Source organism: Vicia villosa, linkage group LG7, assembly GCF_029867415.1.
Source record: "Vicia villosa cultivar HV-30 ecotype Madison, WI linkage group LG7, Vvil1.0, whole genome shotgun sequence".
NCBI classification, from domain to species: domain Eukaryota; kingdom Viridiplantae; phylum Streptophyta; class Magnoliopsida; order Fabales; family Fabaceae; genus Vicia; species Vicia villosa.
The window spans coordinates 106271658-106340449 of record NC_081186.1 but is presented as its reverse complement, the minus strand read 5'-3'; the positions used below and the strand labels follow the sequence as shown (position 1 = coordinate 106340449).

Sequence of the window (68792 nt, the reverse complement as noted above, 5' to 3'; positions counted from 1 at the left end):
GCATGCAAGACTATGGGCTTTTGCTGCCCTGAAATCTCCATCCACACTTTGGGCCCTCTTTGAGCCAAAGAATTGGGCCTTTGCACTAGGCCTAGTACATCTGTTCGCATCCCCCAAGGTTACTTCAGAGCTCGCTTTCTTGCCACACACACCTTTTTTGATGCTGCATCCATCCAACCACTCTCCTATCTTGACATCCCTTAAGTTGTTTGGCTTTTTGATAAAGTTGTCTTCGTAACTAGCGTCCAAATGTCTCTTTTCTGCCAACAATTTCTCCTTTTCCAATGCCATCTGAAACATCCTTTCATCCCTCTGACCATCCCTCCCTTTTGTACTAGCCTCCAACATATTTTCTCTCAGCACACGTCTCTTTGCCGCCAATCCAGTGGATTCTTCCACTGACTCTTGGACATACGAAAGCAAACAGCCGTCCGAAGAATCATCACACCAGTCCACATCATCCTCATCGGAGTTTGCCCCGGTGGCAATATTATCATCTGTCCGCCCCCCGTCCTTATTCATAGCAATACGCAAGGGACCATGGTAGTCTTCAACAATCTTGATCCTGAAAGTGTTCTCATTAATGGAAATATTGAAAGCTTCATTAAAAACCAAACAATACTTGGTCCTAACTAATATTTTAGCCACATCCAGGAACTTATGATTTCTGGTGTCTTCATCGGTGCGAATAAAAGATCCCACATTCCTTGCTAAGAATTTGAACATCTTATCCGACCACGCATGACATGGAAGACCGTAGATTCTCAACCAGATGACTCTTTCATTATCAACATCATTCGCACTCCAGGGTTTGATTTCCGCAAACCATTGTTGTATCCACTCCTGGGCCTCCCCTACAATGTCCTTTAGCATTCCAGCCTCATTCTCCTCTAACAAACATAAATTTGCCCCCATTGGGGTGACTTTTATCCCAAAGTAGCCTTCCTTTATGAATCTTTCCTGCATATTATAAGTCTCCCCAGGAACCTCGACAATACCAACGAAGGCTTTTCGGAATCTACTTAAATCTTCTTCCTCTAAATTATATTCACGATGGGCAAAAGGGATCTTCTTGGTGTGAGTTTGTCCATCGATCACTGTTTTATTGTTCTGGGCACCTCTCACCGTTTGTGCGTAAGACATCTTTTGCCTACCACCCTGATCCCTATTGTTGTGTTGAACGCCCATGCTGCTCCATGCATACTGATTATGCTTTATAGTGTTTACTCTGTGCTCCCCCTTTAACCCACCAAGCTGTTGACCTCTCTCCAAAACGACGCCACCCCTGTGCACCCTGTTGAACCTCGGGAGATTGGCATGGATCTTTCTTGACTCGATGAATATGTTATCAAGTTTTATCGCAAGCAACCTCTCATCAGATACATTGAAGAATCTTACAAAGCCAAAGCGCTTTCCTCTTCTGTCTCTTCTGGGTGGGAAGATAACCTCATCAATATCTCCATACTCCTTGAAGATGTTATACATCTCCTTCGCACCGTAATGATCTGGAATTTCTGTGAAGAAAAAGGATGTCGTTACACTTGCACCCTTCTCATCTCTGAATCCACTTCTAGACGTGTCCCACCGCTTCTCGTTGGTTCCCTTGTGCTTCCTCCTCCTTGACACCTCAGTCCAATCATTTACACCGTTTCTATTCATCTTACAAGCTACCACGTTCAATGTTGCACGAGCTGTATTAGGGTTTTGTGTTTAAGTCGAAAGTGTTTTTGGAAAAAGTTTAGAGAGAAGTCGGACCCTCTCTCTCTACATTTTTGTATTTGTTACTTAATTTACACTTCACAAAGATGTTTCATTAGACCCTCACAATCTGATAAAGTCCAAACGCTCATTCAAAGAGATCAAGTAAATAATTCAGTCATTGTTTTGCTTGCCTCGTGATTTCCTGGTGGACTCGTTGTCCACTTGCTCTTACGCTAATCTCATCACGATTTGATACGTAATTATTTATATTATTTATTGAAAAAATAAAATTCACTCATTTAAAGTTATGTTCACCAGTGTTTTGTCTTCCGGTGTTCTTTTCATACACCGTCTATTCTCTTTTATAAACAAATTTGACATTTTACATTCATTTAATAAATAATGTGTTTAGATTTTATATATATATATATATATATATATATATATATATATATATATATATACTAAATACATTATTTATTCAATGAATTTAAAATGTTGTAATTTGCTTATAATAAATAATGGAGGAAATACTTCATAGAATTATAGGTGTGATAGCTATGAAATACAAAATACTGAACATTCAAATAAGTGAATGAATAAAGTAAAAACACTGCTACGAAAAAAATGGTTTTATCTCAGTTGAAAAAAGAGTTTTACCTCTTTTCGATGGGTGTTTAGAGTAGTGTTGAGTGTGTGTTGGAGGAGAGAGATGTTGAGAAAACTCAACACAATGTACACTGACGCAGGGGCGCATGTGGCAGCGGCTGATTGACTGGCCAGATTTTTATCCATTTAATACTTTAAACTCAATTATTTCGTTGCAAATTTATTTTTTTATATTTTTTTTTACCAAAATTCATGATTTTTTTTCTCTATAAATAGAGACTTGGTTCATTTGATTTGAACACAGAAAAAAAAAACAAGTTTTTCACTATCTTAATCTTATTATTATCTTTCTATTACTGTTTATTTTGAAGTTAAGTGTCTTTTTTTAGTGAAATGGATCCCAATAATCATTTTAACACTCAAAATTCTGCTAATTTTTCATTTAACCAAAATCCCAACAATTTTCAAAATCCCAACTATTAAGTATTTATTATTTTAATTTAATTTTAATCGATAATTGTAATTTTATGTAATCATAAAAATAAAAATAAAATTTAAATAAGAATATGAAAATAAAAAGTGGTGGGGTAGGGTGTTGAGTGAAAAACCATTGGAGAGGGTAAAAGTTGAATGGGTGTTGAGTTATTAGATGGAAGAAAGAGAAAATTATGTGGGTGTTGAGTGTTGAAACCATTGTACATGGTCTAAGTTGAATTGAATTGAATATTGTTGGTTTGATTTTCAACAACAATATTTTTGTATTTTAATACACACCACTTTTCTTTTTGGTTACTTTTAGGCTATGTTTGGATATCATGAAATGAACAGAGTCAAGTGGGATGGAGCTCCGAATGAAGATATTATTCCATTATTAGAAAATTTTAGGACGAAACAATGTAAACCCACCCAACCTCCCCCTCCATCCATTCACTACGCCAAATTTGGCTTTTAGCAGCACCCCTACGAAAGCGCTTTTAGGAAAAGCGCTGGCATAGGCTTCGCTAAAGACAAAATTAAAAAACACGCTAAAAAAGCGCTCTAATAGTGGGGGGGTATGAAAGCGCTTTTAAGAAGCGCTCTGGTAGGGGGGGTTATGAGAGCGCTTTTCAAAAGCGCTCTGGTAGGGGGGGGTACGAAAGCGCTTTACGAAAGCGCTCTGGTAGGTGGGGGGAACGTGGGGGGAACGAAAGCGCTTTTCAAAAGCGCTCTGGTAGGGGTGTTTAATGAGAGCGCTTTTTGTCAAAAGCGCTGGTATAGCCCAGGCTATGAGAGCGCTTTCCAGAAGCGCTTTAGTAGCCTTATTACTAAAATTTGATATTACGCGTTCAGAATCCCTAATTCATCTTTTTTCTCCCATTGACGCTAACTTGCCCAGAAAACCCAGAAAACCCATTTTGTCTCCCCCATCTTTTTTCTTCCACTTCGTCTCCCCCACTTTGTCTCCCACAACTCAAAGTTCTTCACCGCCGCCGCCGCCGTGTAGCATCTTGCCTCCACCGCCGCCGTCATCTTCATCTTCATGTATGTCACCTTGTTTTCTTTTGCTTTATTTTTAATTGTTTTTGTTCGACTGGCTATGTTTCTTAATAGGTTATAATCCATGAACACAATTTCTTGTTGCTTTGTTGTTGGGTACTGAATGTGTTGTGCTGAAGAACACAATTTTTCAAGAATAGAACACATTAGTGCCATTATTTTAGCTAAAAACAGAACTTTGATATTTTTATATCTAAATTGCAAACACATTTGTCAAGAATAGAACACATTAGTGCCATTTTCGTTTTTAATTATAATGGGTTGTTTGAAATGAAAGCATGAAATGAAAGCTATAGTATTTGATATGAAATGAAAGCTATAGTATATTATGAAAGCATGAACTACTTGCTGCATAATTTCTTCTTTGTCATATCATTGAGTTATTTGAATTGTAATGGGTAGTTCAATTGAGGGTTAATAACTTGTCTACACCAAATGATTATTAAGAGAAACTACGTTCACTTTAATGTTTTATGGTTTTACTTGATTCTAAAATATGAGTGAGGATTCTTTCATTTCTTAAAAGGAGTAGAGTTTTGAAAAATGGAGACCTTTGTTACTAAAGTTTGTTTAATTGTATAAATGCATATATATTTGAAAGTGATAATATGTATTTTGTCTAATTTGATTTCTTATAATCTCAAAGCATTACTAATTCGATATTTATTTCATTTCATATTAAAAGTAATGTATGAAAATAAATTAAGATTCTATTTTAAAAAGACCGTTAGTTATCACTTAATCCTACTGGTGGTTATGTTGTAAGTTAGTTATAAAGTTAGACTGTTAGTTGAGGTTAATTGTTAGGACTAATGAACTAGCCTCTCATTTACGAACCAATGTATGTTGAACAAGCCGTGGTACACATGTATGCATCTGTTCTTTCTCTTGTTTGTAGTTACTAGCTAATTGATAATTGATTTCATATCATTTTAAATAATTGAGTTCTAGATTGGGTTTATTTTGATATTTGTTAGTAGTGGTGTATTTAACCGCATGGTGTGTGTGTTTAATTTTACAGTTACTTTGAAGTCTCTGGTTTCTACTTGTACAACGCCGATTCAAACCTACCCATCTCCCACATCAAGTCTAACTCAGGTTACTATCCCTTTCTTCTTGCTTATAGTTTGTTATTTTCTGCTTATAGTTTATTGTTTATGGTTCTATTTAATATCAATTTAGTGTCTCTCAACCAATTTTTTGGTTTGTGGACTTATATTACCTTGAAATAAGGTAATGTCTTCTTTAAGAATTCGGGTATTCTGATTAGGTATTCTGATTAGGTATTCTATTATGATGATAGCTATTTATTATCTTGACAGAATTCCTTAGTACCTGATAGAGAAACCAAGAAGCATTTGTTTAGCTTAATTAAGACATGGATAAGACATGGATGAATTCAAACCGATTGTCGAAAGAGTACGAGAAAGGGGTATGGGAATTTGTTGAGTTTGCGGTTGCGAACTCCAAAGACCCGCTTCGAATGCCGTGTCCTTGCTTGGGTTGCTGTTATGCCGGGGGTAAGGTTGACGGGAATCAGTTGGGATCTCATTTACTACGGTTTGGAATTGATAGAAGTTATACATGTTGGACAATGCATGGTGAGAAAAGTACCGGGAATGCTGGGTCGAGGTGTAATAGGAAGTATGCTTCAAACGACGATTGCACAGACACATACGATTGTGATCGAGTCGAAGAGATTGCAGAAGCGCTGGAAGAAGATCTAGCGGATTGTCCCAAAATGTTTGAGAGGTTGGTAAGCGATGCAGAGAAACCGTTGTATGATGGTTGTTCAAAATTCACAAGATTGTCTGCGGTGTTAAAGTTGTACAACTTAAAGGCGGACAATGGATGGTCGGATAAAAGTTTCACAGAGTTATTAGCCCTTATGAAAGATATGCTACCAGAGGATAATGTTCTTCCCAATCGAACGTATGAAGCCAAAAAAATGTTGTCTTCTATTGGAATGAGCTATGATAAGATACACGCATGTCCAAACGATTGCGTTTTGTTTCGAAACGAGTATGCAGCGTTGAATGAGTGTCCTAAATGTGGTGCCCCTCGATATAAGAAAAAGTTGTCTCCTGCTAAAGTCTTATGGTATTTTCCTATAATTCCGAGATTTAGACGCATGTATCGTAGTGAGACCGATTCAAGACACTTGACTTGGCATGCAGATGAAAGAATTATTGATGGAAAGTTGCGACATCCGGCAGACTCACCACAATGGAGTAAAGTTGATACTGAATATCCTGAATTTGGAAAAGAAGCAAGAAACCTTCGGTTGTCATTGTCTACTGATGGAATGAACCCGCATGGTATTCAAAGTATCTCGCATAGCACATGGCCTGTGATTCTTATGATTTATAACTTACCTCCGTGGCTATGTATGAAGCGTAAGTACATGATGTTATCTATGCTAATTTCTGGGCCTAAACAACCAGGGAATGACATAGACGTATACTTGGCACCCTTAATCGAAGATTTAAAGTTTTTGTGGGAGAGAGGTGTGGAGGTTTACGATGGGTATAGGAAAGAAAGTTTCAACTTGAGGGCGATGTTGTTTGGAACAATTAATGATTTTCCAGCATACGGAAATCTATCCGGGTACAGCAACAAGGGTCAAAAGGCGTGTCCTGTTTGTGAAGATGAAACCGATACGACACGATTGGCGCTTTGTCAGAAGAATGTCTTTCTCGGCCATCGTAGATTCTTAAATTCTAATCATCACTACCGTGGGTGGAGAAAAGCATTCAATGGAGAGGCCGAACATCGTACAGCCCCGCCTTTTTTGTCAGGTGATCAAATTTTTGAAAAGGTGAAAGATGTGAGCACTCAGTTTGGCAAGCCTTTTGCACATTCAATTGTCAAGGGTGGGTGGAAGAAGAAGTCAATTTTCTTTGAACTTCCATATTGGAAGTCGTTGTACGTAAGACATTTCCTGGATGTTATGCATATTGAAAAAAATGTATTTGACAGCGTTATAGGTACGCTACTCAATATACAAGGAAAGTCTAAGGATGGCGTTAACATAAGGAATGACATGGTAAACATGGGGATGAGAACTGAATTGGGGCCCGTGACGAAAGGAAGACGAACATATCTGCCACCTGCTGTTTACACTCTATCTAGAAAGGAGAAGAAAACATTGTGTAAGTTCCTCAGTGAAGTAAAAGTTCCAGAAGGCTACTCTTCAGATATTAGAAGACTTGTGTCCATGAAAGACCTCAAGTTAAAGAGTTTGAAGACGCATGATTGCCATGTTATAATGGAACATTTTTTACCAATAGGTATACGTTCTATTCTGCCAGAAAAAGTAAGAAGCGCAATAACTAAGCTGTGTTTCTTCTTCAGGTCTATTTGCAGTAAGGTGGTCGATCCCGCGATCTTACCAACATTGCAAAATGAGATAGTTGTTACTTTATGTGATCTTGAAATGTATTTTCCTCCCTCGTTTTTTGACATAATGGTTCATCTAGTCGTTCATCTTGTGAAAGAGACACAACTGTGCGGACCAGCTTATATGAGATGGATGTACCCTGCTGAACGTTATATGAAAATATTAAAAGGGTACGTGAAAAACAGAAGTCGACCGGAGGCTTGTATTGCCGAGCGATACGTTGCTGAAGAAGCGGTTGAGTTTTGTACTGAATATCTGTCAAATGTTCAATCAATTGGACTCCCCAAATCTCATATTGTCGAAAAAAAAGAAGGAAAAAGGCTAATTGGAAATAAAGTTGTGACAGTATCAATGGTCGAACGGGATCAAGTGCACTTGTATGTTCTGCACAATGAGATTGAGGTTGAGCCGTTTGTTGAAATGCACAAAGTTGTTCTCCGAGATTTAAATCCAAATAGAAATGAGAACTGGATAGTACGAGAGCACAATCGAAGTTTCATACCGTGGTTTAGAGATCATATTTATTCAAAGTATCGTTCAGATCCTGCTTCAGTAACAGAAAGGTTGAGATGTTTAGCCTATGGTCCATCTGTAATTGTACTTTCTTATAGCGCATACGCAATTAATGGATACACATTTTATACCAAAGAACAGGATGATAAAAGTACTATGCAAAATAGTGGTGTTACCTTGGTAGCTGAAGCTATGCACATATCAAGTGCGAATGACTTAAATCCGAAATTTGCAAATTTGTCATATTTTGGGGTTATCGAGCGCATTTTGGTGTTTGATTACGCGAAGTTTCAGATTCCTGTATTTGGTTGCAAGTGGGTTGAAAATAATAGTGGCGTACGAATGGATAAGTCAGGATTTTTGCAAGTGGATCTCAATAGGGTAGGGTACAAAGATGAGCCTTTCATTCTAGCCTCTCAAGCTAAACAAGTGTTCTATGTCAATGATCCGACAAGTACGAAATGGTCTATAGTGCTTTTATCTAACAAAATAGTTGATGAAAAAATTGAAGATCAAGGTGATATTGGTGTTGGCATTGAATCTTGTACAAGAAACGATCAAAATGAGAATGAATCTTGTATTAGAAATGATCATAATGAGGGTATTTGGATCAATCCAACCGTCCGCATTGTTAAGAGACGCGTAGTACACAAACCTACCAAGAAAAGAAAGAGACGTTAGTGATAAAGGTAATAGTATACATAGTCCGACTAATTTGTTTTATTCAATTTGGTGCATATTCTCGTTTTGTACATAACTTTTGAACCATGTATCCGCTTGTTGACTTCTTTACATGTAACTATACTATTTTGACGATTCCGGAGCTGCTCATGCACTTATCTTTACATTTCGGGACTATTTTTTTATCGGTTTTGCTTCTGCCCGTAATCAAAAGTCGGGCTTAGGGTCTGAATTTCGGAAAACCGACTTTGTTTTTGAGTCCGTGGCGACGTTTTACCATAGCCATGTAAATTTCGTTCAATTCCGATAACTTTCTTTTTTACGCTTATTTTGATTTGTACCGATTTCGTTTCCGATTTACTTGTACATGCATGGTTTGACTTCCATTTGACTTGTATAGATTGTTAGCTTATTAATAGTGTACTAATGTGCTTTAGTTTGTTTGATACAGGTTCAATGGCTTCAGATAGAGATGCTCCACCTGAAAACCCACCTGAAAACTTACAAGAAAACTCACAAGAAAGAGTTGCTTCGGATACAAATGCTCCACCTGATACTGAAGCAAAAGAGGTTGCACGAGGCATCACTATTATGAGGAGTATCATACGACATAGAGACCAAGGATTAGTATACCGATTGGAATGGAATTCTGATAAACAACCAATTGGTCCTAATTCTGCAAAGTTGACAAGTTATATTGGTACACTTGTCCGTATGCATATTCCGGTCTCCATAGCTACCTGGAAATCGAAAACGAAAAATTTAGAATTGGAGGAGAAAAAACAAGCGATTTGGGAAGAGCTTCAGGTATATATCATATATGGTTAATTGTTGTTATTATCTTGACGATAAATTGTTTAAATTATTTATACTAACACACTATGCGTACGTTTTTTTGCAGAGGACTTTTGAGATACCAGATGAACGTAAAAGCTACATACTTAGTTTGGCCGGCAAGAGATATAGAGGGTGGAAAAGTTTTTTGACAAACACCTATCTTAAGGATAAAGATGGAAAATTTCTTGAAGATGCACCGGGACGGCCAACAAAGTATGCGACCTTCATTGATGAAGCAGATTGGGCTGAGTTTGTAAAGCAAAGAGATGAAGCTTTTCAGAAAAAGAGTGCCACGAATAGGGAGAGAGCATCCAAACCCGCGTATCCATACAAAAAAGGGCGTTTGGGATATGCACGCTTAGAGGATAAAATTGTAAGTAAATAGAAATTCGATTTAATTAATTGTCTACATGTGCATGTTTTAATTGACGATTTTATCGTTTGTGTCAATGCATAGTTGGAGGAGAGTAAAAGTGAGGAAGCTTCACTTCCTGTACATGTGTTGTGGAAGGAAGCTCGTGTGGGCAAGAATCACGCTGTCGATCCCGATTTCATCAATCCAAATAAAATTTTAGTAATATCGGTGAAATGTAAGCTTTTACCTTGATTGAGAGTCACAACTAATGAAAAAATAATTTTTTTGTTCAATACCACCTTAGGAAAAAGTTGTAATGATCATGGGGTGTGAAAATTTTTACTAACTAAAATAGAAATTTTTTAATTTTACTAACTAAAATATTTTTAATTTGACTAACTAAAATATTTTTAAACGAGATATTTAGATTATAAAAGAAAATTTTTAAAGTTTCAATGAGTGAGTCATTTTATATGGGTCTACTCTAGACCTTGTTTTCTAAAATAAATTTTAATAAAATAAAATAATAAGTTTCTATTTTTGGATATTTTTTCTAGGTCAATATTTAACAATACATTAATGAAACAAATATCTAGACGAAAATAATAAAGAAATCATTTTTGTAAGGAATGGAGCTATCATATCTATACTAATCTTTTTGAAATGACGTTTTATTAATTATTATTTATTATAATTATTTTTTCTGCAATAGAGATTGGTCAAGGTTAATATATATGAATATAGATTAGCATCATAGTCATATAGTCATTTACTCACATATAAGACAATAATTTTTAATATATCTTTATGTCTTAACAATCGATCATTGAAGTTTTTTATAGTAATGTTTGTAATTATTTTTATCATCATCACCATCATCATCATTTGTTTTTATATATTCATATATTTTTTACCTGAACAAGCATTCTAGTATTTTTAAAATACCATCATGTGTTTTTTTATGATTCTACACGTCATTATTTTGTTTCTTCAGCGGGGTAATGTCGCTGTTTTAGCTAATAATCAAACTCTCAGAACCTCTCAGTTGAACTTCTGAGATTATTTTTTCTCATTCATAAGTAGTCCCCACCTAATGCAACACTTAGCTTTAGAGTGTGTTTGGATGAGGTAATTATAAATTTTAAGGGAATTTAAGATTCAAAGCAATTCAAATGATTCAATTGAAATCCATTCATTTTAAATTATTTTGTTTGGATGAAGTATTAAGGTAATTCATTGTTAGATTTTTTAGGTATTTTTTTATAAAATATAAATTTTTTGGACCAAATTTAAAAATTGAAAAGTAGGGACCAAATTGCAATTTTTAAAAATTTGAAGGACCAAATTGTAAATTTTAAAAATTATTAAGGACCAATTTGCAATTTTTAAAAATTTTTTGGGGTCAATTTTATAATTTTGGAAAATATGAGGACCAATTTGTAAAATTTGAAGAAATAATAATAACAAATACATTCTATGGAACATGAGAGGAATTTCAAATTCTTTGGTTTTTGGTGTCATTTCAAAATGATTAAATTTAACTTAGATGAAATACTCCATAAATTTCCATCATTTTAACAATTCTTCATTTTTGTATCCAAACAATGGATTTTGGTCAAATCATTTTAAATTCCCTCAAAAAATTACTTTCCCTCATTAAAATGCTCCATCCAAACACACTCTTAGTCTTACATTTGATGATTTGATCGATAAAGAAGTTGCAAAATTATATTATTTTCTTCCATAAGTTAGCCAATTCGGATCAATTCACTATATTAGTGTAGAGAAATAACAACATGGCTTTAACAATGTCTGAATTCCAAGATAGAAATTTCGAAATATGTTACCACTCATGGATATTCGAAGTCACCTTTTTTTTTTTAAAAAAATTGTCTTCGGATATGCATATTCGAAGTCACATATGTTTAGAAAAATGTATCTTCGAATATGCATATCTGAAAGTATGTCTGGGACAGAATTCATACAACAAAGCATATATTTATCATACATAATCGAAATTACATAGATAGTTCAACAGAAATTTAAAGTTACATAGTGTTATAAACGGGTAGTTGAGGATGGTACAACATTTTAATAACATTTTTTCTTAATATTTGAAGTTTCGCATCCAACTCGATCGGACCCTTCGAAGAATATTGTTGAAAAGTTGTCCACACAACCTTTAAATCGTTGTCGTTCTTGAGCTCAAATGGGGTGAAGTTGACGTTTCCTTTGGCGTCAAGTGAAGCTGAACGGTATTGAAGCTTGACCACCTTTTGATTTTTTGGATATTACAAGAGAGAGTTCAGTGTCGGAATCGGCTACGCGAATGGTGTGTCGCGCGAGAACCTAAATTGAAGCGGCATCGGATAACCACTACTGAAGTAGACAAAAGCAAGGTGAAGGTAGGTTTGAGTCATTTTTTATTGTGGCTTGAGATGTTGATGAAAATCTATAGAAACATTATTTATATACTTTTTGGAGTTATATGGACCCAAGAAATCTTATCTTGCTATGAGTGGAAGTTTCGGCTATGCATATCAGAAATAAGCCCTGATATGCATATCCAAATTTTGTAGAAATAGAATAAATTTTAATTTGTTATGTGCAATTTCAACATCAATCCAATTAAATCGATAAGAATAAACGTTGACTACTACATTAAATATATATTGAATCGTATTGGTTTTACATTCGTCACAGCAATACATACAAAAAATTATCCGATAAATTTTAAAATACACCGAACAAATTTTCACCGCTTAATTCTAAAATTGGTAAATTCTTCGACTTCTCGTTATTTTCTTCCTTCTCTTGCTTCATCATTTCTTCGAACTCCACCATTCTTTCAAAAAAATGATTCGGCCAAGTGTCCTCCGCTTTTGTATGATGCACCGTCCACTCACATGACGTAGCCAAAATAGGACACTACGGTTTCAAAAAAATTTATACAAAGTGGCGCGATCTTAGATACCCGATACACATGATGCGGCTGGACGCGTCTATAGGTGGGCCACTATGAAGTGGAAAAAATGCCTCTGAAAATCCAAATCTCGTCAAATCAACACACACCCAGTCACACGCACTTGCTATAAGATGACTCATCTCAGGGAATGACATCAACTTTGAAACTGGTGCGATGTCAACTCTGAAATAAGTGCTCGACAAATAAGAGTGTGATTCTCTTCTCCTTTACAGAGTAAACTGGCAATGCCCCCCCCACCGATACCCACAATTACCATCGGTCCCCACATTAACTATATTTTCAATGTGTTTGTGCATAAATAGAGGCATATCCTCTATGTAGATCATTGGTGGTTTTTTAATCGGAGGTGTGCGAGGCGGTTAGAAAATCCACGTTCCCTTGTTAGCACTACACTTGAATTTTGGTGTAGGTGAATTCGGGATCAAAGAATCAACATATTCATGATAAGAAGGAGCCCGCTTAGTTGATGTGTCATCTTGGGTACTTTTCGCCTTTTTAGGCACACCTTTGGTTTTAACCGGTTGAGAAGGAGGTTTAAAATCGGTTGTTTCCAAAAAAGTGACATTTCTCAATTGTTCTTTTATGTACAATTTCATGGTGTCATCCTCTTTAGAAAATATATCCATGATCTCTTCCAACTTGGTTATGATGGTTATATTGGAGTTTTCTCTTCACCCTCTTTCGTCGGTTCGTAATCATCAAATCGGAGTTTTCTCTAATGATCAATTACTTCATCCATGCGTATCAGGGAATTCAACTTCATCTTTTTAGAAATTAGACAAGCACAAGGAAGCCCATAATTTTTCCTAATTGTAAACCCATATTTTGAACTATCCGGACCAGTCGTATTCGTCCGCTTCGCTTCATGAAAAATAAAATTCAATCTCGCCCGGGATATGTTGAAAATCAACTGCGAGTAGAGAGTTTTTCCCTTAAACTGGTGTTCTGAAACGGTCTTGCTCCGACCAAAGGATGTTTGAAGTTCATTATGTTGATTTTGGAGCATTTGGTTCACTGTGTCCCATCCCCTACAAAATCCTACTTGCTATCACCCAACCATTTCTTCAACTTCGCATGTGCGGGTTCAACTCGGTTGGATGTTGTGCAACCCAAATGACCAACTTAGTATGTCCAAGCGCATACAACTTTCTCTTTCACCTTTTCAAGGATAGTAAATTCTACGTATTTAAAAAAATCGGGATATCCGACACATAATGTACGGAATTGTACCACAATCTCTGTATACAACTATTTGGTACATGAATTCAAAATAACCGTCCATGCACCCATTATCTTCTCGACCACAACACCTGGTTTGACGATGTTTCCGTTGTTATCCTTTTTTCTTTCGTACCAACCGCGAGTTTGAACTTTAATCTCACATTTTTTGTTATATGATACCGACAAAGTAATGCGGTTGATGTCAAAAAGACGGTATCAACCGCATTCATAAGAGCATTATCTAGGTCGGTAACGATGACACTAGGCATATTATTTGGATCAACCAACAAAGTCTTGCATATTCCCAATGCCCATGTAACATTATCTTCTTTCTCACATTCCAAAAAAGTGAATCCAACCGAAAATGTCTTGTCCATAGAGGTCACACCAACAATTTTTAAAAGCAGAAGCCTATACTTGTTGGTCATGTATGTCAAAACAATTATAAGGACGGTTGGAAATGTGTTGAACAAGTTGATACTATCGGGATGAGTCCAAAATATGTCACGAACGATAACCTTATCCTCACAAGCACTGAACCTTGAAACGTATTAGTTATCACCCAAAAGTTTCAAAAGTTGTGGTATTTGCGACCTCAGACCTATTTTCGCAATGTTCAGTCTATAATGTTTATTGTATACCTGTTTGATATTTGAAACACTTTCTGGTCTTTTTCGCTTCAAATCGGCAAGTATGTTTCTCGCTGCAACTTTGATTATCGATAATTCTGAAAAAGAATCCTTCTCTTCGCGATTTAGTTGACACCCAATTGGATGTCCGTGTAGCTTGGTTTCCAATGCGTGATTATGAAGTCCGTAAACGGCGCTAAAACACCACAAACCATCAACCCTACAAAATACGTGCAACTTAATCGGATATGTACACCTTCTCGATCTTGTTTCATCATGTTTTAACTTTCGATTTGAACTTATTTCCCACCGCTCTCGCACTTCATCGATCACAACAAATGCTTGCCTTCTACTAGTGCCATTATCAGACCTTGCTATCACAACGCCAAATCCAAGTTTACTAGCTTCAATCCAGACCCACTCTAGCAAATGTTGAAGGGAAGTGAAAGGCAATTCATTTGTAAATTATGGTCGAACATATGCTGCAACGACAAGCGTTTTAACATCGTCATTCACCTCTTTTGGCTTAGCATCTTTGTTGACCTCCTCCGGAACTTCTACCGCATCTTTGACAATGTTGTCGGGGTGCACCATACCTAACACGTGAATAAAATATACATGATGGTAAAACTGTTTTATTAATTCTATAACAGATATGTTTTTGGATATGAACTTTTGAAATAAGTTTGGTGGATTTCGGAAATGCATATCCGAAGTAATGCAGTTTCTTCTTCCACAAATCAGCCCCAATGCAAGGAAATGAGAGATGAAATAAGGAAACTTTGCCTCAAATTATAGCATTTTATGCTCTCTTTTCTATGATGAACCACTTGAAACTTGGTTTGGAGACGAATTTGATTGAAAATGAAGGTGAGTTTGGAGAGGGTTTATGTTATATGTGGAAGAAAATGAATAAAATAGTGAAGGTGGGAAAATGTATATGAAAGGTTTTCTCATAAATGCATATCCAAAAAACACCTGACATTTTAAATCCAACATTTAAATAAAAAACATTCAAAGAAGGGTTAGTTCGGATATGCATATCTGAAACATCTTAAAAAATAAAAAAGGTGCCTTCGGATATGCATATCCCAAGGGTGTTTTGGGGTTTTCAGGGGCGTTTTCTATCCTATATGGGTGCAATGAGAAATTCCCTAATATTTATGATTTGAATGACAATAAGACGATTATGTCATGCGAAATATAACTTTCAATATCAATTGTTGAGGATAAGATTTTAGGACATGGGAAACATAATAAATTATATACTAACATTTGTCAGCTCTGATGACTATGACTAGAGAAATGGGATGAGGGCCTTCAAAAACCCTAATAAGCATCCCCTATACAAAGTACCTCATATGTTAAAGTACACCAAAAAATTTCCAGAATATTATACCTCTCATATATAACAATCACTGACTTTAGCGTCAATGTATTTATAGGTACCACCTTACCAAATCAATCGAGCAACCAAGACAGGATGAATCCTTAGATCTAGAACGACCAGAACTTGACATTATTTGAGAATAAGCTTACTTACCAGAAGGAACATCGGTGTCATTTCTAAAATAAAATAATGTTCCAACCACTTTCTCAAAATTTAGAAAATGATAACTCGTGGAATATGACTATTATGTCCATGAATCAGAATTGATGCAGTTGATGAACTAATGATCTTAAATCGGTGGTTCTGATCCCCGACTCGGTGGTACAGGTGGACCTGTATGGTTAACACTCCAATGTCTAAGACATTCAAAATTTAAGATGAATGCAGTGAGAAGTGGACATTAGAGAGTGTACTTTATTTTGTGTATGAAATGACTTTTATACCTTGGGCCAAGTGGAGTGGATATGAGATGGATCGTGCCTTAGCTAACTGGGCATTTGGCTAGTCCAAAACAGTTACCCCCAAGGATTTGTTGTGCGCTAAGAGAGTCGGGGAAGCCTTTAGATATTTTGGCCGACCTCCAAGGATTTGTCTGACGCTAAATGGAGGCGAAACCCTTGAGGTCAATTGAAAAAGTAGTGGGGAACAAGCATATTAAACGCATTTCTATAATTGAAACATTTTATCGCCTTCTTTTGATATGTGTGCTAATGCGACAAGTTAGGGCATGACACGACTTATAGTGTACTCGAGTTCACTTGAGTTTGCATGTATTCCGAAAGGGAAATTCATTTGTTGACCTCATTTTCACTGATTTTGATCGTTCACATGCTTTCATCTATAAAGAGGAGGAATTATCCATTGAGAAAACTTTTCTAATCCATGGCCTTCAGGTTCGTTCATAGTCACTTTATTAGTAAAATCCATCGTCCTTCATCATTAAGAACATTTGATCAAAATCTTTACCTTTCTCCGTTACCATGCTCCCTCAACCTCACATTCACCAAGTACCTTTTCAACTTCATCTTTTACATTAAGCATTTCTTGTTTCCAACCCCGATAAGTGATAGTACTGTTCCTTTAGTGAGTGATTCTGAGAGAGATATTTCATCTTCTTCATTCAATTTTTTTGAAGCCTTTCTATCAAATGATGATTTAATGGAGGATAGGTCCCCATGCCCCCTCCCATTTTGACTAAGGCGGAAATACAAACTATTCAGCAGGCGGGGGAACGCGCTGAAGATTTTAGTCAACTTTTCTAGAGACTAACAAACGCGAAGCTAGTGATGCTGAGGTGAAGGTTTGGCTAGAGTTTCGGAGAAGGCCTGACATAGTGTCTTGGATGGGTTGATCCAAGGTGGTGTGTATTCCATTTGTTCTGAATAATGAGGCAGCAAGTATCGATCCCAACTAAATACTCATTCCCCATCCTAAACTCAAACATGGATAAATAATTGAACTCAAAACTCATTTCAAACGGGTTAAAGTATCCACGCCCATCCTCATCCCTGCATCATAAATATTTTTTTAAAGTTGAAATAGTTCATTTCTTCAAATTTATAATATGTTCGAACCTTTTACAATCATTAATATACAAAAAAAAATTAATAAATTAAAATAAATCTTGAAAATTTCAAATATACATTTAAAATAGGACAAACTAAAATATCAATATATTAATCAAATAATTTATATTTTAAATTATAAAAATATTTCAATTTATTAACGGGATAAATTTGGAGAAGATACTGATATTAATCAAAGTGGTTTTCAATTTTAAATTGCGGACCGCATCACGTGATGCGGTTGTAATATTGCGGATGCGGTAGTGTCCGCGTTCGCATCAGACCGCAATTGCGGTGTGATTGCAAATCATAATAAAAATTGTATCATAACGCCACAACAGTCGCATCATAACACTACAACAGCCGCAATAGCCCGCATCAGGCTGTAAGAGATTATATGTAATGCTCACAAAAATTATTTGGTCTACCTTTCTTTTTAAAAGGATTAGAGATATTCAAAATGATGGAGAATCGTTAATGAGATAGAAGACATGTGAAATTTAAAATAAATGATAAAATAATATAATATTTTATGAAAGAGAGGAAATAGAATACATGTGAAATTTAAAATAAGCGATAAAATAATATAATATTTTATGTTCATAAATATAAATTCACGCTGCAATAACCGCAATCTGCATTACAACAACTGCAATAACCACAATCGCAATGGCCGCAACCACAATAGTTACAACTACACTGACCGCAACCTCAACCGCCTCCGCAATTTAAAATTATGGTTTTCACCGTGAAATGCAGGGTGAGTTTGAGCTGATAATTGGAATGAGTTTGAGCTCATTATTGGAAATACAAGTTTTATTGTGATGTCAATACATGAGTGATGAGTCATATGTTGATGATAAACACTGTCTCATAAGAGATTTGTTCTTTTCATTTTTCAAGAGTGTTTTCTCATGTATTTTATTTTCTCTTTAACTTTAGTTAGTTATTTTGTATCTTGTTAACTATTTCGTCTCCTCCCATCTAATTGAAATATTATTTAACGTTTAAAAATAATTAAGCAACATCAAAGTTTTAAGCCACATTATTTATTCATTCATAATTACTTAAAATCAATATAGAGAGATTTGATAACAAACTCACTTTTGACAAGAAAGGAATAACATAATATAATCCTTTGTTAATATGTTAAACCATATTCAAATTGCACTGCAAACTTGCCATTTGTAACAAAAACATAGAAATGAAAGGAAAAAAACTCAGGAAAAAAACACGTGATATCAAATGGTTTCAACATCCTTTCGATCGCAGATGCGGAAGGTCAAACCATGGTCCTCGCTACTAAGTTCAGCGTCAATTACCACTTAACCAACTAACTATTGGCTATTATTAAATTTAAATGACTAAACAATCACCAAACCTTAACAAACAACATTGGTTTGGATAATAAAACAACAAAACTCAATAAAACTAAACCTAGCCACTCCCACCAAAAATAGCTTTAAGCTTTCTAACTTGAGCATGATCAAGCAAAGTAGTTTTCTCCACAAAAGCAGAACTCAATTTATTCCCAAACAAAGCAAGATCAACAACTTGTGAACCAGGGTTTGAGCTACTAAATGTAAGAAAAGCCGAAGCTTTACTCTTTCCAGCATTGAACTGAAAATGCAACAAACCTTGTGGAAAAACCAAAACTTCACCTTTAGAAAGTGTTGCAACAAAAACTTTATTATCAGAAGAAATAAAGCCAGCAGTTATACGACCTTGAACCACAATCATTAACTCGGTAGCGCCCCGATGCGAATGCATTGGGAGAACGCCACCGATGTCTAGGTCTAACCTTGCCGCGGATATACCAAGACCATTAACTGCTGGAAATTGGTTAACAAATGCTGGTGTTACTGAAAATTTGAAAAAGTTTGTGGAATTTCCTTCATTGAAATTTGAGAAAACGAAGTCTTTGATGGTTACTGATGATTTGCATGGGTAGCCTGAAGGGGTTTGTGGAGAAGATAAATCTGCTACACAGAAGTCTTGTACTGAAGCATTTGATGTGGAATGTGAGAGAAGAGTTAAGAGGAAAAGAATGAAAATCATTTTGGTTTTGGATTAATTGATAGGTTGGTAATTGGATTTGAGAGTGAGTGAAAATGTGAAGTAGTGAAGGAATTATATATAGTAAAACTTACATAATTAAGAATTATTATTGCAAAGTTTGAGCCTAAAGATATGGTAATTAATTTAATTATAACTATAATACATGGAGTGACACTAGACCCTAGATGTAAATATGCATGTAAAGTTCCTTCAACGCAACGTTAACTTAGTCAACTATTGATTTTGACAAGTCAAACTTGATCTTATGACAAAACATAACAATGTTAGCATTGGTGTTATAGCATACTAAATATGTATTGGAGTTTAATGTTCTCAAATTTGATATAAGAATTTAATCTCTTGAATTAAAGGAAGTCATTTAGTTCAATATTCTTTTGAATTTTACACTAGATAGTTTATATTTGTCTTAGTTGCGAGACTAAACTAACTGATATTGATTAATTTAAGAGACTACATGAAACTCTATTCATTTTTTTTTATTAGTAAATAATGCAATGAGACTGCATGTTACCGTCTGAAATTATTGATGGGTTTTGCATGCAGAAATTTTAATTCAATCACGGTTCAACTCTTATAAAAAAAATATAGGGGTGTTATTTAATCACGCTTATTTTTCATATGTTAAAGAATTGATAGAAAACATTAAAAACTCACACGTGAAACTTAGACATGGTACAATCTAATAATAATCGATTTAATTCCAACATTGTTAATTTGTAATTTCTTGTGTCGAAGCAGGTTGATGCTCGAACACAAGGTGTGTCGAAGTGTGTAACAGTTTGTTACATATAGATTTGTTTTAGATCTAGATAGATTTTATTTAGATTTTAAATAGATTAGATTTTGATTTAGTTCCAAAATAGGTATTTTGGGCTTTTATAGTTTTGGGTTTTGGCTTAGGGAGAAAGCTAACCTAAATCTACAAATAGGGAGTAACCATCATTATTTTGTAATCAAGTCATTAACCTGTATTCACAGAAGTTGCAGTTGCAAGTGAATAACAGAATTTCCACAGATTGTGGACAGAGAGAAACTCTGTAGAAAATACTTTCTTCTTCTCTTTTAATTTTCGCAAACCCTAATCCTACTTTTGCTCTTATTTTTCTTCATTGTCATCTTTAACGATAAGGAATTACTCAAAGGTTTGAGAGTATAATTCTAACATCTGGTATCTAGAGCTCCGGTTAATCGATTCAAGGCAAGAAGAATGGCAATGGCAATGAATCATTCGAATGGGCATTTTCCAGCAACTCTACCAATTCTGAAAGGAGATAACTATGAGAATTGGTGCAAGCAGATGAAAGTTGTATCTTGTTGTCAAGATCTTCGGGATCTTGTAAAAGAAGGGATATAACCGCTTGCAGAAGGTGCGAAGGAGGAACAAAAGGCTGCACATAAAGAATTGAAGAAGAAAGATCATTAAGCTCTCTTTATAATCTATCAATGTCTGAGTCCAGATAATTTTGAAAAGGTTAGTGATATAGAATCTTCAAAAGAAGCTTGGGAGATTCTTAAAAAATCTTTTGGAGGTGCAGAAAAGGTGAAAGAGGCGAGGTTACAAAATCACAAGAGAACGTATGAATTGCTTCAAATGGAAGATAGCGAAAGCATAACTGATTTTTTCACTAGGGTTACGAAACTAGTGAATCAAATCACGATATATGGAGAAGTGTTTACAACAAAAGCTGTTGTTTCGAAGATATTGAGATCTTTGGCTCCTAAGTTCGACCACATCGTGGTATCCATAGAAGAGTCGAAGGACTTGTCGAAGTTGACAAAAGAAGAGCTTCAATGGACGCTTGAATATCATGAAAAAAGAATGGCTGAAAGAGATGTAGGCAAGTCGAAGAGCGATGTGGCTTTGCAGGCTCAGTCAGCAAACGAAAAGAAAGGCAAAGGAAGCTGGACTGGAAATAAAGGTAGAGGTGGCTACAACAATTCGACTGGTCGAAATCAGCAAGAAGAAAATTGGTCGAATCATAGAAAACCCTCATATCAAGGCAACCAAATAGGTGGTGCTGCAGGTAGAGGAAGAGGTGGTGGTCGAAAGCCTGACAAGAGTCACATTCAATGTTTCAACTGTCAGAAGTATGGTCACTATTCGACAGCTTGTCCAGAAAAGAATAAAAGTCAAGAAAATGATACAAAGCTTGCAAAACAAGAAAAAGAAGAGATGTTGCTGATGGTTACAACAAAAGATAAAGATAAATTCAAGGACCAATGGTACTTAGATTCAGGATGCTCATCACACATGTCTGGAAGGAAAGATTGGTTTGTCAACATAAAACCCTCAATGAAAAACATGGTGAAATTTGCCAATGACAATACTCTAGTAGCTGAAGGTATTGGTGATGTAATGATTACGAGAAAAGATGGAAGGAGGTCCATAATTTCTAACGTGTTGTACATACCAGGCATGAAGAGTGGCTTACTCATCATTGGGCAGTTGGTCGAAAAGATCTACAAGGTTTCGATCGAAGACAAGATGATGAGAGTTGTTGACGCAAGTGGGAGGTTAATCTTGAAGGCTCCTATGTCACATAATAGAACCTTCAAGATCAAACTCAATGTGATGGAGCACGAGTGCCTTGCAACTGCAGCTAGCAGAGTTGAATGGATATGGCACTATTGAATAGGACATCTCAACTTCAAAGACATCAGAGACTTAAAAAGAAAGAATATGGTTTCAGAACTGCCAGAAATTGACATTCCAAACGAGGTATGTGAGGAATGTGTACAGGTGAAGCAGCACAATAATAGCTTCAACAAGGATGCAGGAAACAAGTCGAAGGCAATCCTTGATGTCATATACTCTGGTGTATGTGGAATAATCCAAGAGGATTCGAATGGAGGTAACAAATATTTTGTTATATTCATAGATGATTTCAGTTGAAAACTATGGACTTACCTGATCAAGAAGAAAAGTGAAGTGATCGAGGTATTTGTCAAGTTCAAATCTATGGTCGAAAGACAAAGTGGTCGAAAGCTCAAGATTTTGAGAACTGATGGTCGTGGAGAATATGTGTCGAAAGACTTCGACATGTTATATGAGAAAGAATGGATTGTGCATGAGGTGGTGCCACCCTACACTCCACAGCAGAATGGAACTGCATAAAGGAAGAATAGAACCATCATGAATATGGTGAGAAGTATGTTGAAAGACAAGCATTTACCTAAAGAATTTTGGGGAGAAGCAGTGTCGACTGCAACATACATTCTAAACAGATGTCCAACGAAAAGCTAGAAGGAATTACTCTAGAAGAATGTTGATCTGGTGTGAAGCCTAACTTGAGTCATATGAAGGTATTTGGATCTATAGCACATAGACATGTGCCAGATCAGTTAAGAAGAAAACTTGATGACAAGTCGAGTCAAATGATTCTTATAGGATATCATTCGACTGGAGGATACAAGTTGTTCGACCCGGTGAATAAGAAAGTAGTGATCAGCAGGGACGTGATCATAGATGAGCTTAAAGAATGGGATTGGACTGAAAATTCAAGAAGGATTCAGTGAGAATTATTTATGACGAACCAGCTACTGAAGTCGAAAGAGAAGAAGTTCGACAAGAAGAAGTCAGAGGTGATGCAAGCCCAAGCAGACCTCAGAGAAAAAGACACGTGCCTGCAAGATTGCAAGAATGTGTGATTACATCAGATGATGTAGTCAATGATGAAGGTGAGCTGGTACATTACGCTTTCTACGCAGATGTCGAACCTGTCAATGCAACTGAGACATTGAAGGATTCGAAGTGGGTGAAAGCTATGAATGAAGAATTGATGTCCATCGAAGATTACAATACTTGGTCACTTGTCGAATTGCCCCAAGGCAAGAAGGAAATTAATGTGAAATGGGTATACAAGGTGAAGTGCAATCCCAAAGGTGAAGTGACTCGACACAAGGCAAGGCTTGTGGTGAAAGGATTTATTCAGAAGGAAGGAATTGACTTCGATGAGGTCTTTGCACCTGTTGTCAGGATCGAAACGATCAGGTTGGTTGTTGGTCTAGCGAACATGAACAATTGGCACATGTGTCAGATGGACGTTAAATGTGCATTCCTGAATGGACCCTTGGACGAAGAAGTCTATGTTGCACAACTAGTTGGGTTTGTGAAACATGGCGAAAAGAGAAAAGTGTACAGGCTGCATAAAGCCATGTATGGACTGAAGCAAGCTCCAAGAGCTTGGAATAAGAATATCGATAGTTTCCTAAGGGAGAAATAATTTGTGAAGTGCATAATTGAACATGGGGTATATGTAAGAAGAAGAAAGAGTGAATTGCTTATACTATGTCTCTATGTCGATGGCTTGTTGATAACAGGTAGTTGCAAGAAAGAGATCGAAGGTTTTAAAGGTGATCTCAGCAAGGAATTCGAAATGTCAGATTTGGGCGAAATTTCATACTTCCTTGGCATCGAATTCTACAAGAGTAGTAGAGGATTGATGATGCATCAAAGAAGATATGCAAGTGAAATTCTCAAGAGATTTGAGATGGAAGAATGCAATTCGACTTCGACACCTACTGAAACAAGATTGCAACTGTCGAAGAACCCAGATGAAGAGGGACCCAACCCAATATAGAAGACTTATTGGGTCATTGAGATACCTTTGTCACACAAGACCTGACTTAGCATACAGTGTAGGTATGATAAGTAGATTCATGCAGAAGCCAAAGGTATCACACCTAGCAGCGGCGAAGAGGATATTGAGGTACCTGAAAGGAACTCTCGACTATGGCATTTTGTTTCCTGTAGCTGATAAGGGAAAAGAATGCAAATTAGTGGGTTACACCAACTCGAGTTGGTGTAGCGATGCTGAGGATCGAAAATCCACAGCAGGATATGTGTTTATGCTATGTGGTGCAACAATTGCTTGGAGTTTGAGAAAGGAACCAGTAGTGGCACTATCATCGTGCGAAGCAGGGTACATAGCTGCTTCTCTTTGTGCATGTCAAGCAACATGGATGGTGAACTTGGTAGAAGAGATAACAGGGAAAGATCATGGAGCAATTACCATGAAGATCGACAGCATGTCAGCTATCAATTTGGCGAAAAACCCGATATCACATGGTCGAAGCAAACACATCGAAATGAGGTTCCACTATCTTTGAGAGTAGGTAGCTAAAGGGAATTAGATTGCAGATATCATGACGAAGGGAGTGTTGGTCAAAATATTCAGAAGACTAAGAGCTGTGATGAATGTAGATAGCTTAGACACAATGAATTAGGTGGTGTGTTAATTCGTAATTCCTTGTGTCGAAGCAGGTTGTTGCTCGAACACAAGGTGTGTCGAAGTGTGTAACAGTTTGTTACACATAGATTTGTTTTAGATCTAGATAGATTTGATTTAGATTTAAAATATATCAGATTTTGATTTAGTTCCAAAATAGGTATTTTGGGCTTTTATAGTTTTGGGCTTTGGTTTAGGGAGAAAGCTAACCTAAATCTACAAATAGGGAGTAACCGTCATTATTTTGTAATCAAGGCATTAACCTGTATTTACAGAAGTTGCAGTTGCAAGTGAATAACAGAATTTCCACAGATTGTGGGCAAAGAGAAACTCTGCAGAAAATACTTTCTTCTTCTCTTTTAATTTTCGCAAACCCTAATCCTACTTTTGTTCTTATTTTTCTTCATTGTCATCTTTAACGATAAAGAATTACTCAAAGATTTGAGAGTATAATTCTAACAAACATGTATAGGAAATAATTAAACTATGAATTTGAATTTGATTTAACTTATTATATAAAATTTATCCAATCAATATGCGATTTAAAATCTCTCCAATACACTGCATCACACCCATCATTTATTAGACTTAATACGTGGATATAAATGTTAAATGATTAATGGTTCCATTAGTAGACTATAATTATATTAAAATTTAATCTAACTTATTTTTACCTAATCAATTTAGAGTGTCACTTTATATACCATCTTTCAAGATTATATCTAACTAATATGTACAAGTAATGTGAAATTTGAAATATCCAATGAGCATGTACTATCATTCTTCTAGTTTAATTATAACATTATTTTGGAAGCAAATATATATTAAATACTTCTTTTTTGGTTTGTATGTGTCATGCTTATGTAGGGTGATGCTATTCTTTTATGTATAGTTTCAATTTCAACATATTTTTCTCGAAGGAACTAGTTTAATAGCAAGATAATAAGGTCTCAGTAAAAAAGATAATATAAAATGCGAAAGTGGCCTAATTTGCGATAGAACTACAATTTGCATGTCACGCCTTCCTAAGTGGAATACCGATCTAAAATAGTGGTCCAAATGTCAATTCTCAAAAGGTATATTCTTGGCCATCCCTTGTAAAATTACGGTAATTTACCCCTAAATAATGTGTATTAATAAAATCTTGTCACATAAAATAAAATTTTAAAATTGCATATTGATTTAAAATATTAAAGAGTCAAAATTAAATCAAATAAAAAATAACTAGACAGGCGATGGTGGGACGGATCAAGATCTGATACTATGCTTATAGAGACTCTGAATGATCGTGCTCCCGCAAGTTAGAGTCAGATTATACCTTGCAGGCGTTCTCGTTTCATGAAGTGTTAAGTTGGCAATTTTTACATGAGTGTCTAGAGTGGGACTCATGTGCGGTCATGATATCCTGGTCAGCATGGTGAGTGGCTATCATGTACCATTGGCTACCAGTGATGGAATATGCGAATTGTATCTTGGACTAGTTTGATGTGTGACATATCCGGTAGAGTGTCTGTAGATACTCTGAGTGAGGAAATGTCAATCTTGGTAAAGCATAGACATTTTGGTTTGAGAACTGCTGAGGAGCCTATAAGAGAGATGCTCGAAATACATAGTGCAACTTCTTGCATTGTGGCTACACTCCGACCGTTGGAAGCACTGCAATGAAGGATGCAGCCGCTCAGGAAGTCAGTTGAGTGTCTGATTCAGAGGTGGAACAGACATTAGATGACTGTGTGAATGGAGTGTGGCTATGGGAGGATTGTTATATCAGTAAGTCGTACGAGTTATCAGAGGTGATACTACGCTAAGAGAATGAAGGTGTATGGTTGGGTAAAAGATGTGTAGAACTGATAGAGTTATCATGAGCTGCAGTACATTTTGAAGGGTTTATTATACCGGCTAAGCAACCAGACTTGTTGGAAGGGGAAAAACATAGCAGATGTACGTTGTGGAAATCAGTGACAAGGACGAACCTCTAAGTCAGTGAATTTTTGGGTTTCAATATCTTGAGATCGAAACGTGTACCTAAGTTGTGGTAGATGAACTATATGGAATGGCAGAGTAAGTAGAAGCTTGATTCTGGAGAGTATACAACTTTGAAGAGTAGTAGTCGATGATGGATGTATATGGAGTCCTGGCACGTGTTGTAATTGGACAATTGTGGATAAGGAATTATTGTGTATTAATGGAAACTAAGTGAATTATGGATATAACGTGACTCAGAGGATTTCAAGGTGTGTGACTTGTTGGAATCAGAGTAGCGCAACGGATCAAGGAAGAATCAGATAAGTCTGAGGTAGGAATGAACGGCCTATTCGCAGGATCTTATGTTGGGATGAAAATATTTTCCTGAGGGAAATTGTCAAAGCAGCGTTTCGTTCATTCCAGTCTCTCGAGGATCCACCATAAACTCATGAGGTGTTGTCAATGGGACAACTTGGGAATACATTTTGTGGACGGCATGCGGTCCAATGTTGTAAGTCATCAGTTTAGCTTGTAAGTCGCAAGGGTTGGACATAATATCGTGACTGCCAAAATGCTGAAGGCTAGAGAGGACATTCAGTTGGCGCAAGTTCCTTGTGGTTATGTCTTGTGTACTACGATTGTGCAGGAAGACTTGGACAATGGTTACAGGTCAGCTGTTGAATTTCACCTCTCATCAGTAGAATCTTGTGTGAAGTTGTCGAATGTTAAGGCTATAGGTGCAAGATGTTACAACTTCGTGGTTTACGGTGACAGTTATTATGTCTAAACTGAAGTAAGGGAATTCAGTTATATAGGTAAAGGTAAACTTGGGACAACCATCCTAAGACTTTGGGAACCATAAGTTAAGACCAAGGAAGTTGGCTAACACCTAATGACATTGTATGGACTCGAGTGGAGAATAATTTGAAGTGTTATCGCAGAAGTGACGTTGTGGCGGTAATTCTCAAATGGGAAGTAATTCAAGGAGCTGAGTGAATCAGTAATGTTTGTTGAACGAGGGTGAACACACTAGAGAATGAAACGAAGGATATCCGACATAAGTGGATTACTAAGGTTTTTGAAGTTATGAAATCTAATATGGAGCAGTGGAGGTATAGGACCTTGGAAGAATCTTTTCCGGGGTATGTTAAGACGAAGTATCTACAGAGATGGTTTGCGTGAGGATTAGAGTTTCTGATCATGTATAGTGGGATGCAAGTATTTTGGCAGATTATGTTTCTTCGTATGGAATGACCCTCAGACAGAGTTGTCAGATTATCTAAAGAGAAATGTAAGGAACATTTCACCCCTTGGTTGGTATAGATTTGGACATGTTGTTTCCGTGGTGACCGGAAAGAATTTGAGGACGAATTCAATTTAAGGGGGGGAGAATGTAATACCCCGACTCCCCGACACCGGTTAATTATCATTTAATTGGTTAAAAGGTAATTAGAGGACACATTAGTATTATTCTAAGTAAGAAAGTAGCATGTGTATCTATGGAATAAGTTGGGATAGAGAGTTTAGTAGAGAAATGCAAAGGAGCTAGTTGAAGTTAAACTAAATGGCATTGTTGTAAATAAGGTTAAGTTGGAGGGCATAATGGACTTATCTAATGCTTGCATGTGGACATAAAGGACAGTAGATTTAATTGCATGAACTTAGGGGGTTGTTTGGCTTGCAAATCAGAATTTGAAAACAAGAAAGGAAGAAGAACTCATGAAGCAAGTTCCATTTTCGCAACTATTGGTACAACTCCACTAAATCAGGTATAACTCTCTGCTCGTAACTCCGATCGTAACGATTCTGGTCTCGTTGGAAAGCTAACAAAATTCTCTTCGATTTGCATATAAGGTTCGTGTTCATAGCTTCTGTTTTGAAGGAGAAAACTGAGCTTGAAGTTGTGTCAGTCATGCTGAAAGTGTGAAGAGAGTAGTTGCGGGTTTGATCATGTTAGAGGTGAAGTTTTGGCATCAATGGAAGTCCAATGCCAGAAAGAGCATCCTCTCAACCTCTATTAATCCAAGGTGAGTCCTTAGTTAGATACCTTGGGGAATTTTTATGCAAGGGTTTATGTTGGGAATTGGGGTTTGAGTGATAATCCATAATTGCATGTGATCAACTTGCTTAATTGATGAGTATATGTCGCATGTTGATGATTATGAATATATGTATGATATAAAATTCGTTGGAATTATATATATGATGCAAGAGATCAATTATGGGCAATTGGGACTGATTTAGAACCCTTAAAATGCAGAAAATTGATTCTACTTCAGGGTAATTGGTTACTGGCATTTGGGTAACCGGTTACTGTGTAGAAAATTGCGTTACTGGGCATTTTGCATATCAGTAACCAGCAACTGGCTTCTGGGTAACCGGTTACCCTGGGCAAAAGTGCAAAAAATCAGCAACTTTAGAAATTCGTAACTTTTGCGTCGTAAGTCCGTTTCGCGCAAACTTTATATCGTTGGAAAGCTAGCGACGTGTACTTTCTAATAAAATTGATCCCCAAACCAGAATGTTTGATTTAACAATAGTGGAACCCCACTTAGTGAATCAATGAATTAGTATGAGAACTTATGTCTCTACCAATTGATTAATAATTCTTATGTTATGCATGAAATAGTTTGTTTATTGCTTATTATGAATGTGATACCCATATTTGAAAATGTTATGTCATTATGTTTTATACATGAAAATCTATGGACACCATCGTTTTGGTTAAACGATCGGTATTGATTGTATTATATGTGATTTTGACATTATGTCATATTTCCGTATGCTTGAATCGAAGTGGCCGGAGGGCTAGATTGGGATGTTACTCCGACTATGTGGTCAATGAGTCTTCCCGGACCGTGCGGTCCAATGGAATAGCCCGTTCATGTGTATTGTTCGATAAGGTGTGCATCTGAGTTACCGTTGCAGTGTGCTCGTGAGTGCCGTACGGGGTTTTTACTCACTTGGCGTTAACACACTTGCGTGCTCGGTATGGTGGGGTTATGTGGCCATGTAGGCTGATACATAATGATGTAACTCACCTCTAGTGAAGTCACGTAGACTAATACTAGGCTTTCGCCCGATGGGCTCATGCGTCAAGGTGGCGGTTTGTACTCGGCGTAACTCACTTGCGTGAAGAAGGTTAATGGGACAATGACGCCAATTAGGCTAAGGTCATCTCGCGGCCATTTAGGCTTGTGCGAACCCGTTTAACCGTCTTGCAGTGTGCTTGTACAAGTCCCTTGACAATAGGCAGGAGGTTACTCATCGAGGATGCATTTATTCCATAATCTAGCCGAGGTTTTATTGCACTTCTGGATTCCCCATATATGTATGCGGGTTTGCATACTTGTTTGTTATACAATGTGTATTTGTTTAAGGCAAGTCCAATGGTGGGCGAGTCACTGTGTTTGCTCCGTACTTGTACCGGATGTGAGGATAAACCCCGGATCAATGGTGGATTCGGTTTTGTTGATGCATGAACCCTGTAGAACCGAGTGGACCCATAGGATAGGAGTACTCACTGAGATTTAGTAATCTCACCCCAATCAACTTATATTTTTCAGGTGCAGTTTAGTAGCGTTTGGTCAGTAGCAGGTTTGGACTGAAGACTTGAAAGTGGTGATGGCTCGGAGCCCTCGTCAGATCTCATTTTTCGCTGTGCAGATCCATTGAAGACACATGTTTTGTAATTCTTATTAGGATTTCATGTTATATTTTATATGGATCTTTCTATAACTATAGCTTTTGTATGTACTCAATATCAATTTTAACGTTTCATGCATAATATACTAGTCAATTATGTATGGGGTGTTACAGATAGAGTCATACTTAAAAATGTTTGATGATTTTGAGTTACTTCTACGTAAAGTGTTGTATTTTTTCGAACTCAGACAAAATTTGTTGTCCATAAATATGTTTGATGAGTTAGGATATTGAACTAGAATTAAACATGGGGTGTTGAAAATTTCGTGTATGGGATGATCATGGCTAAACGATCTAAATATGGGCATATATATTTTTTATGGTTATACTGTTATTAGTAATGAACCATTAGCTAGAGAAGACTTTCATGAGTTGAACAAGCTATGTGCTTTGAGATCAAGAGATGTTATTGAAATAAGAACTAACAAATGCATGAAGATTGTTTCAAGAGTAGTTTAATGAATTTTGCCAAAATAATAAAGGCATTAAATGGTTGTTGACATGTTACTAGGAGTTGGGCTAGCCAAATTCTTTATGCATTCCTTCTTATCTTCTATTTGCTCACATGAATTTCTAACATTCTTTTGTATGTACATTAATTTGACTTGAAATTTTTTATTTTAATTATTATTGTTTTTTTTACATTCTTAAAAATTGTATGATTGATATGTTATCGTATTTCAAAACAACTGCCTAAGTCTAACTTATTTGACAGCCTTTTTAAATATTTGTAAGGATATGTCAATTTTACTTTTCGTCTCTTTCAAAAATTTCGTTAAAGAATCTTTCTTCTAAAATAATGAGTTTTAATTTATGGTCCCTATTGTTAAAATTGTAGTTAATCGTCGTTAATTCAGTCGTTAAGTAGTAAACCGTAACTAAAAACCGTCATTAAGTTGAAGGAGGGACAAAAAATTAAAATTCCTAAATTTAAAGGGACGTTTCTTTAACAAATTTTTTTAAAAAGACAAAAAGTAAAAATACACAATTTTAGAGTCACCTTAAACATATTTAACTCATATTTATATAACAACACAAATAAATTTACACTGTCATCTAATCTATATTCTCCAAAATGCACCCATTTGAGGGTGGGACCAAATTAAACCAACATTCATCTTTTGAAAAGAAAAAGCAGAAAATAAAACCTTATCTCAACATGCAGAGTATACATATCAACATGGGAAATTGAATCAAATTCTCCAACATCATTAACAATCCCAATACTCACGACAGAATCTTAGAAAATAGGTCTTACAATAAAATACATAGAAAAACATGATAATATGATATTTAAAGACAGAACACTAGAAAAACAAAATGATATACTCACGAATTTATTACTCCACATTGATACAAGGAAACCAATTACATCCATTGAACTAATGAATTGAAAGAAGAAGAAAAAATACAAGAAAATAAGTTGAATGAAATAACAACTACTATAAGCATAAGCATTACATAGAAAAATTAAAGTACATACATATAAATAAGGCTTAACCGCTTCCACCAAGAACACTCTTGAGTTTCTTGATAAGAACAGGATCAAGGAAAGTGGTCTTTGCAATCAAAGGAGTAGAGAAATTGCTAGCGAAAAGTGCGAAATCGAGAATCTGAAGACCAGGATTAGCACTACTAAAAACAGGAAAAGCAACAGCTTTTCTCTTACCAGCAGTAGCTTGGAAATGCAACAAACCTTGTGGAAAAACCATGAGTTCACCTCTCTTCAATGTTTTGATATAAACAGTGTTAGCCGAAGAAACAAATCCAGCAGTGATGTGACCTTGTGTCACAATGAGAAGCTCACTTGCACCAGGGTGACTGTGTAGAGGGATAACACCTGCAGGGCCAAGGTCTAACCTAGCTGCTGAGAGACCTAGGCCATTAAGGCCGGGAAATTGACCGACGAATGCAGGCGTAACGGCGGCGTTGATTATGTTTGTTACGTTTGCTTCCTCAATTAAGCCTGAGTATGCAAAGTCTTCTGCGGTTACTGTTGTGGCTGGCTTGCAAGGGAAGCCTGATGGGGTGTCTGAGCCTTTGAGATCTGCTACACAGAAGTCTTGGACTGAAGCATTGGAAATGGAGAGGAAAAGTGAGAGGAGGAAAATGATTTGGAACATGATTGGTTGTTGGTTGAGGAATTGTTGGTTTGAGTGTGAATGTTGCAAGCTGCATAGTAGTGTTATATATAGAAGTTTTTGTTGCAAGTTGGAGGGTGGTTATGTTCCTATGCAGCAAGAAATGACAAATACTAAATGAGAGGATATTTTTGTTGAAAAGGAAAAAAAAAAGAAAAGTTATTTTCATAGTTTAATCATTTGGTCAGTAAAAGGAGACTCTTGTTTGTTACTGGTGTTTTGGGACTTGAAATTGAAAAGGCCAATAGGGTAGGAAATCTACTTTAGTTGCTAATTAATAATCAAAGTTAATTAGCTTGATTAAATTTTAAGTTGGAATCATAATTTGTTTTGGAGTCTGGAGGAGGAACAACCAACTAAGATTGAAACATCAAGAGTATGATTTGATTTATGTATTGACAATGTCTAATATAAGCATTTTGAGATATTGTTTGAGAAAAATTATAAAAATATATACCGAATGTCATGGGTTCAACTATCGCTATCGACCGAGGTGAAGGTTTCCTTATTAAATAATTAGTAAGTATTTTTATAAGCATTTGTATCTAACTTTAACCCTTATTCATGGTTTTAAATTGTGGTTGTGGTTGCGGATGCGGTTGCGGCGACTGTGGTTGTGGTTGTGGTTGTTGCAATGTGGATTGTAGTCGTTGGGGCGTGAATTTATATTTATGAATATAAAATATTATATTTTATCATTTATTTTAGATTTCACATCTTCCATTTCTTCTCTTAATTTTCATAAATATTCCATTAACAATTCGTCATCATTTTAAATATACTCAATCCTTTTAAAACATCCCTTAAACCTATGATATCAATAGAAAAGAAGATAAGCCAAATAATTTTTCGAGCATTGTATAATCTTTTGCAGTCTAATGTAGTCTGCTGTTGCGGTGTTATGATGCGACCGTTGCTTTGTAATGATACGGGTTTTAGTGTGATTTGTAGTCACACCGCAATTGCAGACTTATGCGAATATAGGTACTACCGCAACCGCAATATTGCGGCGATGCATGAAGCAGTACGCAATTTAAAACCATGCCCTTACCTAAACTTTACTTTTACTAAAAAGAGAGAAATGTCAATAACCTTGATTCCGCAATTCTCAAAATTTTACTAAAAAGAAAGAAATGTCAATAATCTTGATTCTGCAATTCTCAAAAATCCTAGTCCTCATAGTGAAAAGGCAAGCCTAGTAATCATAATATATCAATAATCTATCTACATCATTTTGAATATAACAACCTAAAAAAATGTCATGTCAAGTTAGTAATTAAGAAAAACAGTTCACAGACAAAGCAACTATTTTCCTTAATTTCAGAAACTATAAAGCAAAACAATAACAGAATGAAAACAAAAAAGGAAAGTAAATAGGTGTGGTCCAACATCATGTGGGAAGAAGAAGAATTCTCATGAACAGACATTTTAATGACAGCTAGAAGATTTATTGCTGTGTCAACAGGAACCATGTAAAATATGTGGATAAGAGGAAGCTTCTTCATGCTAAGATTTCTTATCAACATCATTTGGTATAGAGCTCATCAATGCATAAAGAGCACAAAAGTATATAGCTAGCAATTGTAACAATTTTGTTGTCTATAGTGTTTGTTTTTTGGCATGTTCTTAGCAAGTAGAAGAGGCTTAACTTACACTATACAAATAAGTTTTTTGTTTAAAGAAGAAATGCAGAATATTGAAGATAATTAGGGATCTTTTACATGTGTGGCTGAAACTTTAGTTTAAAATTAAGATTTCTTTCCAATATTTTTGTACCTGGGGTGATTCTGTAAAATACAAGTTTTGGATGAACTGTGTAACTCGTAGCCGACATAAGATATGTGGAGTGGAGACCTAAAGCCAACTCCTAACACATATGTTTGACTTCCTCTCTATATGCTTACATACTTACTATAACAATCAAGCCTTACCAATTAATTAAAGTCCAGTGCATGAATGAAATTATGTTCTATCAAAGAATATGTTATTATTCGATATATTTTTTTAATATTTTTTTATAATTTTCTTTTTTTTAAAGTATTTTGCTGCTTCTAGTTGACTCCTCATCTATTTTCTTTTAGATTTTTTTTTACCTACCTCCCTATGGGGGTCACCCCCAACGAAAACCCCATTTTACCCCGCTTCGGAAATGCATTTCCGAAATATTTTTTTTCCTAAATTTTTCCAGACTTCGGAAGTGCATTTCCGAAAAAATCCCAAAAATTGAGATTTTGACTAATTCGGAGATGCATCTCCGAAACAACAAAAAAAAATCTAAAAAAATCCCAAAAATTAATTTTAGGATATTAATTAATTCAATTATCATAAATTTGATATAATTTATGAGTAATGAATAATAATAATTATACATTTTGATATAATTTATGAGTTATGAATAATAATTATTATATATTTCTATGTTGATTCATATTTTAAAATTTAAAATAATTTTAATTAAAATAATTAAAATAATTTCACTTACAAAATGAGTTATAATTTTTTATTTATATATTTATATATTTATAATAATTATTATATATTTATATATTTACAAAAATAATTTAAAAAATGAGTGTTTTAATTTATATATTTATATATTTATATAATAATTATAATAATTATTATATATTTATAAAAATTATTATATATTTATATAATAATTATTATATATTAATTATAAATATATTTATACATTTATATAATAATTATAAAAATTAAAACAATGAGTGTTTTAATTTATAATATATATATTATATTTATATTTATATATTATATTTTATTTTAAATAATTCAAAATTTACTTATGAAATTAAGATGTTTTTGATTTATATAAGTTAGTAAAATAATTTTTAACTTTAAAATTGTTTAGGAAATTTTATACCTATTAATTGTATTGATTCACCTTGATTTTATACCTATTAATTGTATTGATTCACCTTGATTTTAATTTTTTAATAATTATTGAATTCTTTCGGAAGTGTATATCCGAAACATTCTAAGACCAATTTGGTCTTGGAATATTTCGGAAGTGTATATCCGAAGACACCCCCTTCCCAAAAAAAATTCGGAAGTGTATATCCGAAGACACCCCCTCCCAAAAAAAAGGTGTTTTCGGAAATGCATTTCCGAAAAACCCAAAAAAGGGGTGTTTTCGGAAATGCATCTCCGAAAACACCTTTTTTTCGTATTTTCGGAAGTGCATTTCCGAAATAAGACAAATTTTGAAAAAAAAATAAGCGTTTCGGAAATGCATTTCCGAAGTGAGGGTATTTTGGGTTTTTCACCAGAGGTGACCAAGAAAAGAGGGAGGTGGGTAAAGAAATTTCCTTCTTTTAAAGAATCTATAGATTTTCTCTTTACGTACTAAAGTATATTTTCTACAATCTTTTCAGTTATACGTACTAAAATATATTTTTTACAATCTTTTCAGTTATAAGTGTCGTCCCTCTAATATTGTCATATTTCAGTTTATTTTGTATGGTCCCAAACGCAACATCCACTACACTTACTTTCTTATGCGTTGGACCTTTTGTAATGGGCTGGTCTTATTGGGTTGTCCGGAAGACGCAAAACAATAGTCCCCTAAGTCCTTGCTATCTTATAAGAAACTAGGATTGTAAAACGAAATATTGACACGGGCCTTTAGGTACTCTTCTCTGTTTCCTCAAGGCTTTCTAACAGACCTCCACATCGAGGAAGAGTCTAGAGGTGTGTTGAGTGAGAAGGTAATCTTGGGAACACGTGTATTTAATGTTGGCCTTGTAATAAAAATGTTTCACATTATAAAGGCCCCTAGGCTACTAGGATATCGGTGCTATCCTCAGATTACTTGAATGTCGTTATAGAATCGATGTTAGATATGAGCCATAACCATTCTTTTGGTGCCTCTACGATTTTTGTTGAAAATCATAGGGTCACCATATATATATATATATATATATATATATATATATATATATATATATATATATATATATATATTCTTGTAGAACAATATTGATAACTACCCTTATGCGGGTCAGGAGTGGTGTTAACTGCAAATTCGACGCTCATTAAAAGGGGAAGCTTTTGAAGAAGCAAATGATTATTTTTGTGACAAATATTAACTTCAACAAAACGTAAAGATGTTTTCGACACAATACTTTGGCGAAGAGCTAGTCACACTGATAGGCCCATGTTCTAATTGGGACTTAGAATTATTTTAAGCCAATCGAACTTGGAGTTCAATGAAGAGGATTCCAAAATAAGCCAATAATGGATTTCTAGCCTTATCCATTCCTTGAGAGGGACACATGGAGGTTTGCAAGAGACGAAGCGCATGCAGACGGAAACGTGTCATCTTCAGAGTAGAAGAATGTTGCAATTGAATTAGTATACATACATATATATATACATATATATATATATATATATATATATATATATATATATATATATATATATATATATATATATATATATATATATATATATATATATATATGAGTCATAGTAAATAGATTTTCCGTGTGTTCAACATTGTACTATACTTACAATACTCAAAGTATCTAAGCGTATTGAGAAACGAGTCTCTTTGAGAAATGTACGTTTGAAACACCATTTTTTCAGTTATAAAGTAGTTTTATTTACATTTAAAGCCATTTATATTTCCTTTATATTTCAAGTCAAAACCTTTACTGTTTTCTTCCCAATTTATCTTTCTTTTCCCTTTAAAAACAAGCTTTTACATTTGCTTGTATTGTCTTTAAGAGTACCATTAAGTCGAGTATCTAGAAAATTCAGAATAACACATTACCATTACATATATATGTCCTAGGATCAATCTAGTCAATCCTGCAAGCAACGAAAAATATTCATTTTTGAATACTAACGGTTGTTTAACAAAATTCAGGGTAAGCTAATTGGCACGCCTAGTGGAACCCTTGTGTTAAATTTCTATTCTAATTTTGTTAAGTTCTACAAATAAATTTCTCTCAAACTTCGTTGTGTGAGATTGAGATGTGGTAGGGTAGCCAGAAATCACGAACCAAGACCAAAAACGAAGTGCGTTGGAAGGATGGTTGATCCATCAAATAATAATGTAGAACAACCTCCCCATTCGACAGGGGAAAATACGGCCTCAACGACTGCATCCGAAGCAATACCTTTCACAGCGAGTACGACAACGATACTGTCAAATACTCAAAGTGGACCAATTTTATCCCCCCCCCCCCTTCGAACACATAGTCAACCAGTGACCCCAAGACCGGTGGGAACTAGTGTCTCTAGGGCTTAGCTGCCTGGATTTACAATGCCAATGAATGATTAAAAACAACCATATGGTATGCCAACTTCCATGATGGCAAGTTTGCATAATAATGTATCAACACTTGCTGAACCAGTGGAGACTATTTTTTCGCCATTACAAGGGTTGGGATCAGCCATTAATAATATTGGTCGAAACACCCAACCCCTAGGGGTAGGTTTTTCTGCGCAATTACGTATTTTTACAAATACCTCTTCGGTAGTATTGAGACAGCAAATGGATGAAAGTAACCATGAAATGGTTAACATGCTCACCCAACACATGGGTGCCATATTTAACCCTTTGATCCAGAATACTACCCAAACAAATTATCCATCGGCAACGCAGATGACGCAAATTGCAGATTTCTTTGACGCCTCACAAACGCCAATTCGACAGCCTTGTCAAGAATGGATTGTAGAGAACCAAGGGGTCATTTTAGAAGAAGATCCAACTATTAATCTAGCCCAACATTTCACACCCATCATGGGCAAAGTCAATCAGGGCCAACAGGGCGAATCCCCTAGGGTCGAACAACAAATACCCAGGGAAAGGAAATCGCCAAGGGTAGTTATTGTTAATCGAAATCAAGATGTTGACGAAATCATTCATCATGTTAGACATGATGGTGTCATAGGAGAAAATAACTTAGAATCCATGGTCGAAAGGGTTATGGCACGAAATGGAGTAAATGCAGGCCTTCACAGGCCAAACTATACATTCCCTTTGTTTGAATATGTATTACAGATTGAACTTCCCAAGGGATGGAAAGTCCTAAAGTTCACAAAATTCTCTGGTGATACCAGTAAATCCACTGTCGGACATAGAGCCAGTGATATTGTTCATAATTCCATCAAGGATGGAAGGCTAAACTTCGGTGAGAAGGAAAAATTACATATGAGCATCGATTCTTACCCTTTGCATGTAGCAGATGCTCACTACACTAAGCCTACTGAAGTCAACATGGTTAAGGATGGCTACAGGGCAGGTCGAGGACAATTATTATTTCCCCCAAACCCAAACTCGAATCCCCAAACAGTCCATGTTCCCCGCCCCAAATCCAAACAGGGATGGAGAATTAAAACTCAAACCTGATCCAAATGGGCTCAGGTATCCCCGTCCCACCACTATCCATTTAGTGAAATTAATTTTTTTTTAATAAAAATACTTATTTTTTTCAAAAATCAAATTACATTGTAAATAATAAAATAAAATAATTTCAAAAAATTTCATACGTACATTTAAAATATTTTAAATAATAATAAAAATCAAAATATCTAAACATTGATCATATATAGAATATTCTAAATTATCAAAAATAAATAAAAATATACATAATGAAATAAACGGGGGAATTTGGGGTAGGTATTACTGCCCCCATTACCCAAACCATCCCCATATTTTGTAATCGGGGAAAACCCAAACCCAAACAAAGAGGGTTTTCCCCGCTAACTTAGGGGCGGGTTCAGATGGATACCCGTGGGTACGATTTTTATTTCCATGCCTAAACATGGTTGAGGCCACTGAGGGTCCTAGGCTTCGACTACATAAAATCAGGATCACTTATGGTCCCAACCTGGAAGTTAACATGGTTTCGTTGAATGAGGAAGGTGAAGATGACATTCAGCAAAAAGAATACCAGTTGAAATTTGCTTATAGCAAGGAGGATGATAATTTGGTGGAGTTCTTGAATCGTTGTCAGAAGAAAAAATCAGAGGTGATGTTGTGATCAAGGTGTAGTAGCTTTTATGACAGAAAGTGTGTGAAAACATAAAGAGGGTTCAGGTTTCCAGTCAGGGGCGCAACTGGAGGGACACCAATAATCGTTATGTTTTTTTACAAGAGGTGGTCCCTCGAAGGAAGCAGCAAGGTAGCCAAAGCCTTTGCCCAAACAAGCAGGCTCCCTTCAAGCCTACCGCTGACGCCCCCAAAGAAAAGTGGGTGAAGCTTGTCGAGAGGAAAGACCAGAGCCAACAGAAGTGGAAGAGCTTCGACGTGGGTAGGGGATCCTCTGTGGAGTACAGGAAGGAATTCCAAGTAACAAAACAACATGTGTATGGGTCGAGCAACTACAAAGGAAAAATCCAATGTCTCGATCTTTGTGGCGTAGATATCAGAGAAGGAAGAAAGCTAAGAAGGAAGCAGATGAGAAGGGAATGGTCGAATCTAGCACTAATCAACCCATGGTCGATAAGGTTGAAGATAAGAAACTTGTAGGAAGGAAGTTGTTCTCTCCAAAAGGGGAAAAAACTAAAGACAAAGTACAAGAACATCCTAAGAGGATAATGATATGCTTACAGATGAGTTCGACTCAGGTTCTGAGTCATCATTAGATATAAATTGTGACATAGTGTCTATGTTTCTAATTGAATATGACTAGGTAACAGAGGTCAAGGAGACCAAGGAAGCAGGCGAGGCGGAAATGACTAAGCATGGGCCATTGTGTTATTACATCATGAATAACGGTTATGTGGAAGAGTAAAATGCCTTCTTCGAACGACCTGACAAAGGTATGAAAACCCATTTAAAAACTTTATTTATTAGGGGTAAGGTAGAAAACACTGAGGTTAACAAAATCTTGGTAGATATGGGTGCGGCAGTTAATTTGATGTCATATTTCATGTGGAAAATAATAGAGATGTTTGACACCGACCTGAAGCCCCATAAAAAGGTCCTGTCGAACTACGAGGCTAACATTGGCCACACCTTAGGAGTGATCCAAGTAGACCTGACTATTGGTTTTAACTAGACCAACTATGTTCATGGTCATAGCTTCTAGGGCCAACTACAACTTATTTCTGGGTCTTGAATAGATTCACAACATTGGAGCAGTGTCTTCTTTGCTCCACCAGAGAGTCTCTATATAAGATGAAGTGGAAGGGGTGTCTGGACTCCAACCTTTTGATTAGGATTATGAAGAGGTTGACCATGTCTGAGTCCAAGGCTCTATATAGGATTTCGGCTTACATATCCAAAAATAAATTAAAAGTGGCGTTAAAGGCTGAAGTGAAATATATGGTTGTTGAAGCCAACGCAAATAAAATACACCTTCTAGGGCCTGGGATAGATTTTGAACTAGAGCCAGCTAATAAGAATCGTGTCGAAGTGACAGCCTATAGGCTTGACGCCATCTACGATGACGAGCCTTTGAGTTTTTAAAAGGATCCCACAACACCAAATATCAAAATGCTAGCGTAGGATCCTTTAGAAGAAATCGACTTGGGAGACGGAGCGGGAAAAAGGACAACCTATATTAGCGCCAACCTCAGACCAGATCTCAAAGTTGAAGTGATCCAACTGCTAAAGGATTACAAAGACTACTTCCCATGGGATTACAATGAGACGACTAGATTAAGTAGGAACTTGGTGGAACTAAAACCATGGAGGAAGCCAATCAAAAAAACCCCAAGGCGTTTCGCACCAGAGTTCCTGTCGAAATAAAAGAAGAAATAGATAGGCTCCTCAGATGTAATTTCATCCTCACAACGAGGTATTTCGAATGGATCGCTAATATAGTTCCAGTTACTAAGAAAAATGGAACTTTGAGGTTTTGTATCGATTTTAGAGATCTAAATGCATAAACCCCAAAGGATGAATACCCAATATCGGTGGCATAAATGCATATCAATTCAGCCGCTGACTATGAATATATCAGTATGTTAGATAGTTATTCTGGCTACAATCAAATCGTCATTACTAACGAATATGTTCCTAAAATGGTGTCTCGATGCCGTGGAGCCTTAGGCACCTATGAATAGGTAGTTATGCCTTTTGGTTTAAAAAATTTGGGACAACTTATCAAAGGGCAATGAATTCAATTTTCCATGATTCCATAGTGACTTTTATGCATATTTCTATTGATGACATTGTTGTTAAGTCTATATCAGGAACAAGTCATATAGACCATCTTCGACAATCATAAAATGAGGAAGCATGGTCTAAAAATGAATCCTCTCAAATGTGCTTTTTGTCTGCAGGTAGGGGATTTTTTAGACTTTGTGGTTCACAAAAAGGGGATCGAGATCAACCAAAATAAGACCAAGGTCGAAATGGACGCAAAAGCGCCATCAACAAAGAAAGAGTTGCAGTCTCTACTAGGAAAATCAATTTCTTAAGGAGGTTCATTTCAAATCTAAGCAGCTAGACTCAAGCTTTTTCTCTTTTGTTCGACTACAAAAGGAAGGATTCAAATAGGGGCAAGCGCAGCAAGAAGCTTTCGACAAAATATAAGTTTATCTTGTTCATTCCCCAACTATATCCCCCTTGTAATAAGAAATAAAGTATGAGATTGTACATTTCTGCATCTAATGTAAACATAGGGACAATGCTTGCTTAAGAGGATGAAAATGGCGTTGAATGAGTCATTTACTATCTAAGTAGAGTCCTTAATGATGCAGAAACTGGGTATAGTATGGTCAAAAAATTGTGTTTGTATTTGTACTTCTCATGTACCAATTTGAAGATTTCTATAAATCCAGTTGAAAATTATGTCTCTTCTCATTTTGATATTATAAACATATGCTTTCAAAGCCTGTTTTACATTGTCGAATTAGGAAGTGGGCACTTGCATTAACGAAATACTCTTTGACTTACGTGCCCTTGAAAGCTATGAAGGGACAAGTAGTCACATATTTTATAGTCGACCATGTTGTGGTTGAAACTCAACAAAACTTCATAGAAATTGAAACTTGGAAATTATATTTCAATGGTTCTAGTCATAGAGAAGGAACTGGGATTGGAGTTTTGATTATTTCTCCTAAGAAAATTCCACAAAAATTCAAGTACAGGGTAGAAGATCCTTGCTCAATTAATGAGGCTAAATATGAGGCTTTAATAGCTGGCCTTGAAGTCTTGTTGGAATTGGGGACAACGATAGTCGAAATAATAGATGACTCAGAATTGGTTGTCAAACATATAACTAGATAATACAAATGTGTCAAAGAAAATTTGATCATGTATTTTGTGATAGTAAATAGACTATTGCGAAAATTTGAATATGTACATATCAGGCACATTCCTCGACTCAGGAACTAAGGGGCTAATGACTTGGCCCAAATTGCTTCAAGATGTAAATTATCAAAAGAGAAATTATAAGAGTTTACTGAAATTCGAGGTAAGGTAAAAGTAACCAGGTTATCTCCATCATACTTTGAAGTAACAAAATTGGGTTATGCAGACGAAGAGAATTTCAAAATATTGACCATTGACAATTTAACAGATACAGACTAGAGAAAGCCAGTATTGGATTATCTGAAGAACTCAACATCATCTACAAAACGAAAGACCGGGTATCGAGCTTTAAGTTATACTCTAATGGAAAATGAATTGTTTTAAAAGACACCTGAGGGAGCTCTACTCAGATGCCTTAGCGAAAGTGAAGCGTACCTAGCTCTATCGAATGTCCATCGTGGGACGTGCGGGCCCCACCAGGTAGACCACAAAATGAAATGGTTGTTATTTTGACAAGTATTATATTGGCCCACAATGTTAAAAGATTTCATCGATTTCGCTAAAGGATGCCTAGAGTTCCAAATACATGCAGACATTCAACACATTCCTGCAAGGGAACTCTACTTCATAGTAATTCCTAGGCCCTTTAGAGGTTGGGCATTATATTTGGTTGGTGAGATTCGACCAACCTCATCTAAAGGACAAAGATACATCTTGGTGAGTATAAATTAATTTACTAAATGGATCGAAGCCATACCTTTGGTGAGCGTAGATCAAGAAGTAGTCATCAATTTCTTCCAAAGACATATAATTTATAGGATTTGGAATCCCTAAGACCATTAGAATTGATCAAGGCTCAGTATTCACTGGTCGAAAAATGCAAGAGTTTTCTAAGGAAGTATGGATGAAACTATTAACATCCACGCCTTACTATGTCCAGGCGAACGGCCAATTCGAAGCAGCAAATAAGGTAGTGATTGGTCTAATTTTGAAATATTTGGGAAAGAAGCCAAAGAGTTGGTATAAAACTTTAGATAAAATTCTTTAGGCTTATAGAACGTCCCCCAAAGAAGCAACAAATGCCACTTATTTTCGATTAACTTATGGGCATGATAGTTTCTTACCAGTTGAGGTACGTCTCTAGTCAACTAGGGTCCAAAGGCAGTGAGAAATCCCATATGAATCTTAATGGAACATGATGGTTGGTGAACTAGTTGATTTAGATTAGGAAAGATTAAATGCCTTAGAAGTACTAAAATGGCATAAGAAAAGAGTCAAAAAATCATACAATAAGAAGGTCAAGACTAAAACCTTTTTGAATGAAGACTTGGTAAGGAAAGTAATCCTACCCATGGATCGAAAACATAGAACCTTGGGTAAATGATCCCTAATTGGGAAGGACCATTCCGAGTAGTTCAAGTTTTCTCAATAACTCCTGTGAAATCAAAGAAATATCAGAAGATCGAAGACTCCTGAGAGTAAATTGAAAATATTTGAAAAAAATATAGACATAAGCTTCAGGAAATGAAAGTAATAACATAATAAATTAGCTCGTTAATCAAAAGCCAAAATGGTAAGATAAACGCCAAAATGGCTAAGTCATTACAACTTTGTCAAGAATTCAAAGTTACAAACCAAAAACTGAAAGAAAAAATAATACAATAAATGACTAAACATGGAAAGCAACTGGGAGTGAAGCTTTCATCTGGTTGTAATTTGAAGCAGAAATCGGTAAGCATCGTTATATCACATATTTGTTGAAGGTAAGGGTAGCAATCTCAGTCCTTAACCTCTAGGCCCTCTCAAAGTGATGGACGACCACCTTAATCTCTTCGTCGAGTTCCTAACGGTCCAGTTTCTTAAGTTCGCTTTGTCGCTCTTTAGCTTTAAGAATCTTGGCTTGTAACACCTTGATTTGATCCTCCTGGGTGGAGATGTTGGCAACACAGATGTGGAGCTCTTCTGATTCTTAGTAACACCTTAAGTGTAGAAACTGTGGCTGCATCCCACTCCGCTGCTTAAGATTCCATCTTCTTATCTATATAACTTGAAGACTATTGCTTACGCAAAAGGTTTGCAGCAACATGTTCAACAAGGAGCCCAAGCTCAACAATAACATCTGTAACTTCTTGCGAGATGTTTAGGGTTTCGACTTGTCTCAACAACTCTTTTATGCCATGACAAGAACTTGCACAGTTCTCCAACAAATGAATTAAATCAATAGCTAACACTTTTTCTCTTATTTTATGAAGCAATTGATCAGTAGGCTCAATAGTTGGGCGACCTCCAGAAGCGGTCGAAGAGTTGGATGTAGAACTTTTCCTTGCATTCATCATGGCCTTCAAATACTCATCATGTTTGTTCTTTTTTAGATCATCCACTTCTTCCTGGCTGAGGGGAATGCTGGTGTCGCTCGAAGGAGCCATAGAGTCTCTAATTGTCCCAAAAGGCTGGTTAGTGTCACCAGCATCAATTGGCTGAGGATTGTCCTTTGTTGGTTCTCCTTCATCTTCAGGTTCTTCATTAGCATTGGACATATGTTTGTCTCCGTCTTTTTGTTCCTCTTCGCCGTTCTCAAGAATGTTTGGAGAAGAGTCATCAGCTTTGGGTTGCTCTTCAATTTTGGTAATAGGCAAAGTACCACAAACAAAAAGTAAATTGAAGATTGAAATTACCTTAAGATCGTTGTCACCAGAACTAGAATTGTCACTTTTTACGGGTTCAGATGCCACATTAATTGGTTCAGGATCAATATCGATCACCCTCTTGACATTCAGCTTCGTTTGTCTGAGCTTTGGGTTAGGTTTTGGAGGAGCAGCAGAGTCCGAATTTGTTGACTTATTCTTCTTCTGGGCAGGCTTCGAAGTGTCGGGAGAGATATCTTTAGAGTCCGACTCAACTGGTGTGGGTTGAGGGTCACTTTGTTTCCTTTTTGGGGAGTTGGGGGAGGTTTTGAATGTCCTCAAAACGACAAAATCATTAGTACAATTTAAATTATACAAGTAAAAAGATGAATTTAAAACAATACCTTTGTTATGGGCTTCGTAAAAGTAGTATCTTCATCACCAACCTTGGCTCAGGAAGCGACCTTCTTCGCTGTAGCATCGGCTTTGTCCTTGATCTATTATTTTCTATCAATAACTAAATAGGAAACAGACAAACCAAATAGTTAAAGTAATAAGTATACATTTAAAAAAGGAATTTTGAAAGAGGAAGTCGAGAAGATCCTCTCAATCCACGCCTTCAAGTATTGGAGAAAGAATGTGAATGTGTTATATACCCACGTGAATATGACCTTTGAAACTATCTAGAGTGTCCCTAGTCGGAACCACCTGTTTGGCAAGTTTTTGAGAATATTTATTGAGAAGGTTCAAATAAGATCCACAGAAAAACTAGTCTGGGAACGGGGTTCGAAGTGCCAAACCCAAATCAACGCTTGGTAAAGGTGCAAACTTTGGTAAATAAAATTTAAAAGCAAACACATACATATCTTCGTATTTAACATACGAAGGGATTTTTAGATCATGGATGGTTCGACTAAGATCACCAGGTCTATAGATAGTTTCGAAGTACTTCAAGAATGCATGGATCTCTTTGATGTGAATAGATCTACCTTTCTTAAAGAGTTCTTGTATTAAAGAAAAAATAGTTGTTCGGTGTCGAGTAAAGGCATCAACGTCGAACATCTCCTTAATATAATAATTCTTCCACCAAGTATCAAACTCTTGGGTACAATAGTGTGAGGGTCGGAGAGAGAGAGAGAGAGAGAGAGAGAGAGAGAGAGAGAGAGAGAGAGAGAGAGAGAGAGAGAGAGAGAGAGAGAGAGAGAGAGAGAGTAAGTTCATACAATTATGCATATCGAGATATTTGTCGCACTCATATTCTGTGAAAAACATGTTGTATAGACAGAGATGGCTCTTCTTGGCTTATAGGGGTTTTGGTAAGGGTTGGATTAAGCCAAATTATCGAGAGACAAGGTTGAGCTGGTAGCTGACCAAATTAATTGGGTTCTTCAAAGGCCTCAATCAGGTGGCAATCATTTTGGAGTAAGGAATGCCTCCCAGATGGCCATAGTTTCGTTATCTAGATCATACGAAGATTTAGGAAAGTCTCTAGTGAACCACTCAGAGCCATTAGTCCTATTGGCAAAAGGAGTCATCGAAGGAGTAAAATTGTAGCATTTTGCATACAATATCACGTAGCTGGTGAACGATTCCTTCAAGGTGGAACCTACATCACTTGGAGTCAATACGACCAAACGAGTCCTTTCGATTGTCCTATTCTTGATTGTCTCATCTTCTTCATTGATGATATTCCTGGTGGGGAGATATGGTTTGAAGATGGCATTCAACCACAACTGCAGTAACCAAAAGGGACTAGCGAACAAAATATTTTTTCCCATTTGATAAGTCTTCAGGGTTTCGGCAGACTCCCCTAAAGACTCATAAATTGAACTTAAGATCAATTGACTTAGGTTTATTTTGCACCCCGCGTGAAGTTGGTTCTCCTAGCTTGAGCACTATCCTTAGTCAGGGTTTTAGCTCTACAAATTATGGGTCTTGTTCGATGATACATGGGGGAAAAACTCTTTAAATTTTTCAATCTTAGCATTAGGGCCAATCAGAGGACCCATGTACGCGTGAGTCTCACCAGAGATGCATGGTTAGAGGAATAATTACCTGGGATTTGTAGATCCTGAGTTTTTCCTCAACAAGTGGCGGTTCAGGAACATACTTTTAGTTCCAAATCACCAATGGACCACCAATCTGGATAACAAGCAACGCAGAATTTTCTTGTTATTTTCCAAATTTATCATTCTTTGTTTTTTAGGGGTTATTATTTCCGTCCATATTTTTGCTCTCTGCCGTCTAATTCTTCTAACGGAATATGACGTGGCATACGCCAAATCACTTAAAGTTAACTTAAAAAAAAACTAGTTTGTTTTGAATGCGTGTGCCTTTTGTTAAGGTATTGAAAATTGTCGGTTGGTTTACCGTTTACATGAAGTTCATGTACCCATTTGATTGCTTTCCACATCCCCGAATTTTGCCTGTACTTTATTCTAACATTGAAGATACATATTATCTCATGCTAGGAGGCCTGATGGGGTGCATGGTGTGCTTCTACATCACAAGCAACCCTCTAACTTGTTAATATATATTTAGGCAATATATTGATGAAAAGAAATACAATCGTTGAATATATTCTTAGCATTCTATGTACCAAGATATTCACCACATGCTTGCAGTAAATAAATTTGTTAATAGAAATAGAAGTTAAGAAGAAAAAAAAATAAGGACTGCGGCAAAGAAAATAATAGTTCTGCAGCACAGCGGTTAGCAGGTTTGTGGAGTGTGGGGATGATTGGTCTTAGACTGAGATCAACAAAAATTCCAACATGTCCATATAGGATAGCAAAAGAAAATAAAACAATGAATGCTTACTTGTACACTAGACTATGCATTTAATAAAACAAAGAAAGAATAAGATCCAAATAAGAGCTAACAATTTCTGAATTCCTCTTGAGAATACCATGTCTTCATGAAAAACCACTTCCCAGTGAATTATTAGATATAATAAAATTAATATGCCCCATCCGACGGAAATAATGATAGCACCTGTCGACGAAACAAGATTCACTTCTATAAATGATATTGCACTTGTTAGCAGAATAATCAATATCACTGCAAAGATACTCTTGTTATATGGATATAGTGCCATCCAGAATAATGCTATTTGAAAAGATATAACAATAGGGAGGATCAATGCTAACACAGCATTCTCATTAAGACCCTGTGATGATTTGTGTAGCACAGGAAAGATGATTAGTATCAAGCATAACGCCGTTGAAATCGCAATTATTTGCATCAACATGCTTCCTTCCTTCCTTGAATAGAGCCTATATGTTCATGTGTGTCGATGAAATTAAATACATACATATAACTTTACAAGTTATTATTTTTGAAATCCAGGAAAATAAAAACCATTAAGAAAAGTACCTTGCTGGTTGAATTGGAGCAGAGGCTTTAGGTGATTCTTCTGCCCTAACATCCATGTTTTATTAGGAACCCTATTAAAATGTGTATACATTTCAGTATAGATTTCCTTTAACTATGACAAACAAAAATAGAGAGAGAGAGAAAAAAAGAAGCTTAATTAAAGCAATAAAATACCTTTACTTATATTGTTTGGTCACAATCACTTGTTTTGCTATAGAGAGAGCTTTAAATAAACGCTGCCGATTCTTTGCAACGATTTTTTATTCATTTCAAAATCCGTATTTATTGGCTTGTTTGACTTGGTGTGCCTAATTTGAAAAATTATTGGTTGATCATTTATTTATTTTAAAACTAAATATATTTCATTATAAATCAAATGCAGTACGGAATATATTTCTAAATTTTCATTCGTTAAAAAAAATACGAAATATATTTTGCTTTTTGAATTGTGCATAACTTATGTTTTAAATCAATTTTTTTGTGGTGTGGTATTTCTTTTAACTTTTTTAAATAAAATAGATAAATTTAAAATTTTGTAAAAATATGAAGGTGAAATATAGAAATGTCGGTTCAATCCTGAGAGGTCTTGGGTTTTATTGGATCGGGCCTTCAAATTTTTGTTGTAATATGGAATCAAATATAACTACCTAAGTTCGACCCTATATGTATTTTGGACTACTCCATCGTAAATGGACTATTTTTTAATTATTTGTATATAAAAACTAGTGTGATATCCATGCGTCCGCACGGGTATCCGTTGTGGCCGTGTTATTTTGTTCAATATAAAGATTATTGCAGAGATAAATGTCGTAAAAACATATGTGTAAAACATAAAAATTTCTTTTCAATAGGTTGGGCCAAAGTTTGGAATATTTTGATCAATAAACATCGTTTTTCTTTTAATATTCAATATTTCGATCAATAACTTCATGTTTCCGTTAATATTAAATATTTTGATCAGTATTTCATGTTCTCGTTAATATTGAATATTTTATTCAGTAACTTTATGTTTCCGTCAATATTCAATATTTTGATCAGTAACTTCATGTTCCCGCTAATATTCATTATTTTGATCAGTAACTCCATATTCCCGTTAATATTCCAAATTTGTTCCTGTTAATATTCAATATTTTTATCAGTAATTCCGTGTTCCCGTTAATATTGAAAAAATTTATCAGTAAGTTAATGTTTCTGTTGATATTCAAAAAAATTATCAGTAACTTCGTGTTCTCGTTAATATTCAATATTTTGTCAATAACCCTGTATTCCTGTTAATATTTATTATTTTGATTAGTAACTTCGTGTTCCCGTTAATGTTCAAAATTTGTTCGCGCTAATATTCAAAATTTGAATTAGTAACTTAATGTTTCCGATAATATTCAAAATTTTGATCAATAACTTCGTGCTCCTGTTAATATTCAATATTTTAATCAATAACTCCGTGCTCCAGTTAATATTCAATATTTTGAATATTAACGAGATACATGTGCATTCGCACTGGGACCAGTGTAGTATACTCATTTGTTTTAATATTCAATATTTTAATCAATAAACATCATTTTCCCGTTAATATTTAATATTTCGGTCAGTAATTTCAAGTTTTCATTAATATTTAATATTTTAATCAGTAACTTTATGTTTTCGTTAATATTCAATATTTTGATCTGTAACTTCGTGATCCCGTTATCATTCAATATTTTGATCAGTAATTTTATGTTCCGGTTAATATTCAATATTTTATCAGTAACTTCATGTTAGGGATGACAAGCAGACCCAAACCCTATGTTTTTAATCAAATTTTTTGTTAAACTTATGTTAAAAAAATACGAAATATATTTTGCTTTTTGAATTGTGCAAAACTTATGTTTTTAATCAAATTTTTTGAGGTGTAGTATTTCTTTTAATTTTTTTAAATAAAATGGATAAATTTAAAATTTTGTAAAAATATGAAGGTGAAATATAGAAATGTGGGTTCAATCCTGAGAGGTCTTGGGTTTTATTGGATCGGGCCTTCAAATTTTTGTTGTAATATGGAATCAAACATAACCACTGAGTTCGACCCTATATGTATTTTGGACTACTCCATCGTAAATGGACTATTTTTTAATTATTTTTATACAAAAATTAAAATAAAAAATTTCATATCAATCAACTACCTAACTAATAAAAATTACATTAAAAAAGCCCCTTTTATGTAATTTGCCCAATCAGAATGTCCTATATTGTCAATTGGCGAACTCATTTGAGTCTTCCCTTTCCATTTTGGAACATCCTATTACACGGGTAAACAAACACAAAATCTCTTTTCAAACCACTGGTTTTCATTGCTCTTCATAATCTAATTTTTCCTCTAACATCTTTCATACAACATCCCTCATATTCTCCAACAAAACCCGCTTTTCCTTCTTCCAAATCCATCTTTTCCGAATTTTCCCTCATGTATTAATGAGTTTGGTTTAAAGTTTTGTGTTCATTTCATTTCTCACATCATTCACTTCTAAGTTTCATTTTCATTGTTTATGCTAATTAATGGCCTTATATGATTGTTTATGCTAATCATGGATGCAATTAACTCTCATAATAACAAGAATCATAGAATATAATTTCCTTTCCTAACAGTGGAAGAGGTAAATTAACCTGGGCATTTGGTGAACCAGGTCTGGTGTCAATAACCAATTTATTCTAATGACAATGAAAGATTGTTCTATTTATTAGTTGATTAAACAATATTCTCTTAAGTGTTTACTTTTACCAGACAACCCAGTTATAAATATTTTATGTTTTCTTGATCTAGATATTCATTTATCAGCTTAAACCATATGCATTAAATTATGATTTTATGTTTTTGTTAGACACTAAAGACCCAAACCCTCTTTAATATTCAATTGTCTCCTGCTTGACTCTTCTCGTGCCTCTCAACTAATCTCTAATTTAACTAGCCAACCTTAAGAGAGATGGTTAGATTTTTTTTTTAATGTGTCATGGTTTTATGATGCTTTTATGTTTAATGGTTTTATGATGCTTTTAACTAGCCAACCTTAAGTAAACCAAACTAATTGCTCTTCGATTTCATGACTGATGTGATTTTTTACTTATGTTTATCTAAATTGTATTTTTATTAACAACAAGTATGAATGTTGATATAAAATAACCACTGCTAATAGATATGATATTCACTAGAGCATTTGTCTCAAAGTTGAAACCATATCTTTCATATGTATAACTTAGTTGTGATTTCTAATTTGTCGTGTTTAGTTATTTATGTGCGACAATGTTTATATTCAATAACTTAGTCAAGTTCCTTATATGAAAAACATGCTACTAGAATTATGAAATATTTTTGTTTTGTTTTTTCAGGATTCAACTTTGAGAAAAGCAAGTATTTGGAATGAAGTTTCAAGAATAATCCTACACAAGTCTCTCATTGAATTAATTTTGGATAATTTTGAAGTTTCGTTGACATGAGATCAAATGGTCTAAACATTCTCAGATGTAATTTTGAAATTTGATTGACATGAGTTCAAAGGGTTGTTTCAACCAGATATGTTGTAAAGGTGGTATCTTGATGCCTGAGATATAATTTATAAATGCCCAACTAAAAATGTTGGAGCTTTTATTTGGCAATAAAAATGTTGAGTTTGAGTGACAAAAGTTTTGTTTCTTTATATATATTGCATATCACTCTTTTTTTTCTAAATTACAGTTTTGGTTCCCCTATTTTGTTGTTTTTACGATTTTAGTCCCTCTATTTTGTTTTTAAACACTTTTGGTCCCTCGTCCCCATTTTGACTACAAAAAATACTTATGTGTCACTTTTTAAAATACGTAGCTCATCCTTAAGTGGGGATGGGGGACCAAAAGTGAGGATGGAGGACTAAAAAAAGTATTTTAAAATGTGACACATAAGCGTTTTTATAGCCAAAGAGAGAATGAGAGACAAAAAAATGTTTAAAAACAAAATAGGGGGACTAAAATCGTGAAAACACAAATAGGGGGGCCAAAACTGTAATTTAGCCTTTTTTTTCTAAGAAGCCTAATTGTAGTTCAATATAGTCCTAAACAAACGTGTCTAAAAGAACACCATGTTGGAGACGACGACGACAACAACAACAACAACGACAACAACAATGATAACAACAACAACAATAACTACAACAACGACAACAACAACAACAACAACAAACAACAACGACAACAACAACAACGATAACAACAATAACAACAATAACAACATCAACAGGAATACCAATAGAACAACAATAAGAACAACAACAATAATAATAACAAAAGAAAGAAGAAAAACGACAATAATAACAAAAATAGAACAACAAGAAAAATAATAACAAAAAAAAGCACAACTAACATTGCTAACTTGAATTCATACTTTCTTTGTCTCATTCAAGTTAAAGAAAAGATGATGGAGTTCGTAGATTTGTTAATGAAAGATATTATGTTTTCTAGTTTTTTTATGAAAGAAATGATATTTTCGAGTTTGGTTTAGTGGAGACATAGAGTATTGAAAATGAAAGATAATGTGTGGAGGTAGAAGATGAAATTCGTCCAAGTTGGAAGTTCGTTTAAGTTTTAGGTTTCACGTGGATCGCTAATGGTAGATTCTTAAGCGTTGATAAGCACTAAATGGACGGCAGAGATTTGTTTAATAAATGTGAAGAATCTCAAGAAATACACTTATAAGAAGTTCAATATACTCAATAGCATGCTACATACAACAACGGTTCTATTAAACAACTGTTGTTGTATGTCTTTTACTAAAATATAAAAAATGAAGCAGTAGAACAACTACAACAACGACAAAATTCGAACTCGTGACTATACACTACATACAACAACCGTTGTATTAAACAACCGTTGTTGTATGTCTTTTAGTAAAATATAAAAAATATAGCAGTAGAATAACAACAGCAGCAAGATTCGAACTCATGGCCATGTGTTATATACAACAACGGTTGTATTAAACAACTGTTGTTATAGGTCTTTCAATAAAATATAAAAAATGCAGCAATAGAACAACAACATCAACAAGATTCGAACTCATGGTCATGCGCTGATACAACAACGGTTGTTTGAACAATCGTCGTTGTTGTAGGTCTTTTAATAAAATATAAAAAATGAAAGCGCCTAATTGAATAGATTCTACCACGGTGAATCCTTCAGGCGTGGTAAGCTGGATGTTGTTATTTACGCGTTTTGTAGTACTGTCAATACCATTTATGGCATTAGTCCTGGAATAGAAGTAAAAAATATGGACTATGTCATGAGCGATCTGATGCTACTGGATAATCATATACCAATTTATATTCTTGAAATATTATTTGAAAATCTTTTTGGTTCCTCTCCCCGAGTGCGAAAAGATCCTCTGTGGAATTTGAACCTTTCAATTAATATTTTCTGTCATTTATATGTTATAATTTATGTGCTATCTGTGGAATTTGAACCTTTCAATTTTAGTCATTCCATGTTACTATTTTATTTGGTACATTAATACCACATTCAATTGAGCAGTTGAATGTAATACATATTCGAAGTCAGAAACATGACCAAATTAAAATAATTTGCACCACTTGCATGCTTTGTTAATGTAAGATACACATAAATTATCACATTTGGACAAATTGACTCATCGGTAGTTACATTCTTTTACAACAAGCAAATGACAAATTATGTCCAGATTATATTGTTCTACTTAAGATGTCCATGCTACCATCTCACTTGGCATATCTATATCCTTACAACAAACTCTAACACTATAATACAGGAAAAAAATTATCCACCTCTCTATGGGGGTCACCCCCAGCGAAAACCCCAACTTACCCCTGCTTTGGAGATGCATCTCCGAAGTAATTTTTTTTTAGATTTTTTCAGACTTCGGAAATGCATCTCCGAAAACACCAAAAAATTGGTGCTTTCGGAGATGCATTTCCGAAATGCATGAAAATTCAAAAAATACGTTGTTTTTTACAGTCAGGTATTATTTCGGAAGTTCATTTCCGAAAAAAAATATTCATATACCATTTTCCCTCCTTCACTATTTCATCATTTTTCTCCAAAACAAACCCAAACCCTCTCCAAAACTTCCATCAAAATCAAACCATTTTCGTCTCAAAATCAAGTTTCAAACTGTTGATCACGTTAAAGGGAGCATAGAAAGCTACAATTTGAGGTAAACATCTCTCATTTCATTCCCTATTTCACTACATTGATTGATGAAATCTGTGATGGAAACTGCGATGGTTCGGAAGTGCATTTCTGAATTAAGTTACCTAACAAATTTCGGAAATGTACTTCCGAAATCATCTCTGGCAGTAAAAAAACAGTTTTGGCCAATTTTGCTAATTTTTGCATATGTTAGGTATGGACGTATGGTGCATCCGGACAACATTGTCGACGATGACGTAGTAGTTCCGGAAGATGTCAACGTTAATAACGATCCGGTTAGCGATGTTAAATCCATGATCGATGCGGTAGATGTACGACAACATTTTACAACTGATCGGAGCTTCGCTTGTCGTGAACAGTCGCTTGATTGGGTTTGTAGCGAAACTAGTAAACTTGGATTTGGCATTGTTACTTTAAGGTCCGACAATAGAAATAGTATACGGAAAGCTTTTGTCGTTTTGAATTGCGAGAGGGTGGGAGTTATGCACCAACAAGCCGGGTGTTAAAACACGAAGACACAGGATCGAGAAAGTGTAGGTGTCCGTTTAAGTTGCGCGTGACTCGGAGGGTTGATGGTTTGTGGCGTTTAAGCGTCAATTGTGGAATTCATAATCATGCCTTGGATGCCAGGTTACACGGGCATCCGATGGCGTGTCATTTTTCCCACGAAGAGAAGAATGTTATTTCGAATTTATCGATAGTCAAAGTGGCGCCGAGAAACATACTTGCTGATTTGAAGCGAAAAAAATCGGATAGCGTTTCAAATATCAAGCAAGTTTACAATGAACGACACAATCTTAAAGTCTTGAAAATTGGCCCTCGGTCGGAAATGCAACAACTTTTGAAACTATTAGGCGATAACCAATACATGTCAAGCTTCCGAACGTCCGAGGACAAAGTTACGGTGCGTGACATTTTTTGGACTCATCCCGAAAGTATCAAATTGTTCAACACATTTCCAACCGTTCTTGTGATGGATTCGACATACAAGACCAACAAGTATAGGCTTCCTCTTCTAGAGATTGTCGATGTGACCTCGACGAACAAGACATATTCGGTCGGATTTGCGTTTTTGGAATGTAAAAAAGAAGATAACTTTACATGGGCTTCGGGAATATGCAAGTCTTTGTTGGTTGATCAAAAGGTTATGCCAAATGTCATTGTTACCGACCGGGATAATGCTTTGATTTACAACATATCCCGTACGGGATTGAATTTTTTGTTTCATGAAGCAACGCGGGCGGAGACAACGGGTCCGGATAGTTATAAATGCGGGTGCACAATTAGAAATACATATGGGCTTCCATGTGCTTGTATACTTTCTAAAAAGATGAAGTTGAATTCACCGATACGCATGGATGAGGTAATCGACCATTAGAAGAAGCTCCGTTTTGATGATTTCGAGCTGCCGAAAGAAAATGATTCCAAAATCACCATCTCCGACGAGTTGGAAGTGATAATGGATAAGTTTGCTAAAGCGGATGACACAATGAAAACGCACATAAAAGAACAATTGCGAAAAATTGCATTTCCGGAGACCATCGATTTGAAACCGCCATCTCAACCGGTTAAAACGAAAGGAGCTCCGGAAAAGCCAAAAAATACACAAGAAGACATTTCAACAAACGATCTCCTTCCTACTTTGAACATGTTGATGCATTGTTTTCGGATTCACCGACACCAAAGTCCAAGTGTAGTGGTAACAAAGGAGCCCGTATTTCGAAGCCGCCTCGCACACCTCCGATCAAAAAATCTCCCATGATCTACATTGATGAGATGCCTTATTTTATGCACAAATATATTGATAACATAGTTGATGTTGGAGGCGACGACAATTGTGGATATCGGGCCGTTGCGGGTTTGCTCGGAAAAGGAGAAGAAAATCACACTCTAATTCGACGAGAACTTATTTCGGAGTTGACTTCGCATCGGGACATCTACGCCCGACTCTATGAAAATCAAGAAAACTTTGAGAAACTTCATGATTCACTCGTTCCATCACTTAGCGGTATCGCTCCGGTTTCGAAGTGGATATCATTCCCCAATATGGGCCATCTAATAGCAAGTGCATACGATCGGGTGTGTGTCGATTTGACGAGATTTGGACTATGTGAGACATTCTTTCCACTTCATAGCCGACCGCCATTGGACGCGTCGAGCCGCATCATATGTATTGGGTATCTAAGATCGCGCCACTTCGTGCAAGTGTTTTTGAAACCGGGGTGTCCTATACCGGCTACTTCTTGTCAATGGACGGCACATCATTCAAATGAGGCGGAGACTTGGCCGGATCCTTTCGTTTCAAGAATGGCGGAGTTTGAAGAAATGATGAGCCAAGAGCGTGAGGAAAATAGAGAGCGATCTAAGAACATGCCGATTTTAGATTGAGGCGCCACCTATTGGTTCGGTGAATTTTAGTTTTTACCGGGCCATTTTTTGTTTGTAATGACCGGTGCGTGTCCTTGTTTGTATGTATTATCGTTTACCATGTAAAATCGGACCGATTCAATACATATATAATATAAGTATGTTTTATGTTGTCATTGCCATTTTTATACCTACTTTGTATGCATTTGTTATTGTTAACTCAAAACAGAATGCAAGTCTTAAAATTTGAAATTCACCTTTGTTTCTGCATAATTCGGAAGTTCATTTCCGAATTATACATGTTTTCAGACCAATTTCGGAAGTTCATTTCTGAAACTTCCACTGAATACAGGATAAGGTTTGTTGGGCCATTATTACTCCAATAATTCTATAAATACAACACTCTCTTCTTCATCATCTTTACACCACAAAACACAAATGGCACAAACCTACCCCCACCTAGCATTCGTCTACTTCACCAGTGGCTACCAGATGCCGTTCCAATTCCGCTTCTTGCGCGACACGCCGTTTGCGGACTTGATAACGTCGCTCAACACGCTATTGCAATATCCAGAAAATCGGAATGTTGTCAAGCTTGAGTACCGCTCGCCATCGCTTAACGACGACGAAGACGTTGAGTTCACACCATTCGAGGTCAAAAACGACGAAGATTTAGCGGTTTTGTGGACAACTTTCGACCGATTTTCTTCGAAGGGTCCGATCGAGTTGGATGCGAAACTTCAAAGATCGGGGGCCGACGTTATCAAAATGTTGACTCATCCTCACCTACCCGAGTTTAGCAATATGTAACTTTAATCGTATGTAATGTGATCGATGTAATCTTCATCTGTTAAATAAATCGAATCGTTGTTGTTAATTATTTTTCTTCTGTCCCAGACCTTATTTCGAAAGTACATTTCCGAATTCTTCCAAGGGGGTGAATGCACTTCCGAATTCACCTATTTTCTGGAAAAAAACAATATTTTGGATGTACATTTCCGAAATCAGTGTTTTTCATCAAAAAAACACGTTTTCGGAAGTACATTTCTGAAACCACCTATTTTCTCATAAAATAAGGGACTTCGGAAATGCATTTCCGAAACAGGGGTGTTTTGGGAATTTCACCAGGGGTGACCAAGAAAGTAGGGAGATGGGTAAAGAAATTTCCATAATACATGATTTTGGCTAACATCTTGGGACTGTGTGTACTTGAGCCATCTATTTTTTAAATTATTACGTTTTCTTGCAAGTTTTGTAGGCCTAAAACTACATTATATTATGCAGATACTACATTTGTCATTTAATTAACTGTTCCCAGCAAATCCAACCGGCCCTAATGGCACCTAGGTCTGCAAACTTAAAGTATTTTATTGTGTTCGTCAGTTTTTTTCTCAGGTACAGCTCTTTTCAGTTTACATAATAAATCTTGCATTTTCTATACCTTAACACATTTACCTTTGCCTTGATACCTGTGAAATGTTAAATCATTGTCATGGTGCAAAAAAATCATCCTTTCTTAACCAAGATAAGTTGACATACTTTTACTTTTCTATTGCACGAGTAATGTATCAATAAATTGAGTAAAACTTTTGTTTCTACCAAATCATCAATGAATTTGATTCTTGCACATTTGCACCTTATGACATCTGCCAATTTATGTTAATCTGATAATTCATAAAAATTGCAGACAACTTCTACTGCAGCTTCTGAACGGAATCGAAGTGATACGATGATGACTTGACCGGATCTGTGTTACAGTGGACTAAGTTTGCAAAGAAGAGTGAGGTCATTGTTGTGAGTAGTGCTGCCGGCGGTTTAGAGAGAGAGAATAAACTTCACGATTTGGTGAGATGGTATGCCAGGCTGAACGGAGGGTGTCATACACTTATCTAGACCACATTTTGTTTAAAGTGACACACTTATCTATACCATATTTTGTGGCTCTTATATTGTTTGTCTCTGAGTGTTGACAGGAACCATAAATGGTATGAACCTGAATGGTGGAAGTTTGGTGACAAAAAATCGTAAGTCAACAAACCAATTATTTCATATGATTTAACAATTGCATAGATTTTATTGAATTAGTCATGTATGATACAACATTGGTCAGTTTCAAATACCATGCCATTTCCTTACCTTGCTCCAATATGTCAACTAAAATCTCCATATTCATTTTCCTTATCTTACCTTGCTCCAATATGTCAACTAAGATCTCCATATTCATTTTCACCATTTACTGTTGTAGAATTGTAGAAGGTGTTATTCCTCATTTTGAAACTTCAAATTGCAAGTAAACTATATTACTTTTTATGTTGATATCCTATTTGTAATCACGATGGATTTATCAAATTTTTACCTTAATTGAATCCTCCAAGCATAAAATTACAATTACTGTCAGCCTAAAAAAATTTTATTAGGACAATTATAACCGATGTTTTAAAAACCGGACATCAAACCGGTGAGAGTATTGGGTTAATGGTTTATTGATCGAACCACGGGGTTACTGGTCGAACCGCATGACTAAACCGGATTAAACCGAATAACTCGGTTCAACAGACCGATCATTATAACAAAATTATATAGGTATAAAACATATCAAACCGGATGATTTAGTCTCTATAAAATATATCTATCACTTAAATTTTTTGAAAATATCATATCATAAACAAATTTATAAATTCATAATTTAAATTCAAATTTTAAATTATTTAAATGTTGGGATCTCCTTCTTTAATATCAAAACCATATGCAACAAAGTTAACCGTTTGCAACATCTTTATTTTTATTTTTGTATTTGTTCTTTTATTTTTTTTATTTTTCATTAAAATAATCAAAATGGCGTCTTTTTAATTTTTTAAATTTTTTTTTGTTAAAATGCAATTAAACCACCGGTTCATGAAAACCTTCGGTTTTAACAGTTTACACCGGTTCAACCGATTCAATGACATATTCAATCCCGCAATTGAATCAGACCGATTACCTAACCGATTCCCGGTTTGACGGTTTGATCAACCGGTCAGGTTCGGTTTTTAAAACACTAATTATAATTGGTATCTCCTACCCATAAAATATACTAATGATGTCTCTTTGATCACTTTATATAGGAAAATAGTATACGGGTGTTTTCGGTGCTTTAATACGATGTTTAATATTTTCTTATAAATGTATTATTATGTTGTTAGTGCTTTAAAACCATGTGACTCAACCAAACACTTATGTTGTTGATTTGGTCTTTGCCTCCATTGAATTTAAATTTTAATGTTTTAAACCAATTAGAGTGACACAACTAATATTAAACTTTATATTACTATAAAATATCTTTCTTGATCTTTGTTTTTGTTTTTTTTTAATCAAAGAATATATATTGATATTAATTCAAAAAACAATACAAGTCCATGGTGATCAAAAGATCCAACCACCCAAAAAGACCAAAGGAAACCACTCTTACATCATTATTCTAGCAAGATGGTGCCTAATCTTGGTATGTTGCCAACCCCTATAAATTATATTATCTTTAATTCTATCATCTATACAAGTAATATCAACATTCTCATTAAAGCAAATACTACTACGCATTCTCCAAACACTATACAGAGTTTCTGCAATGCTCATCTTCAGCAGAGTGGCTTTCCAACCCTTACCTTTAGTGGCTGCAGTAAGCCAAACTAATTCCTCCCACTATTGTGGTCTATGAGCAACACCCAACAAGATAAGGATCTCCTTCCATATTGGCTTAGTTTTGATGCACCTGAAAAACAAATGATTAAGGGATTCCTCCTCAGTTTTGTAGAGCACACAGCTGCTATCATGAATAATACCAAACCATTTCAATCTCTCCCTCATGGACAACTTGCCATGACAAGCCATCCAGAGGCACACGACTGCTCGGGGCCTAGCCTTGTTGTACTGCACCATATTATGCCATGGAACTCTATTCCCATCATCATTCATACAATTTTAGAAAGTGGTGACTTTGAATTTATTCTATTGTAGAGCCATATCCCAAGTCTGTTTCATATTCACAATTTCACCCTTTGTTTTAAGATGCCCTTGAACATCCAACTATTGTGCACTTTCATATCATAATCCAAAATGTCCTTCCCTTTAAGGTAGTAGCAGTTAATCCACCTAACCCACAAATTGTCTGCTTTCCCACTCAGATTCTATAAGCATTTCATCAGCAGTGCGGAATTCCAGCATTGGAGACCAACACATGTGGATAAAAGGTTGTACCATCTTCTTAAGGGTGGACTGATGTGTTGACCCCCAATATTCTCAGAACACATCTTGGGAGATCAACCTGATGAAGAAACCAACAACCAGGAGAACCATCGTGAAAAGAAAGAAAATTTTAAAGGTAACCTGGTAAAGAAACATAAGAAAGAGAAGGGTAAAAAAAAATAAAGTGTCCTTTTTATGATTGAGCATGTGCTAGAGGTGACTTCTGACGCACCAGATGGTGAAACTTCTAAGAAAAAGCCTAAGAAAACAGCAAATAAAGACAAGAGTCCATCAAAGAAAACAATGGAAGCATAACCAAAAGTAACAAGAGATTTTGACATGAATGGGCCAGTTGAAAGTGAGCAAGAAGAGGAAGTGGATGAAGATATCGTGATTGAAGAGGAATCAAATAAAAATGAACCAAAACTTGTTAATGAAGAAGACCTGAATGACGAAGTCAACAAAAATAAGGACCAAGAAATGAATATTGATAAGGACAAGGACAATGTTGAAGACAATGGCAAGGAGGAGGACAATAATAAAGACAACAACAATGAAGATAAGGATGGGGAAGAGGCCAACGATGAGCAAGATAAAATGAAACAAGAAGTTGAACCTGTTACGGACCTTCAACAAAAAGTTGAACCTATCATTTATTCCCCTTGCAAGTACCAATTAAAGATGATCATAATGAAGTAGAGCAAGGCCAATCTGAACAAGACCTTTAGCAAAATGATTAGGAAAACACTAAGTTTCATGCCCTATTTAAAACAACGGAAGCCTAGGAGAACATCAAATGGGAGAGTTATTTAAAGACTATTGGCGTACCAAAAGGTGACATAGTTCTATAGGATGTTGCAAAAAGTTGAACCTAAGGCCAAATACTCCATAAAAGGTAGAAATAAATCAGGGCAATCTGACGTGACAAAACATGTCACCAAGCCCCCATCAGAAGAGCAACAGAGGACCACTAAGTCCTCTCCAAAATTTAAAGCCCAGTGACAAATCTGTTGTTGTTTCTGAGAAGGAGGCGGGGTCAAAGGTCACACAAACCAAGAGCAAGAAGATATAAGGACGGGTAATGAGTCAATTTTAGGGGTGTAATAACTCACTATTTGCGAGAGTTCCAATCCCTTAACACTTGAATTTATTTTCTTATTAGCAAGTTTTATTATGTTAATTTAAGTTCACTTTGTTGTTTTAAGTAATTTCAGATAGAGCGCAATAGATACTCCCTTTTATGAGTTTTATGAGTTTGTCACTTGTGTAGGACCATTGCATGATAAGTTATGGTATATGACAGAAAATGGAGCATTACTTTAAACTCAATTTTGAGGAAAGTCTTATATTCAAATGATGTTATAGGAAACAGAGGTTTATTGCATTAGGGAAAACGTGGCAAGAATGTGAACATCTTTCTGAGTTTGTCCATTGCAAACTACATTGGTTCCTTAATTGTCAACGTTGTTCATAGAGCAAGAACACATGAAGGGAAAACACCATGGTTAGGGGGTCGCAATTTAAATAACAATAGACTTGATTACTGTTATTAATGTTAGTTTAAATTGAAACATAAGATTCGATCTATTTGAGTTTTGTTAATGTTTCTTCATCACCCGTATCCCTTTTGATTTTCCCAACTTGCAAACATACTTCTAGTGAATGGCATTGAATCTGATAATATATCAAAAATATCCCTTTTGATTTTCCCAACTTGCAAACATACTTCTAGTGAATGGCTTTGAATCTGACAATATATAAAAAATTATTCATACTTTTTTTTAAGTAATTCATTCACTTATTGGTATATTCAATACTATTTGAAAACCATAAAGGTTAGAGTCTATTGATATAAGTTTTTAATTTTCAAGAAGGAATATGGAAGCAAGAGACTTGACTCCGCAAAAAAAAGTCATGATGGTAGAAGTAATACTCAATAAAAATTACCCAAATAGAAGAAAAACATTCACATTCAATTCAATTCAATTCAATGGACATCCAAAAAAAAACTCTTCCTTGCTAATCTTCAATAAATCCTTGTTATAATCCCCCGTAGATTATGACTTGTTTGAATATGTTCCTGAAATGGTAAAACCATAATCAATATCTTACCTTCTCATAAATATTCGAAAAGACATATAAGTGCTTCATGCACAATTGCAATAGCCAACAAATCAAGAGAACAAATCCACAAACTTACAATTCCCACACAATGCTTTCTTAATAGATATACAAGTAACTATATTTCAAAAATATGTGGCAACAAATAGAGATAACTATATTTGGAAAACGACAGGTGTTATGGATCATTCAATGATGTAAAGTTTAATGACAGAAGCTTATAATGGGTCACAAGAGAACAAAATCATTTTACCATATTATACAGAATCACTTCTCCATTATTAGTTTAATATATAAATATCAATTTGCCTTATTATACACCTCCCAAAATTAATCTGAAGAGTCCATAAATATGTCATTTGAAAAATAGTACATAAATGTGTCATTTGAAAGAACTATTCGTACCGCGATTCTTAGCTAATTTAGACCGCCTTCTGTGTGAATGAATATATAGCCATTTGTTGCATTTTCACGAGGTTCTGCATGAAAGTATAAAAGTACTATCAGCAACAGCAAAGAGTCACAGTTATTGCCATTTTAATACTAACTCAGTAGCACATTTGCAGAATAAACATCAATGGGTGAGCTCCAAACCTAGGGGTGGACAACGGTTCAGTTCGGATTGGGGCCCTATTATCCATGTTTTATTAGGAACCCTATTAAAATGTGTATACATTTGAGTATAGATTTCCTTAACTATGACAAACAAAAATAGAGAGAGAGAGAAAAAAAAGAAGCTTAATTAAAGCAACAAAACAAGCTTATGTTACATAAGGTCCTAGGCTTTCTTCACAAACACATCTGACTTAAGATCACAAAACCAAACTAATATTGCAAAGAATATGACAGCACAATTTCCACCAAAAACTAAAACAAAACAAGCTTATAAACATAAGGTCTGAGGCTTTCTTCACAAACACATTTCCATATGTAATTCCAAGTTCAAGGTCCTCAAATACAAGTATAACATACAAAAGTCACAACCAAACAAGTTTTTAAATGAAACCTAAAAACCACAACTTTGTTCCCAACATGAAAGCTTTTGATAAATCGCTCTAAAAACAAAACATAATCACAAATTGAAGTTCATAAGTTATCTTGATTCAAAATGGTTACCTTTTTATTTTAACCCACTCTGATGCATCCTTGAATCAAGATCTGAACCCAAAATATATAAACAATAAACATAATTAACAACACAGTCATTTAAAAAAAAACTCTAACCTTAATCACAAACCATAAATTTCTTTATAAATCAACAACAACCAACCTTAATCATAATCTAATCTGAGATGAATGGAACCGCGGTATTGGAGATGGTGGTGGGAGACAGCGGTTCATAGCACAACAACAACGAACTGTAAACAAATAAAAGAAAATCGAGTGGTTACAATTTCGATTTTACTTCCAAACAAATCTATAAACGCAAGTCGTTAAAAGAAAGGAAGGAAAAACTGAAAATGAAGTTGAAATTGAAGATTATATAGAGTGAGAAGAATAGAGAAAAAGAACGTTACCTAACAAAAGCAAGAATCGACGGCCGCTGGGAGATGGATTAGGGTTCGCTACAATTGAAGAATATATAGAATTTCATATTGGGCTAAGGAAGGGATTAGGGTTTGCAAAATTGGAAGCATCAGCTTATAGAATTTCAGATTGGGCTGGGGATTCTGAGAATGCGTTGGGCCTAACCATCATTAACTATTATCTTCGGTCGGATTCGGTTTCCGACGGGCCCAAAACCAAACTCCGAATCCGACCATGTATGCCCGCATCAACCCTTTTCCTCCTTCCGCCGCTACCCGCAAACCGACTAAAACCGATCCGCTTCAAGAATCTTCCATCGGACCGGTCGGATTCCGTCGGACGGTTGTTTTCTGTCCACCCCTATCCTAACCTATCAACTGATCAAAACAGTTGAAATCTACAGAAACAGGCTCGTACAGATTTGTGTAATTAATTGGAAGTCAAATCTTAAACCTCCAAAACTAAACCTGCTGCAACACACACGGACCAGAAATATTCCTGCTTTATTCTCAGACAAAAGCACTTCACTTCCACTTCTTCTTATTGCTTAAATTTTTTATAGTTAATTTTTTAAATATATCTCAAAATATTTAATTAATATGATTTGATTAAATATCTCTCTAAACTATACACTTACCCAATTTCCAAATTCATTAAGCTCTCCTCTGAATTACACACACTTTCATTTCTCACCAACTTTCATTTACACCAAATCTTCATCTTTCTTTTTCATCTTCACCCATCTTTTTCATCTTCACCCTTTCTTCAAGAAATCACCTTCTAAGAGTCTTTTTTTCTTCAAGAAACTATGCCAGAGTTATTCAAAGCTTCTGTTTACTTCACTTACATAATGTTCGTTTTTCACGGAACTGTGGCAGTTCTTTATGCCCAGACCTCTGATGATGATTCTAAAAAGAAGCTTCAAGAGATCTTGACTACCCTGGTGCACTCCTACAATGTAACCCAATACTTCTCTCTATTGGCAATGGCAATTAGCCGTCCTAATGAAGGCATAATCCAGACTCTTGTCCTAATGACAATCAATGGAATTGGCTCTTTTTTCATACTCGAGGGTGTTTCAGACGGGACTGCATGGACTAGCCTCCTGCTATGCTTCTTTGTTGCTTTAGCAATCTTCATTCTCACTTTCGAACAAATCGTTGACGAAGGCCATCAAATGGTTACCGAACTACGCAAACGAATCTCGTTTTTGCGTAAATTCAAAGCTCAGAATCGCGCACATGCAGTAGAAGACGACGCTGCGCACAGGGCTGATTTGACCCACAAAAAGGATGAATTGACCCTAGACAAAATTGAAAAAGCCTCCAACCAAGTTGAACTAACACTCCACCAAGCTGAATTGACACTCCGCAGGGCTGAATGGGCCCTCGACAAGGCCGACCTAACCCTCGATAAAGCAGAATTAATCGTCGACGCGGCTGAGAAGGCCTCCCAAAAGGCTGAGGAGGCCTCCCACAAGGCCGAGATGGCCTCCAACAAAGCCGAATTGACACTAAACATGGCTTCATTGACCATCATCAAGGCAGAATTGACTCTCGAAAGAGCTGATCAGGCCTCCGACAAGGCGGAGAAAGCCTCCAACAAGGCTGAATCCACCCTCAACAAGGCTGAGAAAGCCTTGTCGGAGGCTGAGGAAGCAGTCAACAAAGCTGACCCTCAACAAGATTGAGAAGGCCTCCTAATATGCAAGTCAATCTGCATTCTACTCACTCAAGCAGTTGGAAATATGATGTACAGTATGGTGTAGTATATTTTAGCCTATCTAGAAATATGATGCAGTGTAGTATACTTTAGCTTATCTAGAAATATGATGCAGTACAGTGTAGTATACTTTAGCCTATCTAGAAATATGATGTACAGTGTAGTATACTTTAGCCTATCTAGAAATATGATGCAGTACAGTGTAGTATACTTTAGCCTATATAGAAATATGATGTACAGTGCAGTGTAGTATACTTTAGCCAATCTAGAAATATGATGCAATACAGTGTAGTATACTTTAGTAGCTTATCTAGAAATATCATGCAGTACAGTGTAGTATACTTTAGCTTATCTAGAAATATATAGTTTACTTTAACTTTGATTTTTCATATTCTCTAGTATGATGTATGTTTCGGCATCACCTGTCGACATGTCAAAATAACCGTTTCCATTTATTTGCTCAAGAACACCCTTATATCAAGCACGGCCTACAAATTTCAACATGAAACATAATTCAATAATGAGAAAATAAATAGGTTTCATGTGAAAGATGTTAGAGCAGATATACAAAGTGATGGTGTAGAGAGAAATTAGGAAAAGATATTCTATTGATATTATCCAAGCTATGATACAAAATGAAAGTTGTGCTTATTTATAGTAACGTCACACACGTACACTTTCAGCTATTCATCTTAGTATACAGGCTATTTAGTATATGAATCACTTCTAACACCTTCCCTTGATTCAAACTACTCACTACAAACAACTTACATTCATAAGATCTATAAGTCTCTTAAATCTCTCACCCTTCAAGGACTTAGTCATGATGTCTGCTAGCTGTATTCCAGTTCTGCAATACTAAATTTTGATTTACTTGGTCTCTAAGAAAACGATACTTGGTGTCAACGTGTTTGCTTCTTCCGTGTGACACAGGATTTCTGGCCAGATCAATTGCTGATTTGCTATCTACTAACAGATCCAATGCATCATCATTGAATATTGATCACCTTCAGTTCTCCAAGTAATGATGACAGCCACAAGGCTTGAAAGGCTGTTGCACAGGCAGCAATATATTCAGCCTCACATGTAGACAAGGCTACCACTGTCTGCTTCTTAGAACTCCAGGATATAGGGGACCCTGACAGCTATGGGCCTTTTGTTTAGAGGCTGATTTATCATTTCCCGAGTATTTTTCTTTTCAATACTCTTCACCTCTTCTTCCATGGCTAGTCTCCGTACTTCCTTTGACATTGCTTCCTCATAAGATATAGGTTCCATATCTGCCATGAGAGCCCTATGCTGTACCAGATCACCTTCTTCTGAGATAGTGCCGTCAGAGTATACATGATAGTCCCTCAGCCTTGATGAAGGCTGTTTTGTCCTTGTAGGTCTACCTTCTTCTCTTTGTAGATCATTTTCTGCTGCTTCACAGTGTGCTTCTACGCTTGCCTCAGTATCTTCCCGTTCAAGCTGGATGTTGGAGCTTGTCTTTGCTTTTGGTTGGAACTCTTCCCATGAATATGCTTCATCAAAATAGACATCCCAGTTGAATGTGACTTGTTGATTTTCTGGGTTGTATAGTTTATATGAGCCAGTTGAGTGTAGCCTACAAAGATCACCTTCTCACTTTTATCATCTAACTTCTTTCTTCTTTAATCAGGTACATACATGTCTGTAGCATATAGACCCAAAAATTTTAAAGTGTTTGACTGAGGGCTTGTTTCCTGACCAAGCTTCTTCTGGGACCATCAAGCCAAGTCTTTTAGTTGGGCACATGTTCAACACATATCCTGCAGTCATGGCTGCTTCACCCCAAAAGCTAGCATGCTTCTAACCATGTTTAGAATAGTTGTTTCTTCTTTCTGCAGTGCCATTGTGTTGGG

General features: G+C 35.7%; 3 protein-coding genes, 1 long non-coding RNA gene and 1 other non-coding gene across 6 annotated transcripts in view; 1 reads left to right on the top strand and 4 right to left on the bottom strand.

The window, feature by feature from the left end:
* Nucleotides 1-9068: 9068 nt before the first annotated feature.
* On the top strand, nt 9069-9884 carry LOC131619939 (uncharacterized). The gene is made up of 3 exons (XM_058890977.1): nt 9069-9247; nt 9342-9650; nt 9735-9884. The coding sequence occupies exons 1-3, from the start codon at nt 9155-9157 to the stop codon at nt 9882-9884; spliced, it is 552 nt and encodes a 183-aa protein (XP_058746960.1). The 5' UTR covers nt 9069-9154.
* Nucleotides 9885-18563: 8679 nt separating this feature from the next.
* LOC131618187 (auxin-binding protein ABP19b-like) lies at nt 18564-19510 on the bottom strand. Its single transcript, XM_058889451.1, has one exon. It carries the CDS (start codon nt 19479-19481, stop codon nt 18861-18863), a length of 621 nt encoding a protein of 206 aa, XP_058745434.1. The 5' UTR covers nt 19482-19510; the 3' UTR covers nt 18564-18860.
* Nucleotides 19511-25552: 6042 nt separating this feature from the next.
* LOC131621214 (U6 spliceosomal RNA) lies at nt 25553-25654 on the bottom strand. Its single transcript, XR_009289539.1, has one exon. It is a non-coding gene; the product is annotated as a U6 spliceosomal RNA (small nuclear RNA).
* Nucleotides 25655-31708: 6054 nt separating this feature from the next.
* On the bottom strand, nt 31709-32576 carry LOC131618186 (germin-like protein subfamily 3 member 1). The gene has a single exon (XM_058889450.1). It carries the CDS (start codon nt 32521-32523, stop codon nt 31897-31899), a length of 627 nt encoding a protein of 208 aa, XP_058745433.1. The 5' UTR covers nt 32524-32576; the 3' UTR covers nt 31709-31896.
* Nucleotides 32577-63460: 30884 nt separating this feature from the next.
* Nucleotides 63461-68792, bottom strand: part of LOC131616423 (uncharacterized) — a 6991-nt gene continuing 1659 nt past the window's right edge. The window contains exons 2-7 of one of the 2 annotated variants that reach the window (XR_009288095.1): nt 67716-68792; nt 65178-67397; nt 64931-65018; nt 64777-64818; nt 64066-64139; nt 63461-63619 (exon numbers count right to left, since the gene is read on the bottom strand). The exon at nt 67716-68792 is cut by the window's right edge and continues 1057 nt beyond it. This is a non-coding gene — a long non-coding RNA (uncharacterized LOC131616423). The remainder of the gene's footprint in view (nt 63620-64065; nt 64140-64776; nt 64819-64930; nt 65019-65177; nt 67398-67715) is intronic. The other variant, XR_009288094.1, reaches the window with a different exon arrangement.

Bases quoted from the DNA above. Each gene is read 5' to 3' on its own strand.
- LOC131618187 (XM_058889451.1), bottom strand. From the start codon at position 19,481: ATGATTTTCATTCTTTTCCTCTTAACTCTTCTCTCACATTCCACATCA.
- LOC131619939 (XM_058890977.1), top strand. From the start codon at position 9,155: ATGCATATTCCGGTCTCCATAGCTACCTGGAAATCGAAAACGAAAAAT. The intron at 9,248-9,341 runs GTATATATCATA...GTTTTTTTGCAG, and splicing joins CGATTTGGGAAGAGCTTCAG to AGGACTTTTGAGATACCAGA. The intron at 9,651-9,734 runs GTAAGTAAATAG...GTCAATGCATAG, and splicing joins CACGCTTAGAGGATAAAATT to TTGGAGGAGAGTAAAAGTGA.
- LOC131618186 (XM_058889450.1), bottom strand. From the start codon at position 32,523: ATGTTCCAAATCATTTTCCTCCTCTCACTTTTCCTCTCCATTTCCAAT.